Raw genomic sequence first — 72089 nt, forward strand, 5'->3', positions numbered from 1 at the left:
TTGGATCTCCTTGAAGTCCAAGGGACTCTCAAGAGTCTTCTCCAGCACCACAGTTCAAAAGCATCAATTCTTTGGCACTCAGCCTTCTTCACAGTCCAACTCTCACATCCATACATGACTACTGGAAAAACCATAGCCTTGATGAGATGGACCTTTGTTGGCAAAGCAATGTCTCTGCTTTTAAATATGCTATCCAGGTTGGTCATAACTTTCCTTCCAAGGAGTAAGCATCTTTTGGTTTCATGGCTGCAATCACCATCTGCAGTGATTTCGGAGCCCCCAAAAATAAAGTCTGACACTGCTTCCACTGTTTCCCCATCTGTTTCCCATGAAGTGGTGGGACCAGATGCCATGATCTTAGTTTTCTGAATGTTAAGCTTTAAGCCAACTTTTTCACTCTCCTCCTTCACTTTCATCAAGAGGCTTTTTAGTTCCTCTTCACTTTCTGCCATAAGGGTGGTGTCATCTACATATCTGAGGTTATTGATATTTCTCCCGGCAATCTTGATTCCAGCTTGCGCTTCTTCCAGCCCAGCATTTCTCATAATGTACTCTGCATAGAAGTTAAATAAGCAGGGTGACAATATACAGCCTTGACATACTCCTTTTCCTATTTGGAACTAGTCTGTTGTTCCATGTCCAGTTCTAACTGTTCCTTCCTGACCTGCATACAGGTTTCTCAAGAGACAGGTCAGATGGTCTGGTATTCCCATCTCTTTCAGAATTTTCCACTGTTTATTGTGATCCACACAGTCAAAGGCTTTGGCATACTCAATAAAGCAGAAATACCCCCCAAAAAAGGCAAGTTCCAGATTGGTTTACCTTCCCTTTGTAGATTTGAGCTTTTGATGTACTCCAGATCAGACCCATGGGCTTGTCCTTTTCTTACTGTCCTTTGTACCTTTCCTCCATCCATTATGAAAGAAAGCACAATAAGGATCATATATCCCTTACAGCCACATCCTGTACTAGGGACCCCATCTGAGCAACTTTTGGGTTCTGATATTCAAATGACACTGCCATAGTTGCTGCCTCTGAATCACCGCACGATTCCTCATCCTTACAGGGACAGCCCAAATATTGGCAGAAGAAATCAGAATTAATATTACTAGGGCAAACAAGAAGGAGGAGGCTTGAAATCACTTAAGCGTAAAGTCAGCCTGCAGTAAACAAGCCTAGTTACTTGTCCAGAAAGAGAAGCTTCCATCTCCATGCCTACTTCTCCCACCTCTTTTGAAACCTGTTACAGAAAGACAAAGGCAAAAATATAGATTTGAACTCAAATTAAGTGACAAGTGAGTCAAAGTATTGAAGGGGAAGGAATCTCTGATTCATGTGCCTCTGATTGCAGTTTGTAATTTCTGCTTTCATGTTTAATGGGCTTTCCCGGGCAAGGCTGGGAAGCCATGCAGCAGCCATGTTCTAGGTTCCAAGTCTCCTCACTCATGTCATGTGCCTGGGCTGTACCAGGGTCCAACATCATCGATGGGGCATCAGAGGCAGACTAAGAAGTGTGAGCGTGTTGGCAGGAATGTATGGAGTGTTGAAATATTAAAGCCTGGGAATAGGGAAGTTCAGAACCCAAACGGTAAGGGAGGACAGACCTGGTGTCAGCTTAGACGAGTGGTTGACCTCTCGGAGTACAAGGCTCCCAACCTACGAAATCTCATAGGGCTACTGATAGCATTAGATGAGAGCATGGATATAAACCATCTAGCACAGGGGCTGTAAGTGCTTTGTGACTTACTCATTCATTGTGTGTTCAGTCAACAACTAGTGCCTGATAATTTGAATAGAAATCTCAGGCCCAGAAGAGCCAGGCACCTGCCTGAGGTTACTCACACAGTCATTAGAATTCTGGGGTCCAGCTCTCAGGCCAGTGCTGTTTCCCTGACCTGGGAAGTAGTATCCTAATCATTCCTCCACTCCTGGCTACTCCCAGGGAATCAAGGCCTGCCCTGTTTTGGAGGCATTCACCAACAGAGCATGATTTGGGGATACTTTGAAACTCCCAAATGCCCCAGGAGGCATCCTCATGGATTTTCCTCCCTCCTAATCAGAAGTTCCCAATGCTATCTGGATTAGGCAACAGAGCAGAAAGGGACTAACAATTCCTCAGTTCCATTATGTGTCAAATACTATTCCTGGCAGGTTAAATATATCTTCTTGTTTATTCCTCATAAGACCTCTTTGAGGTAAATATTTTTGTCCCCAGTCTGCAGGTGAAAAAACTGAGGCACAGAGATGTTAAGTGACTACTTGGGTTAAATGGCATCTTCCCCCAAACACACACATTGAAGTCCTAACTTCCAGTACCCTAGAATGTGACCTTATTTGGAAAGCGTCATTGGGAATGTAATTAGGTAAGTAAGATGAGGTCATTGGAGTGGGCCCTAATCCAATATGACTGGTATCCTTATAAAAAGGGGAAGTTTGGACATAGAGTCATGCCCAGAGGGAAAACACCACATAAAGATGAAGGCAGAGAGTGGGGTAAAAGCATCTAGAAGCCAAGGAATGCCAAAGATTGCCAGAAAACCACCAGAAGCCGGGGGAGAGGCAGGGAACGGATTCTCACAGCCCTCAGAAGGAGCCAACCAAGTCAACACCTTGATCTTAGACTTCTAGCCTGTAGAGCTGTGACGTAATAGAGTTCTGCTGTTTAAGCCCCCTGGTTTGCGATGCATTGTTACAGTAGCTGTGGCAAATTAATATAGTGACTACAGATCCACAAATGACCAATTTGTTTGTCATGTCAGAAACCTGGGAGTCATTATTGATTCCTCATTCTCCTCTACCCTCCAGTCTGATCCATGGCCAAATCCTACTGACATTTTCCTTCTTAATATTTCTAATTCATCACCTCTTTTCATCTCTATTGACATCACTGTCATCCAGGCCACTGTCATCTCTCAGCTGCATCACCACAATCACTTTGCATCAGGTTTTCCTAACTCTTGCCCTACCCCAACACAAATCCATTTTCCTCAGAGTAGCCAGGATAATCTTCATTAAATAAATCATACCACATCACTCCCCTGCTTAAAATATTACAGTGGCTCCCCAGTCCTCCTGAGGTGCAACCTGAACTTTTTCCTAGGCCAGCAGTTCTAGTCCCTATTCCAGTTTTACCTCATCTCATCCTTGATCTCTGTGTTTCATCCAGGTTCACTTACTTTTAGTTATTCTTGTTCATCAGATTTCACCATTTCACTGTCTTTGCATATGCCGGTCCTTATGTTTGCAATGCTCCCACCCACTCAACATCTGCATTTTCGATCCTGCTAACTGCACTGTAGCCTTCAGCTCTCATCCTGTATTACTCCTCAGAGAGACTTTCCCTGACTACTAGCTCCCTCTAAATTATTTCTACCTTGTTATTTTCTGACTAGTCATCTTGTTCTTTTTCTTCTAAGATCTTACTATAATCTGTATCTATGTATTATTTAATGTCTATACTTCCCAAGGAGGCTTTATAAGAATAGAAATCTTGTGTTTTGTACACCACTGTCTCTCTAGTTCCTAGTATGCAGTACCTGGAATATTGTTGGCACTTGATAAATATTTCTTGAATGAATGAATGAAAGTCAGCATTAGCATTTAAACTGGGTTTGATATGACTCAGAGGTTCTTCCACCAGAGCATGCGGGCAATTGCCTCTTGAAGGTTATAGTTAAAATTAACTCATTATATAATTTCTGCTTCCTGTTATGATAGAGCACCTTGATTTTGACCAACCATCCCATCACTTTTAATTAAAAATAACTATGAAAGCTAGATTAAACTCAAAGACAGAAATAACAAAAGAGAGTCTGTTTGATGGCATCAGAGAACAACCATGGCAGCCAGGACTTGAGGGCATGAGATTCCAGGGAATAAAGACTCCAAGAGAAGTGAGCCTGACATTTTGCTCTGCTTTTTACCTTAAGGAATTTGCTGCATCCTAAACTGGGTGGGAGTGAAAGGTCAGGAAACCAAGCAGAAGGCAGCCGGTCAGAAGCTAAAAACTAACTCTCACAGAGCTGGAGAGACAAAGGTGAAGTTCATAGACGTTAGAATGAGGAGTCCTCCTAAGCACTCTGGACTTCCAGTTAAGACCAGGAGTAAAGACAAACTGACAAACTAGAAGGAGACTAACCCCTGCTAACTCTCAGTTGAGACTCATCTCCATCCCTGGTTGGGTAGGCAGGATCCATTCTTCCTGTAACTGCTGACCAGAAGAAAATAAAGTTTTCCCTGGAGAGAGATGACATCATCTAAAAGCACCACAATTTCTCACACACCAAGTTCCACGTTTTCGTCATTGCAGCCCTAAGAAGTCTGTGGCCTTCGAAGGAGACATGAATTCCACATAAGTCTGAATCCCCTTGGACAGGCCCAGACATATGCCATGGGCAGAGCCCAGGGTGACAAGAAGGATCTTGGTTGGCAGACAAGGCTGACAATTGGAAATTAACTGAGAGTTCAGCAGCATGGAATTTCACTTTGAAAACAGAAATTTTTTTTCTGTCTACTGTGCAGCTAGAACATGGACATATGGAAACCCAACACAAATAGCACACAAAGCAAATGTCAGCAAAGGAATGACTTCCCTTTCAATTAGCGACAAAAATGGCTTCAATTATTAGAATAATGTGATATTACAGATGGAAGGGCTCTTAAAATATGTCTAAGCGAAACCTTTTAACTGTTTGCTTGCATTGACTGAGACCCTGAGATGGGCAATGATCTTCCTCTGTCCACACAAAAAAATTGAGTTGGTTCTTGAATATAGGCTGCTGGACTCCACATCCAACCGGACTCCCTCCTTCATTCGCTGCCTCAGTGAAGCTCCAAGCTCAGATGATTCCAGCCAGTGGCCCATCAGCACTTCTAACAACTTCAAAAAGACTCTAAATGTCATGTTAGACGTCAGATGATTAATGTGACTTCTCCCCAGCAAAGAGCCCTAATAGGAGAAGACAATGGGATTCCCATGGAATTCTTCCTCTCCCCAAGGATACCACAACAATTTCCCATTTATAATGTTGTCCTAATAAATACACAGGAAGTCATAATTCACTGCTATTATTTAAAGTAGTCGTGTTGTTCTCTCTTTCATAAAGTCACATTGAGCAGGATGTTTTCTATCAAGTAAGCAGTTGGGCCTTTAAAAAACACAGAGCTGGCACTTCCATCTGTGCTGTTACCTTGAAAATATGGATGGAGCCTCAGAGTTTAGGAAAAGGGCAGCCAATGAGGTGGCAGGAGGGCCAGGTTCTTATCCTTGTTTTCGTTTCTGGTCTGGATGCTTTGGGCAAATATCTTAAACTCAAAATAATATGAACTCCTATTGAGCTCTGTGCTAACAGCTGGTAAGCTTCATCTCCTGTCACCTTCATGACAAGCTCCTAAGGTAGCATTCAAGGAAATGGAGGCTCAAAGGGCTTATGACTTGAGTAGGGCCCATTGGAGCTGCTATGACAATTGGGATTCTAACTCAAATACAGGCTATTTGGCTCTAGAACCAGAATCTTCTTTGTTGTCTTGTATGTGTTTGTTTTTACCAATGGCTTGTTGCCTTAGCTTCCTCAGTTGCATGCAGCCCCAGTGGCACTGAAGCCAGCCATCTCTCAGACATCTAAATAACCTCAACTCAAACATCTCCCCATCCACTGTCTGTGGCAGATTGTAATTTCTCCAGATCCTCAAGGGTATCTCTTTTCATGGGCGTTTTTGACTTTGGTTCTGCAAGTCCTGTCTCTGTCCATCCCACACCAACATTCCCAGATGAGAAATTCAGGTCTTATGCATCCATAAAACAATAAAAGGAAATTGCACCTAGGAGTCCACAGGTTTAGTGAGTTGAAAAACAATCCTGAGGGGTCACGAGAGGAGTCACAGCTCACATTTCACCCTCTCCCTCATCCCACTCTATCTGGCTTACTGTCTCTCTCCTTCCCCCAGGGCCCCAAAATGCAGCTCAGGTGTAGCTTGGGTGCAGTTTTTGGCCCTTTATCAAAAGCCTTGAGGTTGGCCAACATTTGTGGCCTGCAGGAACTCCCTGGCCAAGTAGGTGTAGCCAACCAAGCATTGTGTCAATAATGCCAGAGTTTTCTCTAGATGGGAGTCTCGAGCATCTAAGAAAAGAAGTCTTTTGCTATAGATTATATGCAAAATCAAGGAGCTAAGAGAGATCAAAGATGGGTTCTCTGAACACCAATACCAGGAACTCTTCAAAATCCAGATTAATACAATGCATTTATCTACAGTGAAGGTATATATAATGTTAGGTGTCTTTGCTTTAAGCTTGAATTATGTCAGCTCTTTGTGGTATCTATGGTTTTCTCACCAAATTCTGATAACAACTATTTATAATTCTGGTTAATTAAAGAGCTCACATAAATCCTTTACTACTTAAAATTTGATCATTCAATAAACATTTATTGATCAATTAGTCTGTGCTAGGCTCAGGTATTCAGTGGTAAAGAAGATGAAGTTGCTGCCTTCAAGGTGGTGGCAGACAGTAAATAAATAAATGTATCTATTCACAATAAATAAATAAATTTGTATAACAGTGTTAGATAATGAGTTGGGGATTTAGAATTCAAAGATCCATACCTGTATAAGTCTCCCTTTTAAATCCAGCCTGAAGAGTTCTGATTATTTTTACACATCTTCCTGCAATGGTTTTAAGCTGGAACACACTCCAACCAAGAAAGCAATCCCTGATGAGAATTGGTGTCAGTCTTCATTGGATTACGAACATGAAAATGTTTCTTTGGGGGATACAGGATGCTATTTTAGTAGATGCTATAGTCTTCACAGTTATAAGCTAGTTTAGTATCCATTTTGCATATAATACAGCTTGGATCTTAATTTAGACCTTGATGCCAAAGCTTTTCTCCACAGAAAGGGAAGAGGGCAGAGGAAGAATGCTCAGAAAGAGCAAAGTTCCTCCAAATCCCTCACTTGTGCTTTAATATCCACAGAGGTGCAATTAACCAGGCGGCCCCTTCCCACCACTTTCATCACCCTCACTCAGAGAGAAGCTTTCTCTGGGCACAATCAAGTGCTTTCAAAGCTTGAAAGTCATGGCTTTTCAGCGAATGTAGCTTGTCCATTTCCATTTCATTCAGAACATGAAGGAAAGAGATTGCTCTTTGTCAAGTGGATAAGACACAGCAGGTAAAGAGGAAGACAAAAGACCAAGAAGAATCTATATTCTGAGAGCATATAAGTAACTCTGTGGAGATGTTTAAATATACAGGACTATGAACAGCCTTTTAAGAGTTCATAGACCTACAGAATGCAGAGTTGGAGAAAATCTTAGAGATCTATGAGTCCAAATCTGTGCTTGACATAAGGGGAAACTGAGTCCTGAAAAAGAAAAGCAGTCTTTCTAAGGCTATAAGGCTAGCTGGTAGCCGAGTGAGGACTAGAACACTGAACCTCTGGTGCCCTTTCTGTCACTGGACTATTTCCACATTCCCTTTTTTGCTTATCCTCTTTTATGTTGTTTTTATGAAATTTGTTCCAGCACATAGAAATCCTCCCTTTTGTACTAACCCAAATACTCTCCAGTTTGCAAAGGGGCAGTCTATATTCCACATGCTTCAACAAGTTAACCTAGTTATTCTAGGAATAATTTCTGCTCCATTCTCTGAAATCACCCCATTTATAATCTGAGTCACGCATTTGTTTGTGTTGTAGCTTGAAAATGATGGTTTACAATTTAAACTGTCTTAAGTGAAAACAAAAAAGGAAAACTTGTTAGCTGCAAAACTGAAAAGTCCAGGGGTAAATTTACTTCAGCCATGACTGGATCTTGAGGCTCAGATGACAGGATCAGGACTCAGCAAGGTTTTCTCCATCTCCCTCTTCCTCTGGGTGAGCTCCCTTCTCAAATGCTTCACTTCACAATACAAAATGCTTCACTTCACTTCACATTGAATCTTGTCCTCTTAACAGTGCCAGTAGGAAGCAGATTTCCTCCTTCCCAGCAGTTCCACAGAATTCCCATGTAGGAGTTTCATCAGGTCTGATTGGGTATGCTTGCTGTTGGACTGCTGTTGTCACCTCCTCATAGACCCAGGAGATGACTGTCATCATTAGATAATTGTCATGCCAACATAGGGACACTTGATTATTATTATATGACTTGTGCACAGTGCAGCATGCTGGTGTTAATGTCGAACTAAGAAATTGACAAGACTTGCTAAGGTCAGTTTTTGCAACCACGATGCTCTGGTTTTACAGTCTGATGCCTCACTGGGAACTTCATGAGACTATAAGGACCTTGTGCCTGTTGGGCCAGTTTCATCACCACCAACCCAAGAGCATTGCCCATAGGAAACTAGGGCATCTCAAGAAGTTTAAGTCTCTGAACATCCTACAGCCTGTTGTGTTTTGGTATATTCTGCTGATAATATACCCCTTGAGCTTATCAGAATAGCCTGTAACTTCTGTAAGAGTCAGTTCAGAGGGTACATTTTTTAAAGCTTCAGATAACCTTCTGCCCACGTCTGAATCAATTGATGTAGCCACAAGAATATGATGCTCCAGTTAATCTGGCCTGAGTCATACAATGACCTGAGTAGCTCCACATGGTAGAAATGACTATAGTTTGGGATTCTTTAATAGTGTATATTTTCTGGAGAATGCTGTACGGTTCCTAATAGCATGGAGTATAGAGTGTCATTTCCAGCAAGGAAAATCAAGAGGTGTTACCAGAAAAAGAGGAAATGGATGTTGGACAGAGTAGAGAAATGAAGATCTATCACAGGCTGTGTTCTCCCATTGTTTCATATGTTAATTTTAAGCTCCTTGAGGGTAAAAACAGAACTCAATATTTAATCAATAATCCTTACATTGGTATTGAGTAGTCAAAAGCAAACATGGGGGGGATACCCACAGAGAACAAGATGCTATGATGTTCAGCAGGACCTTAAAGATCAGACATTGCTTCAAATTTGGGACTCCGATTTAGTGTGACAAACATATCCTAAATATCTACCACATGCCAAGCATGGTGCCAGTGCTGCGGATACGAAGTTGGACAAAATATAATCCCCACCCATAAAAGACCTCATCTATTTGGAATAAGAACAGTAATACCACCACTTACTCAGTGTCTACGATATGCCTATATTCCACATTTTGTTGTTCAGTCACCCAGTCATGTCCAACTCTGCGGCTCCATGGACTGATGAAGCACACCAGGCCTCCCTGTCCCTTACCATTTCCCAAAGTTTGCCCAAGTTCATATTCATTGAATTGGTGATGCCATCCAACCATCTCATTCTCTGGCGCCCTCTTCTCCATCTGCACTCAATGTTTTCCAGCATCAGGGACTATACATTAATCTTAAGTCTTAGTACAACCCCTGAAAAATATGACATATTATTTCAATGTGATTTTACTGAGAACCAGAGAATGATGCCTAAAATCTGATGGTGATTTGGAGGCCAAATAAAGTGTTAAGAATGCCCAAAATCACACTGTTCTTATGTAGTAAAGTGGAGAATCCTGGTTGCAAGGTGGATCATAGTCATTTCTGATAACTTAGATATGTAGATATTAAGAGAGTGGGGGAAAAACAGGAAAAGGAAAACCCATTTCAAAAGCACTTTTAGCAAACCCTCTTTTCTAAAGAGTTCTGAAAAGCTCTTAAATCTTATTTAATTTTAATTTTTAATTAATTGTCTTTAATTTTACTTTTGAACACATTACATCTTCAACCCTTTTCTGTGTGGATTACAAAGCCATTCAACCATTAGAGGAGCTGAGTGCCAGATAAATATAATGTATTATGGTTACCATTTTGGTCATAATTCTTTTTTTCTTTAATGGAGCATCTCTTTGTGGCCACTGAACACTACTTCTGGTTGATTAGGCTCTTAGTATTTAGTAAGTTTCAATAGGAAGTGAGCAGAATTAGTACAGTGTCTTGAATAATGAGCTATTAATGTATTTTTAATGACCAAGATGTTCTGACAAGAAACTTGTTGATTTTTGTCACTATAACATTATTGCAAAAAATGATCTGCATGTAGGCTTCATGGTTCTTTATTACGTGAAGTAAGATGATGTTTTAGTACATTCAAAGCAGTACTCTTAGAAGCCAACGCAATTTAGGGAAGTTCTCGCAAAAAGAAAGAGCTTAGAGGTCTAAATTGAACTGTACCATTTTTATAGTATTCTAACCATAAAAAGATATATTTCCTGTGGTGAATTTCACTTTGTCTCCTTTTCCTTACTTGATTGTGGGTGTTAACCCATTTTACAGATGGGTAAAATGGAAAAGCTTGTTCTTTTTTCCCCCTAAACTAGAAAGATCATTTCTGTCTGACTTTGAACCTAATCATAAAGCCACCTCACTGGTTTGTTCTGTTTTGTTTTCTCTTAGTAGATGAGATTATGTAACCTCTCTAGGTCTTGGTTTCTTCATCTGTTAACTGGGGATAATGAAGCACTTGTGTTCATAGGATATTTAAAAAGTTAAATCAGATAGTTCATCTAAACCACCAGTAGGTCTTCCTCTTATTATTTCCCTAGGTCAAGTGAATTAATCTCCTCTGCTGGAATGGGTGAATTTAACTCAGATGACCATTATATCTACTACTCTGGGCAAGTATCCCAAGGCATAGTCAACCAAAGTGTCTGAAATGCAATGCTTGGATGCAATCTCAAAAACAACAGAATGATCTCTGTTCATTTCCAAGGCAAACCATTCAATATCACAGTAATCCAAGTCTATGCCCTGACCAGTAATGCTGAAGAAGCTGACATTGAACGGTTCTATGAAGACCTACAAGACCTTCTAGAACTAACACCCAAAAAAGACGTCCTTTTCATAAAAGGGACTGGAATGCAAAAGTAGGAAGTCAAGTAACACCTGGAATAACAGGCAAATTTGGCCTTGGAGTACAGAATGAAGCAGGGCAAAGGCTAATGAAGTTTTCCCAAGAGAACGCACTGCTCATAGCAAACACCCTCTTCCAACAACACAAGAGAAGACTCTACACATGGACATCACGAGATGGTCAATACCAAAATCAGACTGATTGTATTCTTTGCAGCCAAAGATGGAGAAGCTCTATACAGTCAGCAAAAACAAGACTGGGAGCTGACTGTGGCTCAGATCATGAACTCCTTATCCCCAAATTCAGATTAAATTGATGAAAGTAAGGAAAACCAATAGACAATTCAGGTATGACCCAAATCAAATCCCTTATGACTGCACAGTGGAAGTGAGAAATAGATTTAAAGGACTAGGTTTGACAGATAGAGTGCCTGAAGAACTATGGATGTAGGTCCATGACATTGTGCAGGAGACAGGAATCAAGATCATCCCCAAGAAAAAGAAATGAAAAAAAGCAAAATGGCTGTCTGAGAAAGCCTTACAAATAGCTGTGAAAAGAAGAGAAGTGAAAGGCAAAGGAGAAAAGGAAAGATATTCCCATTTGAATGCAGAGTTCCAAAGAATAGCAAGGAGAGATAAGAAAGCTTTCCTCAGTGATCAGTGCAAAGAAATAGAGGAAAGCAATAGAATGGAAAAGACTAGAGATCTGTTCAAGAAAATTAGAGGTACCAAGGGAACGTTTCATGCAAAGATGGGCTCAATAAAGGACAGAAATGGTAGGGACCTAACAGAAGCAGAAGGTATTAAGAAGAGGTGGCAAGAATACACAGAAGAACTGTACAAAAAAGATCCCCATGACCCAGATAATCACAAATTATGTGGTCACTCACCTAGAGCCAAACATCCTGGAATGTGAAGTCAAGTGGGCCTTAGGAAGCATCACTACGAACAAAGCTAGTGGAGGTGATGAAATTCCAGTTGAGTGATATCAAATCCTGGAAGATGATGCTGTGAAAGTGCTGCACTCAATATGCCAGCAAATTTGGAAAACTCAGCAGTGGCCACAGGACTGGAAAAGGTCAGTTTTCTTTCCAATCCCAAAGAAAGGTAATGCCAAAGAATGCTCAAACTACCGCACAATTGCACCCATCTCACATGCTAGTAAAGTGATGCTTAAAATTCTCCAAGCCAGGCTTCAGCAAAATATGAACCATGAACTTCCAGATGTTCAAGCTTGTTTTAGAAAAGGCAGAGGAACAAGAGATCAAATTGCCAACATCTGCTGGATCATTGAAGAAGCAAGAGAATTCCCAAAAAAACGTCTATTTCTGCTTTATTGACTATGCCAAAGCCTTTGACTGTGTGGATCACAATAAACTGTGAAAATTCTTCAAGAGATGGGAATACCAGACCACCTGACCTGCCTCTTGAGAAACCTGTATGCAGGTCAGGAAGCAACAGTGAGAACTGGACATGGAATGACAGACTGGTTCCAAATACAAAAACGAGTACATCAAGGCTATATATTGTCACCCTGCTTATTTGATTTATATGCAGAGTACATCATGAGAAACGCTGGGCTGGAAGAAGCACAAGCTGGAATCTGGAATCAAGATTGCAGGGAGAAATATCCATAACCTCAGATATGCAGATGACACCACCCTTATGGCAGAAAGTGAAGAAGAACTAAAAAGCCTCTTGATGAAAGTGAAAGAGGAGAGTGAAAAAGTTGGCTTAAAGCTCAACATTCAGAAAACTAAGAACATGGCATCTGGTCCCATCACTTCATGGGAAATAGATGGGGAAACAGTATAAACAGTGACAGAGTTTATTTTGGGGGGCTCTAAAATCACTGCAGATGGTGATTGCAGCCATGAAATTAAAAGACGCTTACTCCTTGGAAGGAAAGTTATGACCAACCTAGACAGCATATTAAAAAACAGAGACATTACTTTGTCAACAAAGGTCCGTCTAGGTTTTGGTTTTTCCAGTGGTCATGTATGGATGTGAGAGTTGGACTGTGAAGAAAGCTGAGCACTGAAGAATTGATGCTTTTGAACTGTGGTGTTGGAGAAGACTCTTGAGAGTCCTTTGGACTGCAAGGAGATCCAACCAGTCTATCCTAAAGGAAATCAGTCCTGGACGTTCATTGGTAGGACTGAATTTGAAGTGAAACTCCAGTACTTTGGCCACCTCATTCGAAGAGCTGACTCATTTGAAAAGACCCTGATGCTGGGAAAGATTGAGGGCAGAAGGAGAAAGGGACGACAGAGAATGAGATGGCTGGATGGCATCACTGACTCAATGGACATGGGTTTGGGTGGACTCCGGGAGTTGGTGATAGGCAGGGGGCCTGGTGTGCTGCGGTTCATGGGGTTGCAAAGAGTTGGACAGACTGAGTGACTGAATTGAACTGAATACTATTATTCATAATTGGAAGCACTTGCAGCTAAATTTAGTGGGAAATATGGTGTCTAACTACATATTCATTACAACTAAATTCATTATTACAGTGGGATTAAAAGTTTTGATGATATAGTGAAGGATCATTGAATGAGTCAGTTTCATATTTCTTAACATGAACCTTGAGATTCTCAGGCCCTCATTCTACAAAAAGAGTAGGTAATTCCAGGCATAAACTTGCCATCTGTATCTACTTGAGCGGTCTGTTGGAAGTAGTTACAGCATGCAAATGACAAACGGCACTTTGGAGGCAATCTCTTGATGGATATTTATTGATCACCTGCTCTGTGTGCAATACTATGCTAAATGCAAAACACAAAAAGGAAAACCTGTAGGTACATTCCCTAACCTCAGGAAGCTCACAACCCAGGTAAGATATTAAAAGGTACTAAAATGCAAAATTTCCCCAAGGAGTAATATCTTCACTTCACTTCAGTCACTCAGTTGTGTCTGACTTTTTGCAATCCCGTGGACTGCAGCATGCCAGGCCTCCCTGTCCATCACCAACTCTCAGAGTTTACTTAAACTCATGTCCATTGAGTCATTGATGCCATCCAACCATCTCATCCTCTGTCGTCCCTTTCTCCTCCCACCTTCAATATTTCCCCAGCATCAGGGTCTTTTCAAATGAGTCAGTTCTTTGCATCAAGTGGCCAAAGTATTGGAGTTTCAGCTTCAACATCTGTCCTTCCAATGAATGTTCAGGACTGATTTCCTTTAGGATTCACTGATGGGATCTCCCTGCAGTCCAAGGGACTCTCAAGAGTCTTCTCCAACACCACAGTTTAAAAGCATCAATTCTTCAGTGCTCTGCTTTCTTTATAGTACAACTCTCACATCCATACATGACCACTGGAAAAACCATAGCCTTGATTAGATGGATCTTTGTTGACACAGTAACGTCTCTGCTTTTAATAAGCTGTCATAACTTTCCTTCCAAGGAGCAAGCATCTTTTAATTTCATGGCTGCAATCACCATCTGCAGTGATTTTAGAGCCCCCCAAAATAAACTCTGTCACTGTTTATACTGTTTCCCCATCTGTTTCCCATGAAGTGATGGGACCAGATGCCATGTTCTTAGTTTTCTGAATGTTGAGCTTTAAGCCAACTTTTTCACTCTCCTCTTTCACTTTCATCAAGAGGCTTTTTAGTTCTTCTTCACTTTCTGCCATAAGGGTGGTGTCATCTGCATATCTGAGGTTATGGATATTTCTCCCTGCAATCTTGATTCCAGATTCCAGCTTGTGCTTCTTCCAGCCCAGCGTTTCTCATGATGTACTCTGCATATAAATCAAATAAGCAGGGTGACAATATATAGCCTTGATGTACTCGTTTTTGTATTTGGAACCAGTCTGTCATTCCATGTCCAGTTCTCACTGTTGCTTCCTGACCTGCATACAGGTTTCTCAAGAGGCAGGTCAGGTGGTCTGGTATTCCCATCTCTTGAAGAATTTTCACAGTTTATTGTGATCCACACAGTCAAAGGCTTTGGCATAGTCAATAAAGCAGAAATAGACGTTTTTTTGGGAATTCTCTTGCTTCTTCAATGATCCAGCAGATGTTGGCAATTTGATCTCTTGTTCCTCTGCCTTTGCTAAAACAACCTTGAACATCTGAAAGTTCATGGTTCATATTTTGCTGAAGCCTGGCTTGGAGAATTTTAAGCATCACTTTACTAGCATGTGAGATGGGTGCAATTGTGCGGTAGTTTGAGCATTCTTTGGCATTACCTTTCTTTGGGATTGGAAAGAAAACTGACCTTTTCCAGTCCTGTGGCCACTGCTGAGTTTTCCAAATTTGCTGGCATATTGAGTGCAGCACTTTCACAGCATCATCTTCCAGGATTTGATATCACTCAACTGGAATTTCATCACCTCCACTAGCTTTGTTCGTAGTGATGCTTCCTAAGGCCCACTTGACTTCACATTCCAGGATGTTTGGCTCTAGGTGAGTGACCACATAATTTGTGATTATCTGGGTCATGGGGATCTTTTTTGTACAGTTCTTCTGTGTATTCTTGCCACCTCTTCTTAATACCTTCTGCTTCTGTTAGGTCCCTACCATTTCTGTCCTTTATTGAGCCCATCTTTGCATGAAACGTTCCCTTGGTACCTCTAATTTTCTTGAACAGATCTCTAGTCTTTTCCATTCTATTGCTTTCCTCTATTTCTTTGCACTGATCACTGAGGAAAGCTTTCTTATCTCTCCTTGCTATTCTTTGGAACTCTGCATTCAAATGGGAATATCTTTCCTTTTCTCCTTTGCCTTTCACTTCTCTTCTTTTCACAGCTATTTGTAAGGCTTTCTCAGACAGCCATTTTGCTTTTTTTCATTTCTTTTTCTTGGGGATGATCTTGATTCCTGTCTCCTGCACAATGTCATGGACCTACATCCATAGTTCTTCAGGCACTCTATCTGTCAAACCTAGTCCTTTAAATCTATTTCTCACTTCCACTGTGCAGTCATAAGGGATTTGATTTGGGTCATACCTGAATTGTCTATTGGTTTTCCTTACTTTCATCAATTTAATCTGAATTTGGGGATAAGGAGTTCATGATCTGAGCCACAGTCAGCTCCCAGTCTTGTTTTTGCTGACTGTATAGAGCTTCTCCATCTTTGGCTGCAAAGAATACAATCAGTCTGATTTTGGTATTGACCATCTCGTGATGTCCATGTGTAGAGTCTTCTCTTGTGTTGTTGGAAGAGGGTGTTTGCTATGAGCAGTGCGTTCTCTTGGGAAAACTTCATTAGCCTTTGCCCTGCTTCATTCTGTACTCCAAGGCCAAATTTGCCTGTTATTCCAGGTGTTACTTGACTTCCTACTTTTGCATTCCAGTCCCCTATAATGAAATGGACATCTTTCTTGGGTGTTAGTTCTAGAAGGTCTTGTAGGTCTTCATAGAACTGTTCAACTTCAATCTCTTAAGGATTACTGGTCAGGGCATAGACTTGGATTACTGTGATATTGAATGGTTTCCCTTGAAAATGAACAGAGACCATTCTGTTGTTTTTGAGATTGCATCCAAGTACTGCAGTTTGGACTCTTTTGTTGACTATGATGTCTACTCCATTTCTTCTAAGGGATTCCTGTCCACAGTAGTAGATATAATGGTCATCTGAGTTAAATTCACCCCTTCCAGTCCATCTTAGTTTGCTGATTCCTAGAATGTCGATGTTCACTCTTGCCATCTCCTGTTTGACCACTTCCAATTTTCCTTGATTCATGGACCTAATATTCCAGGTTCCTATGCAATATTGCTTTTTACAGCATCAAACCTTGCTTCTATCATCAGTCCCATCCACAACTGGGTGTTATTTTTGCTTCGGCTGCATCCCTTCATTCTTTTGGAGTTTTTTCTCCACTGATCACCGGTAGCATATTGGGCACCTACCGACCTGGGGAATTCATCTTTCAGTGTCCTATCTTTTTGCCTTTTCATACGTTCATGAGGTTCTCAAGGCAAGAATACTGAAGTGGTTTGCCATTCCTTTCTCCAGGGGACCACATTCTGTCAGACCTCTCCACCATGACCCATCTGTCTTGGGTGGCCCCACACAGCATGGCTTAGTTTCACTGAGTTAAACAAGGCTGTGGTCCATGTGATCAGATTGGCTAGTAGTCTGTGATTGTGATAATAATCACAGTATTATATTGTAATATAATACAATATTATATGGTAATAATAACATTAAGTTGACCCAAAAAGAAAAGGATGAAAGAACCCAAAAATGTAGTATATTTATGCATTTTATGTGTAGTATAGATGGTGATTTGATATAGAACTAGATGGGATATTTAAGATGGAGAGGAGAAAGGAGAGAAAAGAATATTTGCCATCTAATGGAACATTGATGATGATGATAATAATAACACTTACTGTTTTACTAGCAATTGCTACATCCAGGTACTCTGCCAGTTTACACAATTGTGATTTTTTTTAAAATTTTTTTTATATGGTGTATAGTTGATTAACAAGATTCAGGTGTACAGCAAAGTGATTCAGTTATATATATACATGTATCTTTTTTTAAAGGCTTCCCAGTTGCCCCAATTCTTTCCCCATTTAGGTTATTACAGAATATTGAGCAGAGTTCCCTGTGCTATACAATAGGTGCTTGTTGGTTATCAATTTTAAATATAGCAGTGTATATGTATACAAATCCTAAACTACCAATCTGTCCCTCCTTCCCATCTTCCCCCCAGTTACCATAAGTTCATCCTTTCCTAAGTCTTGGGTCTGTTTCTGTTTAGTAAATAAGTTCATTTGTACCTTTTTTTTTTTTTAGATTCCACATATCTAAAAATATCCACAAATATCATATGATATTTGTCTTTCTCTGACTGACTTCATTTAGTGTGATAATCTCCAGGTCCATTCACGTTGCTATGAATGGCATTACTTCATTCTTTTTAATGGCTGAGTAATATTCCATAGTATGTATGTGTGTGTATATGCATACCACATCTTCTTTATCCATTCATTAGTAAATGGATATGTAGGTTGGTTACATGTCTTGGCTATTGTGAATAGTGCTGCAATGAACATTGGGATGGATGTATCCTTTTGAACCATGTTTTTCTCCAGATACATGCCCAGGAGTGGAATTACTGGATCACATGGGAGCTCTGTTTTTGTTTTTTAAGGGAACTTCCATACTGTTTTCCATAGTGGCTACACAAATTTACATTCCGACCAAGACTGTGGGAGAGTTCCCTTTTCTTCATACCCTCTCCAGCCTTTATTGTTTGTAGACTTTTTGATGATGGCCATTCTGACTGGTGCAGGCTAATGTCTCTTGGTGGTTTTGATTTGCATTTCTCTAATAATTAGCTATGTTGAGCATATTTTCATGTGCCTCTTGGCCTTCTGTATGTCTTTGAAGAAATGTCTATTTAGATCTTCCACTCATTTTTTGATTGGATCGTTTGTTTCTTTGTTTCTTTATATTGAGCCACCTGAGCTATTTGTAAATTCTGGAGGTTAACGCCTTGTCTTATTTTATCTTCACAACACTAAGAGGTAAGTACTATTGTTTTCATTTTATAGATAAAAGAAGTTAAATCCCTTAACTTAGTCATGGAGCCCATATCTAGTAGAGGCAAATTTTTAACCCAGTTCTAATGACTTAAAAATTGCATATTTAATCAATTTCCTAGCTCAGACTCTATCTTCTCCCTTCTATTAATGCAAACAATAAATAGTAATTTAACTAGAAAAAATTACTACTGTATGTTTAGAGAATAACTAAAACCCTATGTTGAATGGACAGATTTATTTAGCAATGTAATAACAATTGCCAGGCACTTATTAAGAGTTAACTATGGATCAGACATTTTATACAGAGACATTGCATATTATCTCTCATTCACAGTTCTGCATAGATGATATAATACCCTGTTTTATAGATGGGGAAGCTAAAGCCCATACCACTAAAATAAACTACTCTAGTTACCAAAGGTGGTAAATGGCAGGGCACAGATCTTTTTCCTTTTACCTCTCTGAAGCAGTATTATACCATGAAAATCCTTTGATATATAGAATGAGTGGCTGGAGACAAGCTATAGAATAGACATAATACTTCAGTTTTTCAAGTTCTAAGACTCAGAAGGGCTTGGGGGAGGGGGATTGGTTTTGTTTTTTAAAAAAATTATTCAAAAGCATCTAACAAATGTTTGGGATTTAGGTAAGGAATACTAAAATATGCTTGTTCCCTTGGGAATGTTTTCCTCTGTGTATTCAAGTCTTTGTGTAGTTTCAGGCAAAATTTATCCATATGTTTCTGATTCAGTGCCCTAAACTTATCACTGTGCTTTGCAAGGCCCATTTAAAGTCTGTGACTTTTGAAGTTGCTCTGAGCTACTTGTTTTTAAAGCAGGAAGTTACATTTCCCATGAGGGCACTGGACTTGAGTTTCAGAAGGAAGAGTGTGCATTCCAAGCTCCAAGGTGCACATGGCTTCCGGCATGTGGCTGGGGTCTGCTTCTCTACCCTTCTCTTGGATGCCTTAGTACAGCCCAGAATCAGAATCTGTTTCATCTTCCTTTTCCTCCAATACTCAGTTCAAAATTCAGTATACGGTTGGAACCTAGTATTTCTCTCTCTGACTTATTTTTAACTGCATTGAAATTTATTTCAAGGACAACAGAGATAACAAAAAAAAAAATAAAGAAAACATTAAAAATAAAACATTTTCTTTTATTTCCTACCATTTCTTTTTTTACACATATTCACAAATTCTTACAAAGCTGTAGTCAAAGCAGAGATCTGATTTTACATAATGAAAAGTTCACTTAATCATAAATATGTTTCTTAGTTGTTAACTAATCTTAAGTCATTTTTATGTCTGCATAATATGCTGTTAGGTTGATATTCAATAATATAAGTTCAGAATTTTAGATTCTTTCATGTAGTTTTAAACATATGCATAAAAAGTTAATACTCTGGAAAAAGTTCTAGTGTTCCATTTCAATGTGGCAAATTAAACTCCTAACAGACTGACCATGCTTCAAACAACTATAAACTTTGGAGAACATATTTAAAAACTACTATCAGAAGGCTCCAGGGAATTAACAAAAGGAGGCCTGTTTGGAGGAAAATCAAAACTTGGAAAAGAGGGGCTAGTACAGAGTTTCCAGTTTTTATAGCTTTAGCCTCAGATGAGACCTAAGTAGCAGTACAACATGAAGCAGCTAAAATCCCCAAAGAAACCCACCATCTTTCTAACCTGAAGAACTAGAGGACAGAGACTAGGTAAACACAGCTGCTAGACAGAGAGATGAACTCAGAAAAGAGAGGAACAGAAAGGGGGTGCCCCAAATTATATGTAAAAACTCTTCCCTAGTGTCTGGCTAACTCATACACCATGCATAAGTAAAGCAGACACATAGAATCTTGCAGCCAGACCTGAACCAAGATCTGAGTTTTCACTCATCACAGGCAAGAATTTGCCTAGTTTTAGTCTAACCAAGTTAATTTTCAGTGAAACAAAAGCATCTACACTCTTTCAGGGAATATAAGAGAAGCCAGAATCATCAGCATATGTAGCATTTGTATATCTAGGATTTAATTAAAAATTCCTCAGCAAATGAAGAAACAAGAAAATGTGTATCATTCTCTAAACATGATTAAACTGCAAGATAACCTAGATGTTGGAATTATACATGGACTATAAAGCAGCTAATATAACCACTTAAATGAGAAAAAAATATATCAATACTTATAATGAATTTTAAAAACAAGAAATGTAAGCTGCTGCTGCTGCTGCTGCTAAGTCGCTTCAGTCGTGTCCGACTCTCTGTAACCCCATAGACGGCAGCCCACCAGGTTTTCCTGTCCCTGGGATTCTCCAGGCAAGAACACTGGAGTGGGTTGCCATTTCCTTCTCCAATGCGTGAAAGTGAAGTCGCTCAGTCATGTCCAACTCTTAGCAACCCCATGGACTGCAGCCCACCAGGCTCCTCCATTCATGGGATTTTCAAGGCAAGAGTACTGGAGTGGGGTGCCATTGCCTTCTCCAAGGAAATGTAAGCAGGTAAATGGAAAATATTTTTAAACCCAATAAAAACTCTAGAACTGAAAAATGTAATATTTGAATTTTTTAAAGCCATTGGATGAATTTAATAGCAGGATGAACTTGACAGAAAAGCATTTAGTAAACTTGAAAACAGAGGAATAAAAATGATGCATCTAAAGAAAAGATAAAAAAACTGACCATGGCCTCAGGAAACTATGGATTAGACCAAAAGAGCTAGTGTATGTGTAACTAGATTCTCAGAAGGAAAAGGTGGGAAAATATGGAATAAAAAATTGAAGAAGTAATGACTAAAAGCTTTCTAAATTTTGTTGAAAGACATAAATTTATAGATTCAAAATACTCAACAACATCCAAGCAGAAGAGGGGGAAAATGCCTAACAGATTATAGTGAAGTTGCTAGAAAACAAATATAAAATCTTTAAGGAGGCTGGAAAAAAAAAAAAACACATTATATATACACACATACATACAAGGGACCGATGACTCAAATGACCATAAACTTCTTATCAGAAATCACGATGGTTAGAAAACAGGGAAACAGATGCTTTAAAACACTGCAAGCAATAAGCAATCAATTTATATTGTTATATCCATAGACAAAATTCTATACCTAACCTCTTAAAAAAGGAGATGAAAATGAAATTTTCAAGTTAAAGAAAATTAGGACAGTTTTTTGCCAGAGCACTGTATTACATGAAATGATAAAATTCATTAAGCTTAATGCAAATGATACCAGAGGAAAATTCAAATTCAGGAAGGAATTAAGAGCTCGAGAAATGGTAAATCTCTGAATAAATATTAACGCTATTTTCTACTCTTAATTCCTTTAAATTGCATGTGACAGTTTAAGGAAAAACTATGATATTGTCTTGCTGGGTTTATAACATAAGTAGATAGACTACACATGACAACTATAGCAGAAAAGATGACAGATTACAGGGAGGTAAATAAAACTATCATTGCAAGTATTCTGCAATTTATATGCCATGGCACAGTATTAACTCTAATTACACTTTGAAAAGTGAGAGTTTTATATTGTAGTTCTTTAGAGTAGCCACTATGTAGTACAAACACATATAGCTAAAAATCCAATAGAGAAATGGAGAATTTTAAATTTAAAATAATTCAAAAGGAAACAAGAATAGAAAACAGAGGGGAAAGCAGAAATTAAATATTGAAATGGTAGATCGAAATCTAGCCAACTCAATAATTATATTAAAGGTAGTGAGCTACTGATGTAGGATGTTACTAATGGAGAAACTACATATGTAGTTTATGGAAACTCTCTGAATTGTATTTGCAATTCTTCTGTAATTCTTAAACTGTTTTAAAATATAAACTTTATTTTTAAAACTATGATGGACTAAATACTCCAACTAAATTATCAGAATGGATGTAAAATCAAAACTAGACTATATACTGCCTGCAACTCACACTTTAAACATAAAGACATGTATAGATTGAAAGTAGATGGATGTCCTATGCACATCCATGAGGTAAATCACTATACCAAGCACATAGTAAGCATAAAAAGGCTGGAGTGGTTATGTTAAATGAAAATTGAATATATTGTGAGACAAAAAAGTGATACCAGAGATAAATAGGGGCCTTTCAAAATAACAGAGTGTCAATTCATCAAAAATACACGTACTCATAAATAGTTCAGTCTTTCAGTTGTATCTGACTGTTTGTGACCCCATAGACTGCAGCACACCAGGCTTTCCTGTCCATCACCAACTCCTGGAGCTTGCTCACACTAATGTCCATCAAATCAGTGACGCCATCCAACCATCCCATCCTCTGTCATCCCCTTCTCCTCCTGCCCTCAATCTTTCCCAGGATCAGGGTCTTTTCCACTGAGTCAGTTCTTCACATCAGGTGGCCAAATATTGGAGCTTCAGCTTCGGCATCAATCTTTCCAATGAATATTCAGGACTGATTTCCTTTAGGATTGACTGGTTGGATCTCCTTGCAGTCCAAGGGACTCTCAAGAGTCTTCTGTAACACCACAGTTCAAAAGCGTCATAAATAGGTAAATGCCTAATAAAAAACTTCAAAAGACATAAATATGAACAGAGTCAAAGAAATATATAAGCAAATCAATAATCATAATGGAAAAATTTAACTCCACTCTTTCATTAGTTGACAGAGCTACTTGGATGTTACGATAGAGACTCCCAAATATTAGTTGCTTAAACAACAAAGAAAGCTATTTACATCTCTTCTTCCATCTTGTTGCTCCACTATCCCCATGGCCTATGATGGCTCATCACCAGATCCTCAGCCTCAGAGTCAGAAGAGGAAATGGGAGGGAGCATATCCCTTCACTTTAAGAGCACGGCCAGAAGAAATTGCGTGGGTGTTTCTGCTCACATCTCATTGGTCAGAACTTAGTCACATGGCCACCTTCTGCTGCAAAAGAAGATGGACAGTACAGTCTTTCTCCCCTATAGCCAAACTCCCAGCTATAAATCAGAAGTTCTATTACTAAAGGTGAATAAAGATGAGATACAGAATATGACCAGGAGTCTCAGACACACCCCATTTTCATGATGTTTTCACTTGTAGAAGGAAGGAGTTCTTTGAACTAGCAAAACCATAGGTTGTTGTGTCATGTGATCATAGGTCTCAAAGCTCAGGATACTTTAGGAGATCACCTAGTTTAAAAGGCAGAACCATGTTTTACAGGCCATCTCAAAGCTCTTGTGAGCCATGACTTACTTGCTTGTTCCCACTTCCTTGGCACCTAAAACATTACCTGACATATGATAAAAACTAAATAAACTTGTTGACTAAGTGTACACATGTTTCTCAATTCTATTTCCTCATTGTTTAGGAATTTCTGGTTCTGTTCCATTAAAAACATGAGTTAGAAATCATTTGGGGCTCCATTTGACAAGGAATGTTAGGAATCTTCTGAAGCCGCTTAAGGAAGAACTTTTATGAAAGAGGGCAGAGTGAAAGAGAAGCTGCATCAATCTTCCAGTCAGAATGGACTTCATGTGAAACCCTGAGCAGAGCTGGCCCTCTGGCTTCAACAAGTTTCTTATGCTGTGACTTCAGGCCCTCTCATTAAAAAATGTCTCCCCCTTGGCCTATGCAGAGGCCTGAAATACCACTACTAATCATTCCTTCGGGTTAACTGAAGCCCCCTATAAAAAAGTTATGTGAGAGGGCCCTGTGACCCATGAGGATCGCAGTGTTAGTTAACAACCCCTTCTAGAAGACCATTCTGTTGGACTGTAGCAAGCAGAGTCCTGAAAAACAGGAACAATGAGAATCCAGATTTTTTTTTTTTAATTGTAGGGAGGAGCCCAGATCATAGGGAGCTTCCAGGAAGAGCAAGCCAGAGCAAGGGGAGAAGGTGAACAGAAATAGATTAGCCCAGCCAAGAAGCAGCCGAAGAGCACTGGATACAAGGTGGGTGGGGTGGGGTAGGAGATAGGGACAAGAGACCCAGGCTCACAGTTACAAGCCCCTCACTTTCCAGATGGTAGCAGGTACTAAAGAAATATTTGTTGAGGAGATCAGTGGTGTTTGATATTTATTTAACTAATTCGTTTAGCCAGTGTTTATATCATGCTTACTAAGTGCTAGGCACCATTCTATGTACTTAAAAAATATTAACTTGAATTTAACCAAGGCAATGGCTTTGTTAAAAATCAGAGTTTGAGAGCCACCACCACCAGATTCTAGTTGTGTGACATCGGGCCAGTGACTCATGACTTCTGAGGCTCATTTCTATCACCTATAAAAGGACTAACATAGTGATTATACCTCAGAATCATTGTGAAGAGCTATCTAGCTAAGAGCCATAAAGGCACTTTATAGACTGTGAAATGTTTTACAAATCCTGACTTATAAGTAAGCCTAGGACTGGCTCCAGAGTGAATAATAACAACAAAAAGCCATCCTCCTGGTAATCATGATTGCTGTCGACTTCTACATACCTTGTAGACTCTGGAATTGGATGACTTCATTCAAGTCCATATTCCCAGTCTATTAGCTGCATGACTTAAGGCAAACTGCTTTATTTCTCAATGATTCTGTGTTGTCCTCTAAAAAAACTGGGACTAACGGTAGTCTGTATGTCATAGAATTGCTGTGAGAACTTTAAAAAGATGATAAAAGTAAAACACCTGGGGCAACAATCTGGAGTGAATGCACCATGAATCGTATATACCTCTGTTCTTTTAAAACTCCCAGTCTTACAAAATAGGTGTTATTATTTTTAATGTCCTTATTTTCCAGAGGAGAAAGTGGAGGGACAGAGAATTTGAATCACTTGTCCATTGCCACATACCTCAGTTCAGTTGCTCAGTCGTGTCCAACTCTTTGCGACCCCATGAATTGCAGCACACCAGGCCTCCCTGTCCATCACCAACTCCCGGAGTTTACTCAAACTCATGTTCATCGAGTCAGTGATGCCATCCAGCCATCTCATCCTCTGTTGTCCCCTTCTCCTCCTGCCCCCAATCCCTCCCAGCATCAGGGTCTTTTCCAATGAGTCAACTCATCGCATGAGGTGGCCAAAGTATTGGAGTTTCAGCTTCAGCATCAGTCCTTCCAATGAACACCCAGGACTGATCTCCTTTAAGATGGACTGGTTGGATCTCCTTGCAGTCCAAGGGACTCTCAAGAGTCTTCTCCAACACCGCAGTTCAAAAGCATCAATTTTTCGGCGCTCAGCTTTCTTCACAGTCCAATTCTCACATCCTTACATGACCACTTGACTAGATGGACCTTTGTTGGCAAAGTAATGTCTCTGCTTTTTAATATGCTGTCTAGGTTGGTCATAACTTTCCTTCCAAGGGGTAAGCATCTTTTAATTTCATGGCTGCAATCACCATCTGCAGTGATTTTGGAGCCCCCAAAAACAAAGTCTGACACTGTTTCCAGTTTCTCCCCATCTATTTCCCCATCCCCATGAAGTGATGGGACCAGATACCATGATCTTAGTTTTCTGAATGTTGAGCTTTAAGCCAACTTTTTCACTCTCCTCTTTCACTTTCATCAAGAGGCTTTTTAGTTCTACTTCACTTTTTACCATAAGGCTGGTGTTATCTGCATATCTGAGTTTACTGATATTTCTCCCAGCAATCTTGATTCCAGCTTGTGCTTCTTCCAGCCCAGCGTTTCTCATGATGTACTCTGCGTATAAGTTAAATAAGCAGGGTGACAATATACAGCCTTGACGTACTCCTTTTCCTATTTGGAACCAGTCTGTTGTTCCATGTCCAGTTCTAACTGTTGCTTCCTGACCTGCATATAGGTTTCTCAAGAGGCAGGTCAGGTGGTCTGGTATACCCATCTCTTTCAGAATTTTCCACAGTTTATTGTGATCCACACAGTCAAAGGCTTTGGCATAGTAAATAAAGCAGAAGTAGATGTTTTTCTGGAATTCTCTTGCTTTTTTGATGATCCAGCGGATGTTAGCAATTTGATCTCTGGTTCCTCTGCCTTTTCTAAAGCCAGCTTAAACATCTGGAAGTTCACGGTTCACATATTGTTGAAGCCTGGCTTGGAAAATTTTGAGCATTACTTTACTAAAGTATGAGATGAGTGTAATTGTGCGGTAGTTTGAGCATTCTTTGGGATTGCCTTTCTTTGGGATTGGAATGAAAACTGAACTTTTCCAGTCCTGTGGCCACTGCTGAGTTTTCCAAATTTGCTGGCATATTGAGTGAAGCACCTTCACAGCATTGTCTTTCAGTATTTGAAATAGCTCAACTGGAATTCCATCACCTCCACTAGCTTTGTTTGTAGTGATGCTTTCTAAGGCCCACTTGACTGACTAGATGTCTGACTCTAGGTGAGTGCTCACACCATCATGATTATCTGGGTCGTGAAGATCTTTTTTCTACAGTTCTTCTGTGTATTCTTGCCACCTCTTCTTAATACCTTCTACTTCTGTTTGGTCCATACCATTTCTGTCCTTTATCGAACCCATCTTTGTATGGAATGTTCTCTTGGCATCTCTAATTTTCTTGAAGAGATCTCTAGTCTTTCCCATTCTATTGTTTTCCTCTATTTCTTTGCATTGATCACTGAGGAAGGCTTTCTTATCTCTCCTTGCTATTCTTTGGAACTAAGTCTATGCCCCAACCAGTAAAGCTGAAGAAGCTGAACGGTTCTATGAAGATCTACAAGACCTTTTAGAGCTAACACCCAATAAAGATGTCCTTTTCATTATAGGGGACTGGAATGCAAATGTAGGAAGTCAAGAAACATCTGGAGTAACAGGCAAATTTGGCTTTGGAGTACGGAATGAAGCAGGGCAAAGGCTAATAGAGTTTTGCCAAGAGAATGTACTCTTCATAGCAAACACCCTCTTCCAACAACACAAGAGAAGACTCTACACATGGACATCACCAGATGGTCAACACCCAAATCAGATTGATTATATTCTTTGCAGCCAAAGATGGAGAAGCTCTATACAGTCAACAAAAACAAAATCGGGAGCTGACTGTGGCTCAGATCATGAAATCCTTATTGCCAAATTCAGACTTAAATTGAAGAAAGTAGGGAAAACCACTAGACCATTCAGGTATGACCTAAATCAAATCCCTTATGACTACACAGTGGAAGTGAGAAATAGATTTAAGGGACTAGATCTGATAGACAGAGTGCCTGATGAACTATGGATGGAGGTTCATGACATTGTACAGGAGACAGGGATCAAGACCATCCCCATGGAAAAGAAATGCAAAAAGGCAAAATGGTTGTCTGAGAAGGCCTTACAAATAGCTGTAAAAAGAAAAGAAGTGAAAAGCAAAGGAGAAAAGGAAAGATATTCCCATTTGAATGCAGAGTTCCAAGAATAGCAAGGAGAGCTAAGAAAGCCTTCCACAGCGATCAATGCCACATACCTAGGGAGTGATAAAGCTGGGATTCCTAGACAGGCTTGTTGGAACTGGGCATTTTTATGGTTGCCTAAACAAATGTCCTCACTGTCCCTGATGACACACCAGAAATGCTTAGGGGAACTCTGGAGCAAAAGGAAGAGGATTTTAAAATTTAAAGAAAGAGAGGTGACAAGTGCCTGATTTTTCCTTACATGCTAAGCTGTCACGAAAAGGAAACCCAAACTTTTCAATAGAAATGCTGGGACTGTAGAGGCCCTGAGAAAAGATCTGTGCCCACCTTCTGCCCAGGTAGGCACAGCGCAGCCTGATGGTTTATGAACCAAATTCATCACCTCTCTCTTCTCGGCCATGACCCAAACCTTGCTCTTATCATATAAATTTAATGCATTTTTCATCTTAACTAAGCACTTATCACACACCATGGCCATAACTTTTGCAGTTTGAGATGTGACAGCAAAACTAGCATGAATTTCTTTTCCTTTCTTCACATTTTCACGGATAGAAGATTCATTTTTAGCATAAACCACAGCAACCTCAGCTTGTGATTTTTTTTCTTTCCTTTTTAAGTAGAGAACTTTCACCTTTCCACTTAAAGGAAGTATTACGGCTTCACTTTGCCATGTCCAAATTGCCAGCCTTACTGCTCTTGCACTTTGGGACCATTAGTAAGTAAAATAAGAGTGACATGTACACAAGCACTGCAATACTATGATAGTCAATCTTAGAGCCAAGATGGCTACTAAGTGACTAATAGGCAGGACACACTGGACAGAGGGAGGATGCACATCCCAGGCGGCACAGAGCCAGGCAGCATATTTCATCACACTACTCAGAATGGCATGCAATTTAAAACTTACAAAATGTTTATTTCTGGCATTTTCCATGTAGTTTGGGGCCATAGTTGCCAATAGAAATCTGAAACTGCAGAAAGTGAAACTGCAGATATGGTGAGAACTACTGTATTGAAGATGACGGATCCACAAGATGGAACAGCCCTGAGTCCCTGAACCAACCCCGAAAGAGGTTATGCCTACCCATCAAAAATTGTGTCCAACTGAAACTTGACATAAAGTAAAAAGAACTCACTTAGGTGGTTGAACCATTATATGGTTTGGGCCCGTTTGTCTCAGCAGCTAGTCTGACTAACCAGTAAAGGAAGGAGGACTTTCTAGCATCCTTGGCTATTGACCACCCAACCTCTGCCTAAATCTTACCAGCGGTGGGGAATTCATTTCTTCCTGAAGTGTTTGTTCACCCTTCATTCAGTCAATCAACTAATGGGTTTTGGTCTGGTTTTTATTGAGGCATGTAGTACAAAATATATGTATGTAAATTTCAAGTATACAACAGTGATTTCACAATTTTTAAAAATTATACTCCATTTATAGCTATTGTAAATGTGTTGTACAATATATCCTTGCACCTTATTTATTTTATGCATAAGAGTTTGTACCTCTTAATCCCTTAACCTTATCATGCCCCTCCCACCTTCCACCTCCCTACTAGTAACCACTCCTTTGGTCTCTGTATCTGTGAGTATTTTTGTTATATTCACTAGTTTTTAGGTTCCACTTTCAAGTGATATCTGACTTATTTCACTTAGTGTAATTATCTTCTAGGACCATTCATGTTGTTGCAAATGGCAAAATTTCATTCTTTGTATGGCTGAGTAGTATTCCACTTTATATATATATGTATACACACACACGCACACACACACACATACATACATATACCACATCTTCTCTATTCATTCATTTGTTGGTAGATCCTTAAGTTGCTTCCATTGGCAATTGTAAATAATGCTATATGCATTATCATATGTATACATATGAGTGTATGTATCTTTTCAAATTAGTGGGTTTGTTTTTTTTTCCAGATATGTACCCAGAAGTGGAATTGCTGGGTCATGTGATAATTCTATTTTCAGTTCTCTGAGGAACATCCATCCATAATCTTTTCCACAGAGGTGGCACCAATTTACATTCCCACCAACAGTCCCTTTTCTCCACAGCCTTTCTAACATTTATTCTTTGTGTTCTTTTTGCTAATAGTCATTTTGACAAGTGTGAGGTGATATTTTGTATGGCTTTAATTTGCATTTCTCTGATGATTTACAATGTTGAGCATTTTTTTCATATACCTATTGGCCATCTATATTTCTTGTTGATAAAATGGCTATTCAATTCTTTTGCTCATTTTTTAATTGTGTTGATTTTTTTAAATGTTGAGTTGGATGAGTTGCTTGCATATTTTGAATATTAACCCCTTATTGGTCATATCATTTGGAAATATTTCCTCCCATTCAATAGATTTTTTCTTGTTATGTCCTTGGTTCCCTTTGCTGTGAAAAGCTTTTAATTTTAATTAGTTCCTATTTGTTTATTTTTGCATTTATTTCCTTTGCTTTAGGAGGCAAACCCCCCCAAAAATTATTATGATTTATGTCAAATAGTGTTCTGCCTATGTTTTCTTCTAGGAGTTTTATGGTTTCAGGTCTTACATTTAGGTTTTTAATCCATTTTGAGTTTATTTTAATGTATTTTTCATGATGTTAGGCTATTTTAATTCCATTCTTTTACGTGTAGCTGCCCAATTTTCCCAGCATCACATATTGAAGATGCCACTTTGTCTCCATTGTGTATTCTTGCCTCCTTTATCATGAATTAATTGACCATATGTGCGTGGGTTTATTTATGGGCTCTCTATCTTGTTTCATTGATCTATATTTCTGTTTTTGTGCCTGTACCATACTGTTTTGATTACTGTAGTTTTTTAGTGTAGTCTAGAGTCAGGCCGCATGATTCCTCCAGCTGTGTTCTTTCTTTCTCAAGGTTGTTTTGGCTATTCAGAGTCTTTAATGTTTCCATATAAATTTTAAAATGATTTTTCCCGTTTTTTTGTAGAATGCCATTGGTAATTTTGATAGGGATTGCATTGAGTCTGTAGATTGCCTTGGATAAAACTAATGTTTATTGAGTTCCTACTATGCACCAGGCCCCATGCTAGGCACTAGGGAAGCAAGGATGAATGAGGCACAAGATTTCTGCTCTCATGAAGCTTTTTGCCCAGACAGGTAGACAGAAATCAAACAAGTGAATAGGCAGTAGGTACAAGGTTTATTAACTCTGATAAGTTACTTGAGGGAAATAGGCAGATTGATGGCACAGAATTACTGAGGGAGGGTCGAATGTAGTGGAGGAAGAGAGGGGGAGGAGTTCATGGAAATCTTCTCTGAGGAGGTGACAGACCAGACACAACAATTGGCAGACATCCCTGATTCATTAAAAAAAAAATCACGATGTTTTTGTTGTTGTTGTTTTGCTTATATTAACAGAAAGATAAGTCTGCTTTATCCCCCATCGGGTCCTAATTATATAGTCTGGGGCCCCAGAGAAATCTATTTTTTGCTGTTTCCTATTGACAGCTTCTCCAGCATCCAGCATTTGCAGCAGCTGTCACATCTCTCCTATCCCCACAAGGCCCTCCTCACCCTGAACCCCTTCAAGCAGCCTCCAGAGGCTTAGGTGACCCAGACACGTCCTGTAGTTACTAAGAACAGACAGTTCCTAATAATAGTTCTTAGCAGAAAAGATCCAGGTAAACAAGGGGGTCCCAGAGACTCCCACTGTAAAGGCTACGTGGACTCTCCCAACATCTTGGGAATAATTGGTCCAACTCCTATGACATTGCTTATTCATTTCTCTAGGGCTGTTGCTAACTGCTGGCTCTCATCAGGCGTTAATTCTCTGACATTGGTAGGGAGCAGGCGAGGTTAGAAACCTTCAAGTGCTCCCGCTGGAAGCCCTCTCTCTCTCTCCAAAACAATTTATTTTTTTTAATGTTAAAATCATGTCCCTCCCCCCTGGTTTGAACACCAAAACAAATCCAGCTGTCCTCAATGCTGGGTCCAAACCACAGGCGTGTGGCTGGAAAGCCAAAGAGGCAGCAGGAGGAGCTGCTCAGAGTCTGGCTCCTCCAGATTCCTGCTGGTCACTACTCAGGAGGCAGGGAGTCTGTGTTCTGCAAAGGTCCAGCCTCCCCTTCTTCAAAATTAAGCAGGAAGACACCTCAAGGGCAACAACTCTGCCCTGCCTCCAGGGACCTCCTAGGAGGCAAAGGCCTATGCAAACTCCTGGGGCCTCTGGGTTAGCTGATACGCCCCTTCCCTACATGCCAGGAATGGTCCCCAGCAGCTCCAGGGGCTCCCAGGGAGTTAGAAGGCTGAGGCCTGAGACCCCGGCAATGTGCACAACTGTTTTCTTTGCTTGATTTGGAGATAAAAACCACTGCTGCTTCTTGCTTTCTCACACTTTCCACTGAGGTCACTTGGGGCAAGACTGAGTCAAGGCTTCCAGAAGGTCTGGCAATAGCGTGGAAGCAAACAGTGGTGATGTTAGCATAAGACGCACTCTACCCAGCCCCCTCCACAGCAGAGGAATCAGAGCTGCATCACACAGCTTGCAAAACTGGCCTTGAGTGGCCTTCTTGTCACTTTTTTCACTTCCTGGGGTCTTCATTCAGCCTCACCTATAGATATGATTTCCCCTGACTCACATCCCCTCTCTCCCCTACACTCCACCCCTGTCATGCTCAGGGCTAGAGGTAGGGTGAGGTAAGTGTGGCACACAGGGTACAAAATTAAAGGTGACAGTCATTCTTCAGGTCATGCAATTTCAGTGTTTTTTGTACCTTGGGTGCCTCATTCTCCCCATCCTACTACAGGTCCTGCACATGCCACCTAAACCTGCTCCCTGAGGATATATTTCATTTCTCTGACCTCTCCCAAACTCCATTCATTAGAAAGAATCTATGTATGGCTTCTCTGTAAAAGATCAAGACTAGCTTGGAGAGGTCTTTTTGTTTGTTTGTTTTTTGGCCAGGTAGTACTTGGATTTTTTTCTGTTGTTGCCATTATTTAAAATTCAGAAGAGTTCCAATGGGAAGAAATATCCTCGTTTCTAGCTTCTTTTGGCAACACAGAAGATATAGCCTTTCTGTCTGGAGAGGAGCCACAGTTGCCTCTCTGTCCCACCTGTGCCAACTCACCATTCATATTACCTTCTTAGCCCCCATAGGCATTTGAGGTAGAACCTTCGACCTAAAGGCAGATTATGTCCAGACATGAAGTAATAGAATTGTCTCTTATGGCACAATTCTGGCAGCAGTGACTAGCCAGGGTGGAAGACTGGGGCAGAAAGAAAACAAGCAAGATTTCCTGATGTCCTTGAACTCAGATCATGGAGGCAAGTCCCCATTTCATCTGCCAGGTTGCAAAAAAGACTAAAACCTGCAATGTGGAGGAAGAAATATGTTATGTGACAGTATCAAAAGTGCTGTGGAGAAAAAGGGACTAAACTTGAGTTGAAAACTGCCCAGGAGGCCTGTCTGTGTATCACACATTTACCCCTGACTTCTGTGTGGTGTTGGATACAACCCCTCCGGAAGCCTCAGATTCCTCATCTCTTAATAAGGAGAGTCAGGCTGTATTATTTCTGAGATCCCTTCTGGCTCTAACTCTCTTGAATGTAATACTTACTATTCTTTAGTGGAATTATTCTAGTAAAAAGAGAATCTCAGAACATTTGTTCAAGCCAGCTTAAAGGAGCAACTGAGCAGGGACCAGAAACCACATTTCATTGACAGCATGGAATTTTGCAAGTTTCTCAGTGCTCTACTTATCTTTTCATAAGTTCTCTGATTCTGCTGAGAATATACACTTAGAGGAGCTCAAACAATAGCTTGACTCAACAATCTCTTGCCTTAACAACCTCCTGTCTGCTTGAAAATTCACTGGATGTGAAATCTAGTCTGCTAAAGGCAGTGTCTCTACCTTGAAGATACTGGAGGAGAAGAAAACTCCCTGTCCATACTGTGGGAGGCAGTCAAAGTGGAATTCAAGGTAACAGGCATTAACAAAGATCTAAGCAACACTCTATGCAATGTGGACTGTGGGAGGAAGCCAGAAACTACCTCCAGAAGTAAAGCCCAGTCCTTGTCCTCGAAGAGATTACAGTGGTCAATACAATACCTGCAGAACCCAAATGCACAACAGAGTAGAAAAGTCAATCAGATTATATCAAGTGCTAGGAGGAATCAAAAAAGGAACAAGTTACATAGGCCTCAGAGGTAAAATTTAGACTAGTAGTGAAGGATGAATAGATGAGGATGGGAAGGAAAGAACAGAAGCTTCAATCACTGATCTACCAAGGCTGAAAGCTTCCTACTGCCTGCCATGACCCTAAGCACTAGGATGTAAGGGTTAACAAGACAGGAGGAGTCCTGCTTTCATGGCACTAACTTTCTAGTGGGGGACTTAGGTTGTGGTTTAGTTACTAAGTCATGTGCAACTCTTTGCGACCCCATGGACTGAGTCCACCGGGCTCCTCTGTCCATGGGACTTCCGGGGTAAGAATACTGGAAAGCATTGTCATTTCCTTCTCCAAGGGATCTTCCACACCCAGGGATCGAACCTTGGTTTTCTGTGCTACAGGCAGTCTCCTGCGCTGCAGGAGGATTCTTTACCAACTGAGCCCCCAGGGATATGCTTAGACAAGTACACAAATACATAGGATAACTTCAGATATTGTTGAGTGCCATGTAGAATGTGAAATGAAGTGGTTATCACAGAAAGTATCACCGTGAGACCTATGCTGGGGAATAGGCAAGGAGTGAGGACTCACCTTCCTATTCAATACCCAAGGGGCTAATACTCACCTTTATCAGAGTTGATCTTCTGGATCTTATCCCAACCCAATGTCTCCACCTTTTGGCATGGCTCAGCATTGGGGGATGCAGGGGCCAGAGCCAGAAGCCCCTCTGGAAGCACAAGCTCTGTCCAGCAGTCACTCAGGATGGGTTCAGCTCCAACTGTCAAGAGGCTTTGCCTCTGGAAGGACTGGGAGATGAAACTGCCTTCGTGTGGCTCAGAAAACAGATCCAGGCTTGGCCGCACTTGAGAGCAGTTTGGAAACTTCATACCAGGTTTTGCTTTCTTTTGTTCATAGGCCCTCAAAGTAAACCACAGGAATAGACTTCTGCGGGCTTGGATACCCTGGCTCCCCAGCTCCCATGAGCGGCCGAGGGCCTTTCTTGGCTTGGAGACACACCCACCTCCTCATCAGTATGATCATCTTCTTTCCAAAACTGAACCTACCTTCCACAAAGGGGCCAGCACTCCCCAGGCTGGCTCCAGGCAGAGGTGCAGGATGACTAGAGCTGTGAATGACCACCACCACTGAAACACCCCTGATCTAATGACTCCCACACAGTGGACACCAAGTTAAATACATGTATCCTGACATCTGACGGCCAGAACAGCTTAATGAAGTAGGTACAACAATTTTCTTTATTTATCAGATAAACTGAGGCACAGAGAGCAACTTGCAACTAGTACTTGGCAGAACCTAGGTTCAAAGCTGGTTCTGACTCCAAAGCTGGGGCTCTGAGGCCCGCCCCCCCCAGTCTCCTATTTCTCAGCGTGTTGCCCCTTCCTCTACCCGCCAAGTACCCGTTGCCTTGCAGCTGCAGTTTCTCAGGTAAACATCGTTCCTCCCACATGCAGCTCTTTTTTCAGGAGAGTCTCAACTCTGCCATGAATTAGTTCTTTGACCCTGAAAAAAGTCCTTTTCATCATTTGTGCCTTGGTTTGCTCATCAATAAAATGGATGTGCCCTGCCATTTATATAGTTGATGTAGGGAATTAATCCTCTGCTCCTAAAACTTCAGAAACTTGTTTTGAGTACATAACCAAAAGGTCTTATCATATTTATGCAGAAGTGACTCACATAGTCAGAGGTTCAAGTCCTGCCTGGGGCAGTGAGTATCCAGGAGGTCTCCACAAATAGACTGGAGTCACAGGTGTCTGCACCAGGGGCAGCTCTGTCCCTGCCAGCTGTCCTGGCAAAACTCACTCTTGGCTTCTTCCACAGAGACAAGTCACATTCCACAGCCTGGCAGCCCGGCCCCGGGAAACAGCCCTGCCCAGACACAAGAAAAGTGAACATTGAAGGAGCTCTGTTTGTTTATAAAAGCTTTATGAGCCTCCGAGCTCTCATTTGGTGCCAAGGTGAGAAGACAGGGAAGGAGAGACACTGGGTCCAAGGAAAACATGGAGGATCTCCTTGTTCTTAGCCATTAAACAGAAGCACTGTCTCCCCCAGGTTGAGGTCAATAGCTTTCCCTACAGGCTGGCTAAGCACTACTGTGTTCCACCCTCAGACCTGGGTCTGATGAACAATAGCCTGAAAGCATCATTCTAGAGCTCGTATCCCATCTGCTGTATTCATTTCCTGGAGAAGTTGTAACAGGTACCCACAGACTAGGTAGCTTGGAGAAATAGAAGTGTATTACTTAACAGTTCTGGAGGCTAGAAAAGGGGGTGGCAGTGCCATACTCCCTCTGAAATGTATAAGAGAAAGATCCTTCTGGCCTCTTTGAGCTTCTGATAGTGTTACTGACTCTGGTCCTTGGACTCTTTAATCAATAGAAATTGATAAGAGGCCAGATGAGGAATTTAGGCACGGTTTTACTGGGAACTGTGCTACATGATGAGAGAGCAAAAACAAGTAGCAGTTTCCTTTATTCACTCCCTGAAGAGAGGTGAGCTGGTTCCTTAAGTGGAAGGAAGGTAGGGGCAGATGGTGGGTTGGGCCACAGGGGTGGCTTAGGTGGTCTACCCATCCCTTTAGTGGGGCTATGTGCAGATACCATGCATGATACCCTGCTTTTGCTCCCAGCACCTCAGAAGTGAAGGTTGGGTTTTTGTATCTTATTGTAGCCTTTTTGTATCTTATTGTTCATAATCACTCCAGTTGTGCATGCATGCAGTTGTTTTAGTCCCTTTCTTTATACTGTGCTGCTCCAAGGAGATGTTGTCCAGGTGCAAGCACTGTAGAAAAGGGTCCCAGGTCCCAGCCTGTCTCAGCAGCCCCAGGATTCCTTGGCTTGTGGTATCATAGATCCAGTCTCTGCCTCCTCCATGGCATTCTCCCTGTATCTTCACACCATCTTCTATCTATGAGACCTGTGTCCAAATTTCCTTTTCTTATAAGGACATGGGTCATTTAGATTAGAGCTCACTCTAATGACCTCCTTTTTACTTGGTTGCCTCTATAAAAGCTCTTTTTCAAAGTTAGGTCACATTCTGAGGTATGGAGGTTAAACTTTGACATATCTTTTGGGGAACACAAGCCAACCCATAATATCTGCCGTTCTCACATAGTAGGAAAAAAGTTGGCTTAAAAGATCTGAATCTGAGTCTGGCTATACCCCTGACTGGGGCTTCCCTGGTGGCTCAATGGTAAAGAATCTGCCTGCAGCGCAGGAGACGTGGGAGACACAGATTGGATCTGTGTCAAATAAGATTTGATCTGGGTCAGGAAGATCCCCTAGAGATGGAAACAGCAGCTCTCTCCAGTAGCTGTGCCAGGAAAATCCCTTGGACAGAGGAGCCTGGTGGGCTACAGTCCATGGAGTTGCAAAGAGTTGGACACAACTGAGCAACTGAGCACACATGCACATACCCCTAATTGGCTTCTTAGTTTTGAGAAGTGATTTTCAAAATGGTTCCCCATCTTGCTGACTTGGGAGAAAGATGAAATGAGATCATAGACATCACTAACTTTATAGCTTGAAGTGACCCCTGAGATCATGCAACATTTCTCAAAGTATAATATTCATGAGAGTGTTAATCCCACAAAGTTCTCTTGGGATAACAATGGGGACTGGTGCTATAAGTCCCTCTCAGAGATTCTCAGTGTACATTAGCAGCTCAAACACCCTAAGAAGTCCTGCAGTAAAAATACCTTTTTGCCCCAGCAACTCCACACTCATTTCAGCATGGAACCCTATTATTTAGATAGTCTCTGGTAACACTCAACATTCTCATCTAGATTAATACCACCTCTAGTCCATTAGAAAACCAGGACTTTGATCACCTCCTACATAGTGAAGTGAAGTCGCTCAGTCGTGTCCGATTCTTTGCGACCCCATGGACTGTAGCCTACCAAGCTCCTCCGTCCATGGGATTCTCCAGGCAAGAATACTGGAGTCGGTTGCCATTTCCTTCTCCAGTGGACCTTCCTGACCCAGGGATTAAACCTGGGTTTCCCGCATTGGAGGCAGGCGCTTTAACCTCTGAGCCATCAGGGAAGCCCATAAACTACCCCCAAATCCCAAATCCTCATTTCAGGCTCAACTTTGAGGGGAACCTAAACTGAGACAGATCTTTGTTTCCCAGAGTAAAAAAATGGCTTTATAGCTATTTTTAAATTTTTAAAAATTATTTTAATACTATTATATACTATAATACATATGTATACTATAATATAAACTCATTAGTTCATTTTCAAAAACTTCAGAAAAGAATAAGGAAGATAAGTAAAGCTCACCTTAAAGATTCCAACCCAAAAATAACTGACTAATATGAGATGTTTATTACTTCTGCCACATTTTGATTGCAGAAAGAGGTGATGGGGCTTAGAAACTGGGATGGTAGCTGGACCCAGAATCACTGATCTCAGAAACACATCCTGATGTTAGTTCTTGCTCAAATTTCGTACAAGTGCCTTGGTCTCCTTATGCCCCAGCTTCCCCTTACCACTTTGGGGGGAAATGTGTCTGCCTAGTGCAGATTCTGAAGATTGGTAATATTAATGGCTATAATTTCTGGGTACCTAATGGGTACACACAATATTATACTATGTGTCATTTTATCCAGGAAATTAACTTAATCTTCATATCTACCCAAGGATACAGGTGAGATTATTGAGGCTTTGAAAATTTAAGTGACTTTCTTAAGATCCTATAGCTGGTAGCAGCAATTTGATCCAGAATTTGAACCCAGATCTGCCTAACCCTGGAACATTCCATGTAACCACAACTCTATGACATCTTACAACATGGGTTGCAAGCATCAGTTGTGTTTTCTGACTTCTTAGCTCTTCTTAAATGTTTTTGTTATGTTTGGGATCATTTCTTCCCTGTGCATCCTACTCTTCCAAAGCAGAACTTAGAAATCTCAAATCAAATTCCAGCCTTTCTTGCAACTTGAATAAAGACATGTCTCAGGTTCTGCCAATCAGACACACTCCTTTAAACTTTGATTCCAAAGAGAGGAACTTAAGGAAAGAGATTTCCAGGAGATCCATTTTGCTGGCAGAATGGTGGCAAGAAGCCTGACTTTTGGGATGACAATGTTTACAAGGTTGGCATTCTGGCACAGGGTCAGTGTGGTTTCCTTGAGGTCTTGGTGGTACGTCCACCACAACAGGGACAGTGGTCCCTCTCAGTCCAGTTCTATGAAGTGATGTTTTCATTGCTCCTGGAAGCTTAGCTTCAAGCCTGGCTCTCCCTTTCTCCTAACAAACCTGACAGCTCCCAAGACCCTTTCAATAAACAGCTTCTCTGGCAGAGTCACCTTCTGCTACTTGCCACCAGAGTGACACCTATCACTACACAGATTCCCCAGTTGGTTTATGTATCTAATAGTAATGAAGAGAGCCAGTCAATTTCTAATTAATTTGGTCAAAGTAGGCAACAAATTCATTCTGATCCCAAAAAGAACTTTTGGCCAAAGTTGTATAAATTGGTTTAAACCATGCTGATCATACAACCCATCAATGGCTAAATCTCCAGGTTCGTATTGAACTTTATTTCTGGAGTCTAGGTGTCAGAAGTCAAAAAGAAACTAGGCTTGTCCGAATGAATTTTCTGAAAGAAGTTTAATTGAAAATTGCAGGTATCCTTTTACCCAACAGTTCTCAAACATTATATCCTCAAAATGATTTTACACTCTTAAAAATACTGAGGACATAAACAATGTTTGTCTGTGTAGGTTATATCTAGCCACACCTACTGTATTCAAAGTTAAAACTGAAAAAAAATGTATTAATTTATTTTCAAGAATATTAAAAATACTATGTGTTCACATAAACATAAAATATTTTTTAAAAAATAACTATTTTCCAAACAACAACAAAAATAATTTGTAAGAAGAGTGGCATTGTTTGACATTTCTGCAAAGTTCTTTCCTGTCTAGCTTAATAGACGATAGATTCTCATATTTCCTTCTGCATTCTTTTTGTTGAGTGTCACATGTCATGTAGCCTCCGGAAAATTCTACTGTGTACTTATGAGAGAATAAGAATAGAAGAGGAGCAAATATCATTTTAACATTATTGTGAAAATAGTTTTGACACAAACCTCTTGAAAAGATCTGAGGAACTCTCCGGGGTCCCCAGGCCAGTTTGAGAACTATTACTCTAATCTCCAAATCTTTTTGTGCCTTACATCCTCGGTTTCAAATTCAAAGTACAGCTGATTGATATGACTGATCACTTTTACATCCTACCTGTCAACCTAATAATGCGGCCCCATCCTTCAGAATTATTCTATTCCCTGGTCCATAATCCCTCTGCCTTGAAATGTTATTGTATTAAAAGCTCTGTTCAGGAAGTCAGAAGCCCTGGTTCTGCTGCTAACTAGCTGTGTCATCTTAAATAGCTCAGCTGTTCACTCTAGGCCTTGGTTATCCGCTTGACAAATAGATACTTGTTTACTTCGTAAGATGGCTTAAAGATTAAATTGAATAGTAGGCCTAACAATGCTTTTAACACATGTATGTAATCAGATATTATACCATTATGTAAAATGCTTGTATTATTTAGGATGCTTTGGATTGCCAGTAATAGATAGTATGACTCAGACAAGCTTAAATTTATTGACTCGATTTACTGAAAAGTATAAAGGTGGCATGAGCCTTAGGCATGGTTTGATCCAGGGGATCCCATGGGCATCCAGGCTCTGGTTCATGTTTTCTGCTTTTTCCATTCCACTCTCTATAGCTTCAGTCTCAGCTAGTTCACCCTCCTGTTAGTAACAACAACCACTGGACTCCTAATCCTACCTTCTTATGCCATTCCACCTGAGGTAAGAGATAGAACCAATTCCAGAAGTTTTCATGAAAGAGAGAGACACTTTCTAACCTAGAAATCCTTAGCAGATGTTTCTTCTTAGACCTAAACTGGGTCAGGTGCCCACCCTTGAACCAGTCACCAAGGTCTGGATAATAAGATAAGCTGACTGGCTGATCTGATCAAAGTTTACCCTGAAACTGGGGGTAGAATGACTTCTCCAAACCACATGGCTTAGAAACTCTGCATTCTGTTAAGAAATGAGAAGATAGCAGTAGTTGTTTGGAAGGTACTTAGTGAATGTCCAATAAACATCACAGATCTGATTTACTGACCAAGGAAAATGACCGCAACATACTTACAGTAAAAATTAGATATCTTACAAAATATGTTTATGTGTGTGTATAAAATTCACTCAGTTGAAATAACCGAGGGATAGCATTCCAGGTAACTATGCAGGCTTATTTGTTTAGTAGTTTGTTTTGGCTCATTATAGAATATAAAGTATTGTACTTTATGTCATTTTCAGTACAGGAACAAGTCTGTTATAAAAATATGAAGCAGGTCACTGAATACCCCATTTACTAGTCCTATCTTAGTCTTGGGTTCTAGCACCCAGTAGCTTTCCATCCTAGGACCTAAGGCTGACTTCGACTGCCATCCCTCATGCCACCTGATGGAACCCTCGGCAAAGGGCTGAGCTAGCCTCAGTAAACGTCTCCATCCGTGTGCATTTTTCTTCAACACCCCTAAGGAATTAGTAAGTCAGTGTTTCTTGCTCAGAATAGAAAGTAGTCTATTTTCATTCATATGCAATTCTAATTTTCACTGGTTCTCTTCCCCTTTCCTCCCCCTCTCCCCAAGCCCTCTATCAGCTCCCATGACCTCATCATGATATTTAGAATAATAGTCTTTTCCCACAGGTCATCAGCTTCTAAAATAAATATATTTCCATCAACGGAAGCTGCAGAGTCACCAAAATTATTATACTTTCGTTCAGAGTCACAAGCTCATTAAAGACTGATTATTGTGCTTTTCCGAAAAGAATGGCAGCGGAAGAAGCAGGATGATTCTTTATTATTTAACTAGGGAAAGAGATGCATAGGCAGATTAAAAGGCAGTCTTTGGAGGTGGTAGCTGAGAGAGCTAGCAGGTGAGAAAATGAGGGAACAACAATCAAAAAAAATCACTAAGTTCTTAATAAGTATTTCATTAGACTCTGAATTTTTCTGGTAGACACCAACAACATTGAGGCAGCTTGGGCAGAAGGAAGACTCTGAAGCCAGGAATTCTGGATCCCATACTGCACCTTGCTCCGCACTCAAACCTTGTGCACCTTTCTGAACTCTTGAAGTTGGGTAAAACCCAAGATGGCAAATGACTGACATCCCTCCACCATCCCCTCTTTCCTCTTCCTGGCAGCCATCACCAGTCCATTCCAGAATCCTTTCCCAGTGAGGCCCAGATGTGGCCTGAGAATCAGCATTGTGCGCCAAGCAGCCACTCTCTACCTCCACTTATCAGTGAACCCGTGAGGCTGTCTATTATCCCTGGGCTAACAATTTCTAAAATGCTTATAAACTGTGACACTTCCATTTCCCTTTGCTGACCCAGCCTTATTCATTTGTTAAATGCTCATATCTGGCATTTAACAATCAGTCATAACATTATTAGCATCATTCATAAAAACAGCTGATAGTTACTGAATGCTTACTTTTGAGAGGAGGTTGAAACAATGGCGACACGTCTGACTTTGAATGTCAGAGGAAATTTCATGTGCAAGAGACAATAAAATCTGTGCAGCCCCAAGAGAGAAAACTGGGGCCACTGAGTGTGAATTACAGGAAGACAAATGGTGGTGTCCACAAGGCAATGGGCTGACCTATACGAGAACATTTCTCTGTTTCTGAAGCTATTTCAGACAAAGTGGGCTCAACCACTGCCCAGGGAGGCTGTAGAACATGACTCACAATGTTAAGCACCTACAGGGACCAGGCAGATAATGTAATTATGTGAGACAGACCCAGTGTAAGCAATGCAGGGCATGGTAAGGCCAATGATGACCAGAGAGCACATGTCTGGTCTAAAGGGAACAGTCACCAAGGCGCTCCAAACAGATAGAGCCCTCCTTTTATCTTCTCCATGGCTCCCAGCCCTCTGACTTACTCTACGTCCTTCCAAACAAGCCTCCCTCTCGTTTATCCACTAGGCAGCTAGCAGTGTCTGCCATAGGTGCATGTGTTTAAAACGAGAAGGTGGTATCAGTGGCGTAAGCGAGGTGTCGTGGGAACACAGAGTGCAGGGAGGTGGATATTGTATGATGAAGTTGATAGAGACCTCCTGGCAACGGCTCCGGACTCTGAAGTGGAATGGAGTCCAAAACGCAAGGTGAAAAGGAAAGGCCTTCCAGACAGAAAAGTAGCAGAAGAAAAGCCACTGGGGGGAATAAAACGTTGGAGCAGAGGGAATATAAAGAATGAAGAGGTAAAGCTGGAAATGTAGGTCCCATTAAGGTCACAAAGCTGCTCAGATGCTTTATCAAGGAACTTGGGCCTTATAATGTAGCTTTGTTATTGTTGTTATTTAGTTGCTTCATCGTGTCCTATTCTTTGCAACCCCATGGACTGTACACCTCCAGGCTCCTTTGTCCATGCAATTTCCCAGGCAAGAATACTGGAGTGGATTGCCATTTCCTTCTCCAGGGCATCTTCCCGACCCAGGGATCAAACCCCATGTCTCTTGCATTGGTAGGCGAATTCTTTACTGCTGAGCCACCAGGGCAGCCCATAATATACGTTAGAGTTTTATATCGTTCCTTACTCCTCAACTTTCCCTGAGCAACCTTCCTGGCCTCTTGACCCCACTCCTTACTGAGGAGGATGGGAAATAGGCACAAATCATCAGATCCGTGAGTTGGCTTTGTGAGGAAGAAATGAGTGTGGGTAGCTTAGACCCCATGGACCTGCCAGCCCACAGAGCACCTGTGTTCTGGTGTGTTCTCTTCCGTGGCATCAGAGGCCAAGATCTCTGCCCAGGAGGCACATGGCAGTCCTTCTCTGCCTACAGGCAGAGATAAGTCTGTCTTATCCAGGAATGGAAGTGCTAGAAAGCCTATTGGTCAATACAACTAAAAGCAGCATTCTCCATCAGCCTCATAAAGAAGAAAGGCAAATTTCTGTTCCTGTCTTGTCTGATTCTTGTGTTTCCTCAGATGGTTCAGAACTCAGGCTCGCAATGGGGTTGGGGAAAGATATGATTGATCCCCTGAAGCCCAAACAACAAACTGCTCCCCAGACCTGCTAAATCTCAGAGGTTGAAGCCCAAGCATATGTCCTTTGGAAAAGGTTCCAAAGTGTTTCTGATGCACAACCCTAGTTAAAAACTCTTAACTTCAGTTTTAGGGAGGCATAGAAGGTTTCTGGGCAAGAAACTATGGCAGAGACCAAGATTTGCCTACCGAAATATCTACATTCGTCATTATCCTTACTAAGAAAACCTCCAAATTTTTTTAGAGCAAAAATGTGTCCTTAAAACAGTCTACATTTTCCAGGCTCCTTTGCAGATAGATATAGCCATGTGAGTAAGTGCTGATCAGTGAAATGGAAGCAGAAATGTGTGGTGGCAGCTTCTGGGGAACTTTCTTAAAAGACAAGTGGCATGGACTCTCTTTTTCTATCATATGTTTCACCTCTTCCTATAAACTTCTCCCTGGAATATGGATGTGATGGCTGGAGCTCTAGCTGTCATCTTGACCTTGAGTACAATGGCCATACCCATAGCCTAACAGCTGAAAACTGAAAAGAATCTGAGCTCCTGATTGCTTAGGAACCACCATACCAGAGAAAGAAATAAGGTCCTATATTGTTTAAGCCTCTGTTATTTTTAGATTTCTGTCACCTTCCACTGAACCTAATCCTAACTGGAGCAGAAGGGATAGGAACCAAAATGTATTTTAATCACACCACTCCCTGTGTTGGGGTTACTCAAATTAGTCAACCAGCAAGCTGAGAACCCATAATGTGCCAGTCACTGGGGAAAAAATGAGGGAAAAGCACTTACTCACATGGCTAAGTGCCTCCCTCTTATTGCTTATAGTCTATTAGGGGATGTGACAAATGATCAAGTAAATAAATAATAACTACAGAATGTAACAAGAACAATAGATGAAACAAATATGGTGCCAAGAAAAGGAATGAGGGAGGTAGCAGTGGTCAGAAGCCCTGCAGTAGACATGGTAATCAGGGAAGCTTCTTGGGGAGCAGAGTTTAAATAGAGGGCGGAAGAATGACAAAGAACCAACCCTGAGAAATGGGAGTGGAGGGAGGAGATTTGCATATGTGGTGACATATGCGAAGTCCCTGTGACAGAAAAGAGCCTTGTCTGAAAAAGAAACTTGAAACTTAAAGCATATCAGGGTAGCTGGGCCATTAGTAGAACAAAGACAATGATTCTCATAGCAACTGGCGTTGACCCACTGACAAGGGGAACAAATCTATTTGCTCATGTATCCTGCTACTTTCTGAATATAATGGATATCTCTGTGAAGCCAAATGCCTTGTGTTCATGGCCAAAAGGAAGGGGTAAACACTCTTTCATATATTTTGGAGCTGAGGGTGGTGGTGGAAAAACAGATGATTTTCCTGTTGGAAAATAAACTTTCAAGGAGAGTAGAATATATCCTTTGAGTTTATTCATGAGTCCACAAGCTTGGCTTTCTTAGCCAAACACGGCACACGCCAGGGACCTCCAGATACCAAATATTAGCATCTTTCAGGAATTTCCACTGACGGGGCAGTGGTCAGTGATAGCTTTTCAGGAGGGAAGGAAAATCAAAATTAAAGAAAAAAAAAAAGGTGGGCGGTGTGGGGCAGGGGTTTGTTTTTCACTGCTGATTAGAAGGAAGAATCAAAATTTCCTGGCAGTTTCTTCAAACCAAGCAGCTACTTTGACCTAGAGCACAAAATTAAGTGGAGGTTCCTCTTAGAAGCAAGTTGCTACTCCAGAGGCATCAGTTCTCAACCCCAGTGAGACTGGGAGCACTGGGGCCCTTGCTTCATAGACAGATACTAGGCCCATCTCCAAAGATTTAGATTCAGTAAGTTGGCAACACATGGCCCACAGATCCCAAAAGAAAGTCAGAGGTACAGAGACTCCTCAGGAAGTTCACACAGCTGTGTTCATATTGTGCTGGGATAACACTTGGCTCAAAGCCTGCAGCTCCTTACCTCCCTCCTTCCCCTCCTTGTGATCTGTGTTGTCACCCCTGCACACACCCTCAGCTCCTCACCACACTCCCACTCTGTCCTAACCTCCTGGCAGAACCCCAGCCCTGAATAAATCCAGTTTCCTTCCACCCTAAGCAGCACACTGTGGCCAGAAAAGAAGGCTTAACAGAGCTGTCAGTTCTTACTTTAACTTCTGGGCTGCAGATCTCAGATCCCACTGATCATCCTACTAAGGCCAACACCTCCATCTGTGCATTTCTTCTCTCCTCCTCAAGGGCTTTGCTGACATCTTTCTCCCCATGTACTCCTTTGTGAACAAGCTTTCCTTCTTTACTGGCTGATTCCCTAAGCCTATGGGCTGGCTGTAATATCTCCCCATCACCTTGGCATCCACATCTGCCTCCAGTGGCCACCCTCTTTCCTCTGACTTCCCAGAGCAAACCTCCTTTAAAAACTCTCTCTACTTACCACCTTCAATCCCCACCCATGCATTGTCTTTGTCATCCTCTTCAGCCAGGCTTCTAAACCTTTGCTGTACAGAAACATTCCCCACTAAGGTCACTGCTGCTGCTGCTAAGTCGCTTCAGTCATGTCTGACTCTGTGCGACCCCATAGACAGCAGCCCACCAGGCTCCCCTGTCCCTGGGATTCTCCAGGCAAGAACACTGGAGTGGGTTGCCATGTCCTCCGATGCATGAAAGTGAAAAGTGAAAATGAAGTTGCCCAGTTGTGTCCAACTCTCAGCGACCCCATGGACTGCAGCCTTCCAGGCTCCTCCGTCCACTAGCCACCTCCATAATGCCAACCCAATGGGTTGCTGATCCTTAGCCCCTGCTAGCAATTCTTATTTAAACCACCAGGAGCATTTGACATAGTCAATCACCCCTCCTTTTTCTCCATAGATATCTGGGACCCCATCCTCTCCCAGCTTTTCTACCAACTCTCTGGACCGCCTTCTCTTTTACTGCCACATACTCTTGACCTCTCAATGTTGGAGGAGTCCTGAGGCTCTGCCCTGGGTCCTCTTATCTCCAGCTTTTATCTTTACCCTCATGATGATCTCAGCCAGTCCTGCCTATGACTTTGAATACTACCCATATGTGCTCAGTTGCTCAGTCGTGTCTGACTCTTTGTGACCCCAAGGACTGTAGCCCACCAGGCTTCTCTGTCCATGGGGATTCTCCAGGTAAGAATACTGGAGTGGGTTGCCACACCCTCCTCCAGGGGATCTTCCCAACTCAGGGACTGAACTCAGGTCTCCCACACTGCAGGTGGATTCTTTACTAACTGAGCCACCAGGGAAGCCCAAGAATACTGGAGTGGGGAGCCTATCCCTTCTTCATGGAAACGTCCTGACCCAGGAATCGGGAAGATCCTCTGGAAAAGGAAATGGCAACCCACTCCAGTACTCTTGCATGGAAAATCCCAAAGAACGAGGAGCCTGGTAGGCTACAGTATATGGGGTCGCAAAGAGTTGGACACGACTGAGCGACTTCACTTCACTTCACTTCAGGAATTGAACTGGGGTCTCCTGCCTTGCAGGAGGTTTCTTTACCAGCGGATCTAACTATCCATATGCTAACTCCCAAACATGCATCTTCTGCTCAGCATTTCCTCTGAACTCCATACTCAGATTTTCTAACTTCTAACTCTTAATGTCTTTTAGGCATTTCACACTTAATATGTCCAAAGCAGAATTCTTGATTTCCCTCCCTGAATTCCACTTTAAAAAATTCTTTTCTTCCCCCAGTGCTTTATAGCTTAAATGGCACCCCAGTCACTTGGGTTCTCAGGCTAAAAATGTGTCATCCTTGGCACATCTTTTCCCCTCACACTCTACATTCAATATATTAATGTTAGCAAGTCCTGTCAGTTCTCACATTAAAAAAGAAAAGAAGAAAGATAGCGCTAACTTGTGTCTGACTCTTGCCATCCCACGAACTGTAGCCCACCAGGTTCCTCTGTCCATGGGATTCTCCAGGCAAGAATACTGGAGTGGGTTGCTATTTCCTTCTCCAGAGGATCTTCCCAACCCAGGAATTGAACCCAGTTCTCCTGCATTGCAGGCAGATGCTTTACCGACTGAGCTAAACAGGAAGCCCTCTCACATTAAAGTATATCCCTAATCTGACCACTTTTCACCACCTCACCCAACACCAGAGCCCACACCCTAATTCCTCTCCAGGACAACTACAGAAGCCTCTCTGCTAAGCTCTCTGCTTTCATCCCTCCCCTGGCCCCCATGATCCACTCACACAACAGCCAGAGGGGTCTTTGCCATCATTAAATCAGACCTCATCATTTTCTTTGCCAAAACTTTTCAACTCTTTCTTTATCACATTTGAAATATAATCTAAACTCTTAGCAGGAACAATGAAGCTCCACACAAGACCCAGCCTGTCTTGTCAACCTCAACTGGAGAAGATGTATCCAGAAATATTTGAGGAATTGGCTCTAGCTCTGTGCCCAGGAGTGCTCCGCTGCTTGCATTGTATTTCTTGCTTATGAGTCTTATGATGGCGTTTATCTCCTGCACTGATACATCTGAGAGATGGATGGGTGAATAACATTGTAATTCACCTCGTGAAGAATCTTAGGCAATAACCTCATGGGATATACTATAACGATCAAGGACTCTTGTTTGTGAGTTATAGAAAACCCTACTCAGACTGTCTTCCTACAAAACAGGATATGTTGGCTCATGTAACTGATAGATCCTGAAGGACTGCTACTAAATTCATGGTTTGACGGTCATTAGGACCTGGTCTTTCTCCACCTCTTGGTGACTCTGCTCCCATTCATGATTTTTCCGTTCTCAAGCTTCCTGTGGTGTCAAGTGGGCTATCTTCTCCTGACTTTATACTTTCTGCTTCAAACCCAATTAGATGGATATGCTTCATGCTCACCAATTCTCTTTGGCCAGAGGCATGTCACATGCCCATCCCTAACCATTCACTCCGGCCAGAGGATGAGTTGCCAGACCTGAATCTACAGGCTCATTCCTGATGCCAAGTTCTGAAGTTACTTCACTCAAAACATATTAGGAGTTTCTAGAGGAAAATCAGCTATGATAACCAAAAGAAGGGGAGATGGATGCTTGCTGGCTAACAAAATCCTCCTGTGAATGAACATCTCAGAGACATGGTCCTTCATCTCCTTCTAGGTTTGCTTAGGGGACAGGAAGCTTACTACCTTGTGAAAGTTATCTACTTCTCTTTTTGTGCTAAATTGTTATCAGAATTGTCAGGTACTGAATTGATAGCAGAATACACTGGGTCATGTATAACTCCCAAAAACTGTCTCTGACTGTGGTCCCACAGCAATACAGAAGGAGCAAATTCAGGCACATTACAGCCCTTCAGATAATCAAAGATAGTTTTCATAATCCTCTCCAGCTTCCATTCTGCAGGCAAAACATCCCAGTTCCTTCAACGGTTCCTTCAAAGGTTAAAATGCTGTTTTACTTTTCCCCTTGTGAACCATGACCTGTCAGTGTTCCTCACAAACTAGAGCAGAACCATCACACCCATCCATCCTGCCCCATGTGAGTCATAGCTTACATGCAAAGTGGGCTCTAAAATCAGCACATGAGGCAAAAACTGAGTGCTTCCTAAATTACCCTTGAAAACAGAGGCCATGTTGAACCACAGCATTGTCACCACTCAAGAAATCTAACACCTTCAGTTTTCCACCAATGTTAGAACAAATCATTGCTCTTTGTTTGATCACACGTTCATTTGTTCCATTCAGGGACCACTTGCATTTTAACACATGGTATTGTAATATGTACCTATAGGGAGTATAATCAGACTCAACATAAGGAAGTACTCATGCTTAGAGATACACAAAGGAAATGAAACTAGCATATCTCAGCTCTTATTCTGAAGCATACTCACTCACTGAGTGGCGAGGTTAGCAAAGCCCCTGCACTATTTTAGTCTCTCTGTCTCTGTCTCTCTCTCTCATTCTCTAATCCTGCTGCCCCATGCAGGTCCACAGACTTGAAACCATACTTAACTATACTTCTATTAATGAAATCTATAACTAGCCTCATCATATTTCTAGCAGTCATTTTATATTAGTTCATATTAAACTCATTCTCAACCAAACTTCCAGGGTTTATAATCTTTCCACAGAAGAACAATTATCAAGTTGCATCTCCCTGATATTCTTTCTATGTATTTGATTATTGGAATCTAAATACTGTACTTTCCTATTTACTTCTGTTCAACTTAATTCTGTTGATTTTACCCATGATTCTTACTTATGATGATTTGCTTAGAGTTCCCAATTCCATGATACTGTGCATTCATTACCCTTCCCAGGCTGGTATCAGGGATAGATGTGATGAACCATGGTTCAACCGAAATGCTGCTGTAAGTATGGACCCAGTGGGGGGAGCCTGAGTGTAGAGCCCTGAGGCAAACCTCACCCTTCTCATTCTTACTTGCCAGATACAGTTACTCCCTCAGCAAAAACTAAATAAATAAACCATTCTAGTCACACTCCTCATCTCATCCAAAAGAGATGCTACCAAAGTTCTGCTGAAACCTGACCAGGTCTACATTCCCCAGAGCCACTAGTCTCACAATTCTCTAAAACCAGATAAGATATATGTGGTATGAGTTTTAGAAGACCAGGCTGAAGAACAACAACCACTCCTTAATCAAATTGCTCATCACTCTCTGCGGAAAAAACATTTTGCTGCCAACTGCCAACAAGTTGAGGCTTATTGTCTCTTTTTCATTAAGTTCCATTAGAAACCAGTTTTTCAGAGTTTTCTGTTCTAGGGAAAAAAATAGGGATACTAATGCTTGGATTTATTCTAGGAGGCTTGGAATACTAAAGCTAGAACTGAAGAAGCTTGAATATCATTTTGTCTGTGGCAGGCTATATAAAGGTTTCCAATGATCCCCGGTAAAACGAATAGGCAGTTTCACTATTGTCCTATAACCTTTTAAAACTGAAGTGTAGTTGCTTGACAATTTTGTGTTAGTTTTAGGTATGCAGCATAGTGACCCAGTATTTTCTGCAGATTATATTCCTTTATAGGCTATTATAAGATAATCGGTTTAATTCCCTGCTAATATATGCAAAGTGCTTTTTTTAAAGGAGATTGTTGTTGTTTAGTTACTCAGTCATATCCAACTCTTTGTGACGCTATAGACTGTAGCCCATCAGGGTCCTCTGTACATGGGATTTCCCGGGCAAAGATATTGGAATGCATTGCCGTTTCCTTCTCCGGGAGATCTTCCTGACCCAGGGATCGAACCCACATCCTCTACATTGGCAGGCAGATTCTTTACCAAAGGTTGATGATACATGGTGTATTATTTTGCTCCTCCTCAAGCATGCATGATGAAGTCATCTTGACAAGCTCTAAGTCCTATGGTAGAAAAACTTGCCCAACCTTATTTAAGCCAGTGAGTCCCCAACTTATTTGACCACGGAATCCCCATTTTGAATAACACCTCTTTGCATCCTGCAAACTTGTGTTCCAAGGTATAGCCTTATGAAAACAATGCTCCCACCCTGTTCCAATGCTGCTCACACCCTCACCCCATTCTTGGGGGACGGGGGTTTCTCCCAAGATTCCACTTTTCAAGGCTGGCTAGGCCTTCAGTCCTCCCTTCCCCTCATCATCCCCTTCTTTCATTTCTGCCAGTATAATTACTTCATCTGGACTCATGCGATCCTAGAGGGGAATAACTTAATGTAGATCTAGCACAGTCCTTGGGTATTGAATTTCATGTTCACCAGGAATGAGCTTTCTGGAGCGGGCCAGGAGGTAGGGGCTATTTTGGTCCTGAAGTGATGTTGCTCAGTCGTGTCCGACTCTTTGCTACCCCATGGAGTGTAGCCCACCAGGCTCCTCTGTCCATGGGATTTTCCAGGCAAGAATACTGGAGTGGGTTGCCATTTCCTTCTCCAGGGGATCTTCCCAACCCAGGGATTGAACTCAGGTCTCCCGCATTGCGGGCAGATGCTTTAACCTCTGAGTCACCATCCTAGCAGGCAGTAAACCTCAGCTCCAAGGCAGCTGCCCACCCCTCACGCTGTCAGGCTGCCCTGCGAGATGTTCTGGCTCTCCGCAGTCCTGCTGTTGCTCTTCTAGAATGTCATTCTGGCTCTGTGCTGCTGAAACAGAGCTGGGGTGAGCGAGCTGCCTGCGTAATGTGGGCTGCTTCCCCTCGTTCTTTCCACCTGGAGTTAACAAGAATCCAGTAGCAGAAGGAATTCATGTCTAGAGCTTATCTGGCCTAACAGCCTCATTTTACAGATGAGAACACTGAGGTACAGAGAAGCTAAATGACATGACTAAAGCTAGGAATTAGGAGGAGTAGTTGAAGCTGGTGGATGCCAAGTCCAGAGTGTTTTCCAGTCAACAATGAAGTGTTAGTAATAGAGAAGGCCTGAAAACAAGTTTGGCCAGCACAAACATCTATGCTGTGAATATATGCACATATATGTGCAGAATATATATGTACAAAGATATGTGTATTTTTTAAAAATACAAATAGAATCATATGTATGTTTCTGCAGCTTGCTTTCATTTTATTTTTCATTTACTAATGTTTTGACCATCTTCCCCATGATTAAAGCTAAATCTACCTCCTTATAAAATCCTGCTCTCTTTGCTTTGGCTCTTACCTTCTCATCATCCTTGCTGAATACAACAGTCAGAATAATCTTTTTAAATTGTAAATCAGGTCTTATTACCTCCAAGCTTAAAAACCTTCGGTGACCTCCCATTACTCTTAAGACAAAGGCCAAACTGCCCAATCTGATCTCTTAAGGCCTTAGGTAACCTTGCTCCTCACTTCCTCCCTGGACTCACCTCTGGCAGCCACATCAGCTGCTCTCATTCCTTAAAGGCACCAGGCTCCTTCCTGTACCTTAGAGCCTTCCAAAGTGCTCTGCCCTCTCATTGAGATGCCCCCCATACATGCACACACATCTACACACATATAGCACACATATGCACACATTCTTAGTTATACATGTATTCATGCACATACATTGCACTAGTCTTAAAAGTTCAGCTCAAACATCACAACATGTTTCTCCTACCCCGCCCCCCACCACAACCTCCAACACCACTCCAGACTATAACAAATTTATTGCTTGCTAGGTTGTTAGTCACTCAGTCATGTTCAATTCTTTGCAACACCATGGACTCTAGCCTGCCAGGCTCCTCTGTCCTTGGGAAATTCTCCAGGCAAGAATATTGGAATGGGTTGCCCCGCCCTCCTCCAGGGGATCTTACCAACCAGGGATCAAATGCAGGTCTCCTTCATTTTAGGTGGATTCTTTACTATCTGAGCCACCAGGGAAGCCAAAATCTATTGCTACTCACCCTTATAGCAGCATCTATTTATCTTTATGTCTTTATTCAAGTGAATATATATATGTACATATATATATTTGTAGAAGTATTTGATGAATAAATGTCTCTCCCGTAAAACTTGTAAGATCCAGGGCAACAGAGGGGTAGTGGGACAGGAGCAAGTTTTGTGTATCATTATAACCCTCTGCATTTAACCCAGTACTTAACAAATAGTAGACTCTCAATTAAATTTATGGAATGAATGAATAAATGGAAATGCCAAAAGAATAGAGGGTATGTGCAAGTTGTGATGGAAATCATGTCAAAGGAAAAAGATCCTCTTTCTTTGGATGAGTCTATACCGTCAAATCCAAGTTTGAAAGGAATATTGCTGTCTTTATTTTTTAAAATGTGTTTATTTCCTATTCTGAACCCAACAATCTGCCATACTAAAGATTGAGGGGTAGTCTTTTTTTTTTAATTTCATTAAAGTATAGTTGATTTACAATATTGTGTAAATTTCTGCCATACAGCAAAGTGATTCAGTTATATATACATATATATATATATATTCTTTTTCATATTCTTTTCCATTGTGGTTTACCACAGGATGTTGAATATAGTTCCCTGTGTTATATAATAGGACCTTATTGTTTACCCATCCTATATATAATAGTCTGTATCTGCTAGTCCCAAACTCCCAATCCTTCCCTCCTCCACCCCCTTCCTTGGCAACCACTAGTTTATTCTTTATATCTGTGAGTCTGTTTCTATTTTATAGATATGTTCACTTATGTCATATTCCACACATAAGTGATAGCATATGGTATTTGTCTTTGTCTTTCTGACTTACTATGCTTAGTATGTTCTAGGTCCATCCATGTTGCTGCAAATGGCATTATTTCAGTCTTTTTATGACTGAGTAATATTCCATTGTATATGTGTATATACATATATATATATATATATATATATATACACATGCACCACTTCTCCTTTATTAATTCATCTATTGTTGCACATTTAGGTTTCCATGTCTTGGCTGTTGTAAATAGTGCTGCTATGAACATAGGAATATCTGTATCTTTTTGAATCATAGTTTTGTCTGGATATATGCACAGAAGTGGGATTACTGGATCACATGGCAACTCTGAGGAGCCTCCATACTGTTTTCCATCGTGGCTGCACCAATTTCTATTCCTCCCAACAGTGTGCAAGTGTTCTCTTTTCTCCACAACTTGGAGAAGTAAAGTCTTTTTTGGAGCACCCTATCCCCTCCCAGCATAAGAAAACAGCATAATCAGTATAATCATGTGATGCTCTGAAAACAGAAAAATGGTCTGCATTCTCCAGCCTATCATGGAAATCACAGGAAGTGTCAAGGTCCACCTCCTACAGTGATCCTAAAAGCCCAGCAGACCTACTCCCTCCCCCGTGCTCTGCTGTGACCCAGGTCTCACGTTCCAGGGTCCTATCTTCCTGGGGCTCCAAGCTGCCATCCCCACAAAGTCTCCTTATGCCCTTAGGGAGTTGCCACAGAAAGTGCCCCAGTCCACATGACCTGAAGGACCTCCACACCCAGCAGAAAGCACCACTCTTTTGGTGTTTATATTTTAGTAATTTTATTATTATTATTATTTGCTCAGCAGCATGTCCTTAAGCTTAATCCATGCAGTAATTAGTTTTCGCTGTGTAGACCATGTGACAATTTATTTATTCATATGAATGAGTGGTCGTTTGGGTTGTGTTCAGTGTTTTACTATTTCAGACAGTGTCACAGTGTATTCTTGTTCATGGCCCTTGGAGTTCACGTGCAAAAGTTTCTCTCGGGTACGAACCCAGGAGCAGAATTGCTGCAGCGCAGTGTATTTGCATCCTTCTTGCTTCATCATCTAGGTAGTACCTAGTTAGTAGCTAAGGTGTTACTTAACAACTGATATTTTAAACAGCAGCATATAAATGTTTCCTTGCTCCCAACTGCTTGTGAACCCTTGATTTATCAGTTTTCTCTATCTGATGAATATGAATTGTCATCGATAGTGATATTGTTTTTCCACAATTGTACAATATGAAAGCTTTAAGAAATATATTTACTGACCAATTTGTTTCCTTTTCTGTAATAATATTTGTTTTTAATATTTTGCTCAAATTTTTAATCTGTTTGTTTAAGGAATCCTTTATATGTTAGGAACACTAATCTTTTGTTGTGTGTTAGTCACTCAGTCATGTCTGACTCTTTGTGACCCCAAGGACTGCAGCCTACCAGGCTCCTCTGTCCATGGAATTCTCCAGGCAAGAATACTAGAGTGGGTTGCCATTCCCTTCTCCAGAGAATCTTCCTGATCCAGGGATCGAACCCAGATCTTCTACATTGCAGGCAGATTCTTTACTGCCACCAGGGAAGCCCTGATCTTTAGTTAGTTGTATATGTTGGAAATCTCTTCTTCCATTTATAATTTGTTGGCTTTTTTTTCCCTTTAACTTTTAAAATGATGTCTTTTGGAGAACAGATGTTTTTGATTTAAAATATTCAAGCCTATCAATTTTTCCTTTATAGTTTACCTTGTAATATTTGTTTGTAACCCTCTTTCTAACACTAGTCTGAAAAATATTCTCTGTATTTTGTTCTAAAAGTGTAGCCATCTTGCCTTTTGTATTTAAGTCTGTTTGGTGTTGATTTTTGAGTACAGGCTGAGATACAATTTTTTTTTTCATATGGGTGTCTAATTGTCTTCATGACTCTGAAAAGGTCATTTACCTCCCTGCTAATCTACATTTCTCTCTGCCAAAAATCAAGTAAGCCAATATGTGTGGGTCTGTCAGAAAGCACCACTCTTGAAGAATGTGCTGGATGCATCACCTGTTTCCTACCCCAGCCTGCCTGCCCCAGACGTCTCTTCCCTTTCCTTAATACCAGGACCAACTTGCTCACTGCCTCCTCTTTCTGCACCTCCCCTGCAAGGACACCCAGTAATATTTCTTCACAAGTTGCAGAGGGACTGTAGGCTGCTTCTGCTGACAGGAATCCCTGAGCAAGAAGCCCTAAAGGGCCACGCTACCTGCTTAAAAGGAGAAGGAAGAAGAGAATTGAGGAAGTTCAAAAACAAATTACTATTCCAATAAATCATCTTACCTCACAAGTCACTCTGATACCTCACATGCCCCTGCTTCCTACCTGCGCCTGAGCCTGAGCCAACTGTCATTTGCAAGAAGGTTCTTTTAACTTTTGCTCAGCCCCATGGGAGAGGTTGAGGCTCAGAGAAAAGAGAGGGACTTGAAGAGGGACTGGGGGCTACTAAAAAGACTGAGAGTCAGGAGGTGGGGCATCTGTAGCACATTGCCCAAGGGCCTACCTAGAAGACTCTCCCTCACCCCTCACCCCTCCCCACTTACGACCCCTTCTTCCCTGTACTGCAATAAGGCACACTTCTGAGACCTGCGTAGGGATTCAGCTGCGTTTAGTCCAGAAAGACAAGAATGGCAGGACTCAAGAACAGGACTCTCCAGAGTGATGGGTAGTGGGTGGTGGGTAGAATAAGCCCACCCAGTATTGACTGCTGGACAGAATGGATCACAGGCCAGCTCCTTCACAATGAATCAGCCAGAAGGGTCTTCTCACCCCATGGCCCCTACCCCTCCTTTGAGGGCTTTCTTTTGAGGAAGCTGTGGTTTCTCGGCAGTTAGAAGACAACCAAGAGATGGACTGTGAGACTGTGCTCTGAAGATAGAAGAGTTAGTCACATACCCTTGAGTCTGGATGCCCCCACCCAGAAATCCTTCATCTGAGCTCTGCTGTTATCTCTAGCAGCTCTTAGCCCTCCAAGGAAGATGTGCCCAGCTTCCACTCTGGCACCAACTCTTGGGTGAACCACAAGTGGCTGAAATAACTTATTCTGTTAGCTAATCTGTAGCAGCCAGTCAGTTGGCTTATGACTCAAAGGCATAAATTCCTCCTGTAGTTCATCAACACTGGTTTCTGCCAAGAAGCTGGCTAGGGCACAGGATATGACCCCCTGTGGGCCCCTGCTGGTACACAGGCCCAGATTCAGGCTGTGGCCAATGGAGCCACTGGACCTCAAGCTGTGTCCAAGATGTCATCTGAGGTAGAGTGTCTTCTTACCTTGGCCAGAAATCTCCAACAGGATCCTGGTGGTGATAAACACAGTGATTACAAAGGCCTCACCCTGCCTTCTGCTAGCCATCGATGAGAACCCCAAAGAACTAAATACCAATGCCTGTCTCGGCCATCAGTGAATGCTTGTGAGTGAAGGAATAACTGAGAGGAACATATGACTCCATGTCAATAAATATTAATGATCCACATGGTTCTAGAGCTATTTTACGTACTGTCGGGGATACAGATGTAGTTTCGGATTCTCTCCATATATGATTCTTCTAGGTGAAGAAACCAAACTCATGCAGTGAGCTGTGTTCACTTATTAAACAGGTACTGAGCACCTACTCTGTGCTGGTCACCGTGTTGTAACAACAGCTGCCTGCATAGAGCTCAGACTCTCATGAGAATGACAAGAAATTAAATGAATAATTTATAATAAACTGTGATGGAAGTTTCTAAGGGTTGTAAAACGCAAAAAGAAGGAAGCTTCACTGGAATAGGCTATTCAAGAGAAGTCTTGCTGGAAGGGCAAAAGGAAGAGGCGGGAAGACAGGAACCTGTGCTACTAAGACTTGAAGAGCAGACGATGAGGGGACATACCAGCTCAAAAGCTAGTTCAGAAACTGAGGCCTGAACAGCTTCTCACATTCAAATCCCACCTATCAAACAAGCAGTTGTTTGATCATGAACAACTTCCTCACTTGGAGCCTCAGTTTCATCATCTGTGGTTTGATGGTGATAATATTATCATCTCATAGGGTGGCTGGGAGAGTTAGACAAGTTAATTAATACAAGGAAAGATCTGAGCAGAATGTCTCAATATGCGATAACTAATATTACTATCATTGCAAGAGCTTAGCTGAGGCTAGAGCCAGGGAACTCACAATGATAGGCTGAATCCAAGTCATCCTGGTGGAACAAAGTCATAGCACTTGGTGACAGGCTGTGTAGGTAACTGAGATGGAGGAAGAATCAGCAATGATTCACTCACTGTTGATGAGCAGTGTGAAACAGCAATGAGCCCTAAATTAGGACATCAGAAGACTTGGGCTTACTCCTGACTCTGACATTTGGTAGCAGGGAAATTCTGAAAAATCACTTAGGGCTCTCAGCCTCAGTTTTCACATCTGTAAAGTGGAAATCGACTGCTCTGTGTACCAAACTGGTTGGTACTGCAAAGCAAGCAATACTGGGTGGGCTTGTTCCACCTACCACCCACTATCCACCACCCATCCTCTGCAAGATTCCTGTTCTTGAGTCCTGACATTCTTTAGTCAAATTGGAAAGGACTACCAATATGTGAAGTATTATTATCCTAAAGGTTCTAGCTTAGAAAACCAAAAGTACATGCTTTGGACAGAATCTCCAACAGAGAGAAGAGTTGAGATTTTTATCTTCTTTTATTTGTTTTTAAAATTTCTAAAGCTTTGCTTCTCATACTTGACTGTGTCTACAAATCACATGGGGGTCTCACTAAGTGCTGAGTATGATTCAGTAGGTCTAGGGTAGGACCTACATTTCAAACAACTCATGGGTGATCCTGCTGTTGCTGGTCCACGGAGCACACTTTGAGTAGCGAGATTCTCTAGAGGACCATGTAGGCAAAGTGGTTACATTCCTTGGGGTGAGCTGACAGCAAAGTCTAAGGGAAAATGTAGGAAACTGTGAGAGTATTCAAGATCCACAGCTTTTAGGGTCCTACCAGCCACTCTTCCTTTTTAAAAAATATATATATTTATTTATTTGACTGTGCTAAGTGTTAGTGAAGCAACAGTTAGAACCAGACATGGAACAATGGACTGGTTCCAAATTGGGAAAGGAGTACACCAAGGCTGTATATTGTCACCCTGCTTATTTAACTTATATGCTGCTGCTAAGTCACTTCAGTCGTGTCCGACTCTGTGCAACCCCATAGACGGCAGCCCCCCAGGCTCCGCCGCCCCTGGGATTCTCCAGGCAAGAACACTGGGGTGGGTTGCCATTTCCTTCTCCAATGCATGAAAGTGAAAAGTGAAAGTGAAGTCGCTCAGTCGTGTCCGACTCTCAACGACCCCATGGACTGCAGCCTACCAGGCTCCTCCGTCCATGGGATTTTCCAGGCAAGAGTACTGAAGTGGGTTGCCATTGCCTTCTCCATAACTTATATGCAGAGTACATCACGTGAAATGCCAGGCTGGATGAAGCACAAACTGGAATCAAGATTGTCAGGAGAAATATCAATAACCTCAGATACACAGGTGACACCACCCATATAGCAGAAAGCAAAGAAGAACTAAAGAGCCTCTTAATGAAAGTGAAAGAGGAGAGGGAAAAGATTGGCTTAAAACTCAGCATTCAAAAAACTAAGATCATGGCATCCGGTCCCATCACTTCATGGCAAATAGATGGGGAAACAATGGAAACAGTGAGAGACTTTATTTTTGGAGGCTCCCAAATCACTACATATGTTGACTGTAGTCATTATGGCTGATTCATGTCAATGTATGACAAAACCCACTGAAATGTTGTGAAGTAATTAGCCTCCAACTAATTAAAAAAAAAAAAAGACGCTTGCTCCTTGGAAGAAGAGCTATGACCCACCTGGACAGCATTTTAAAAAGCAGAGATGTTACTTTGCCAACAAAGGTCCATCTAGTCAAAGCTATGGTTTTTCCAGTAGTTATGTGTGGATGTGAGAGTTGGACTATAAAGAAAGCTGAGTGCCAAAGAATTGATGCTTTTGAACTGTGGTGTTGGACAAGACTCTTGAGAGTTCCTTAGAGTGCAAGGAGATCCAACCAGTCAATCCTAAAGGAAATTAGTCCTGAATATTCTTTGGAAGGACTGATGCTGAAGCTGCAACTCCAATACTTTGGCCACCTGATTCGAAAAACTGACTCATTGGCTTTCCTGATGCTGGGAAAGATTGAAGGCAGGAGAAGGGAACGACAGAGGATGAAATAGTTGGATGGCATCACCAACTCGATGGACGTGAGTTTGAGCAAGCTCCAGGAGTTGGTGATGGACAGGGAAGCCTGGCGTGCTGCAGTCCATGTGGTTGCAGAGAGTCGGATAGGACTGAACTGACTGAAGTGTTAGTTGTGGCACTAAGGATATTCGATCTTCATTGCAGCATGCAAGATCCTTATTTGCTGCATGCAGAGTCCTAATTGCAGTATGTGGGAGCCAGTTCCCCGACCAGGGATCGAACCTGGACCCACTGCATTGGGAGCTCAGAATCTTAGCTACTGGACCACCAAGGAAGTCCCCACTCTTCCTTTATTGACAGTTAATCTTGCTGAGTGCCAAGCACTATCTAAGCACCTGGCAAATATTTACCCATTTCATCCCCCAAATATCCCTGTGTGATTGGTACTATTTTTGCCCCTGTTTTACAGATACAAAAACTAAGGCCCAGAGAGGTTAAACTGTCTGTCCAAGGTCACACAGCAGATAGTCCCCATACCTCCAATTCCAGAGCTTATCCCAGAGCAGAGATTAATAAAAATACAACACATTCTGTGATCAGCTGCCCCTCCAAACTACAGAGCAGAAAAATAACTGCTGATACATCATCCAATGCTAAAGGCTGGCTAGATCTGAGTCACTCAATGGCAGTGACCTAATCAAACATTTTCAGATACATCTGTGAGAACATCTCCTTCCATCCTGTGAGTCCCCTAGGAGCTGCCCAATAATGTATATCACAGCTTAAAAAGGCTTTGGCTCTGGGACTTCCCAGGCTTCCCTGGTGGCTTAGAAGGTAAAGAATCTGCCTGCAGTGCAGGAGACCTGAGTTCGATCCCTGGGTTGGGAAGATCCCCTGGAGAAAGGAATGGCTACCCACTCCAGTATTCTTGCCTGGAGAATTCCATGGACAGAGGAGTCTGGCAGGCTACAGTCCATGGGGTCACAAAGAGTAGGACACAACTGAACAATTAACATACTGGGACTTCCCTTCCTTGGTGGTCCAGTGTTAAGACTGTGCTTCCAATGCTGAGGTGCATGGGTTCAATTCCTGGCTGCGGAACTAAGATCCCACATGCTGAACAGTACAACCAAAAAAAAAAAAAAAAATAGCTCTGTCTCTGAAGCCATGCTACCTGGCTTCAAACCTTGGTTTCACCACTTGGTAGTTACTTCACTGACCTCCAGAGCTCAGGTTTCTCATTGGTAGCATAGGAATAATAGAACTACCCCACAGAGTTGTTGTGAGATCTGAATGTGGTAATGCATGCTGAGCACTTAGCCCAATATTGATACACAGCATGGGCTCCATAACTGTTTTTGGTATGGTCATTAAGGTACAAGTAAGAACAGGCCTGCAGCCCCTGTGCTATGAAGTCACTCTGCCACACTCCAGCCACTGGACCCCCTCCTCAGATGCTAGGAGGAAGACCAGAGTGTGCGGGCTTAGACAGCATCAGTGAGTTGTACTTCTGGCAGAAATTTCCAGGTCACTGCACCTGCCAGCAGTGCCTGACACTGCTTCTTTTAGAAAATGGGGAACGTGTCACGTTTATGGGGGCCCTTTATCGCACATCAGAGAGCATTTGCACAAATGTTTGGATCAACGTCTCATGACTCTGGCCCCAGGCCTGCTATGAGTCAGTCATTCAGTCCCAACTCAGCTCCACACTCCTCCAGAGATGGTCCTGCCCCATGGTCCCTCCACCCCTACCTTCGGTTGCCAGCCACCACCCTGAATCCCCCAGGAATCTGGGATGGAAAAGAGAGATGTTGAGTGATGTGAATGACAATTGCCAAAGAGCCACACTGGCCCTCCAGGATTTGTTAACTGCTATTAAAAGATATTCCAAGTCATTATTGCAATTATTATGGGGATTAGCTGATTGCAGCTAATCTCAGACTCCCTTTGTGTTCCTAATGGAGGGGAGCGGCCTTGTGTGAAAAATCCCATTTTGTGCCTTTCTTCTAAAATTTCGTTTAAGAAAAACAACTAGGGGCCAAATGTGATATTCAGCCATTGAAAATGAGTAAGATAAGGGTTTAGGTACAGAGCAAGTGAATCACAGAAGAGTCAGGTAGACAGTAGGGATGGCAGACACACAGGATGAGTTAAGGAGCAGAGGATATTGAATCACTTGGTGAGCAAATTGTCCTCCTTCAATTCTCTTTAACGCCTTCCAATTGCATCACTGAGAAACTCTCCTTTAGATGTGTCTTTAACATTCTGCAACACTAGCTGATGTCCTTTTTTAACAGAAACATCTGGCCCACACTGACAGGCAACACAGGACAGCTTCTTGGATTAAAATCCCAGCTAAGACACACACTGACCTTGACACTTGAGTGAGTTAATCAACCTCCCTGTGGCTCAATTTATTCATCTGTAGAATGGGGTAATAGTCCCTCTTTCACAGAGTTACTGTGAGGATCAAATGAGCAATTTCATGAGAAGCTGACTTGGCTCAGGGCACTCAGCAATGGGAACTACTATTATTTGGCAGCCAACAGTATCTGACTAGAAAATAATAGCTTTGTTCTCACTGTGCTTATTTTTAAGGTTCTCTTCTACTTGGGGGACATGATACGGTTTTCCATTTTTAGTAGCAATATGAAATGAGTTATAAAAGAGATATACTTAAATGTCAGTCAAAAATAGTATACTAACAATAAAACGGGTAATACTGAGCTGTGACAAAAATCACTGAAATTGGGTCTTGAACAACTGAATTTTGGGAAGGCTGATTGAGTCCAGCCCATTCATTCTACAAGTGAAGACCTACAGCCCAGAGACGGAAAATGACCTTTCTGAGATCACACAGCAAGTTTCAGGCAGCACTCGTCTAAAACCCAGAACCCTAACTCTCAGCCAAGTATTTTGCCCAGCACACTGTATTCAAGTCACTAAGTTGATAGTGTCTTAAGGAAGGACAAATTAAAAGGCACCTTTGAAGTGAGTAGCCACTCCCTTTGAAGCCCTAGAATTGGCGCTGTTATAATGGAAAGCCTCAGCTACAATGAGACACACTTTGCACACACACACAAAAATGGAAATAATATCGTTTTTGAAGTTTTGAGAGAATTCAAGCAGGGCACAAACACAGCTCAGAACCCAGGATGTTGTTTTCTTTGGAGCATGTGCAAGATATGTCTTTAGGTTCCTTTTTTTTTTTTTTTTCATAAAAGCATATTCAGACTAAAGTAGAAAGTACTGTAATGATTGTTTTTATAAAAGCAAAAAAGCAGGCAAGAGGGTGTTTGTCTCATTGGAGAACAAGGATGAACTTACATGGTCCAGTGTAACCACAGCATAACAAGATTACATTGCAGGGGGAAAGTCAGTCCAGTGGCAGGTGGAGAGCAAAAAACAAATTGGTATCTAGCCATGGTCTGAGTGCTTACTGGCTCTGAAACTGAACACTGAACTCCCAACCCTCTTTATCTTTTCTCTTTACTTGGTAGGACCTGGTGGGGTTGGGGGAGTCTTTTAATTTCCACTATTCTTGGCATTGATTATTGATGAATGCTCTGGAGGCCAGGGAATGAGCTTCATTCTATTAGTAGGAAAAACCACCTCCACCCATACCCACTGCAATAAACAGCATACTGAACTTCACCTCTGAAGAGGTCCTTCCTTCCCTTTAGGAAGCTTGAACTCATGTCTTGTGAATAGAACCTAGAGCAAAGAGAAAGAGCTTGAGGTGAAAGCAGAAAAAAGAGAACAACCTAGGAGTACATTATCCGAGGAGCATGAATATTCCCCAGCTGTACGTCCCACCCATTGCTCTATGAGGATCACAAACTCAAAAGTCTTCAGGGTAGTGGCTAGTAATGGAAATGAGAAGGCCAGGCCCTCTGGGGACAGTGGGGACCTAGAAAACATGGAACCCTCTAAAGGGGCCACAGCACCCCAGCTCCACCCACCCGTTGCCTTGTGATGTGGACCCAGTATTGCCACACCTTGCCCAGATGGCTCAGCAGTAAAGTATCTACCTGCAATGCAGGAGGCACAAGAGATTCAAGTTTGATCCCTGGGTCAGGAAGATCCCCTGAAGAAGGGAAGAGCAGCCCACTCCAGCACTCTTGCCCGGAGAATTCCATAGATAGAGGTGCCTGGTAGGCTACAGTCCATGGGGTCACAGTCAGACACCCCCTGAGCACAGCTAACACACTCCTTCCATCATTAAAGAGAAGCCAGAAACCTAGATTTTTATGTACCTTTTTTTTTTTTTTTTTTTTTAATAATGGCTTCCCTGGTGGCTCAGCTAGTAAAGAATCCACCTGCAATACGGGAGACCTATGTTTGCTCCCTGAGTTGGGAAGATCCCCTGTAGAAGGGAATGTCTACCCACTCCAGTATTCTGGCCTGGAGAATTCCATGGACTGTATAGTCCATGGGGTTGCAAAGAGTTGGACACGACTGAGCGACTTTCACAGTCACAGAGCACAGCACCCACTGCTTCCATCATTAAAGAGAAGCCAGAAACCTAGATTTTTATGTACTTTTTTATTTTTAAATGTCAGTGACTAATTCAATTTTTTCTAAAACTTAATGTAGGCCTCACACAAGCATCTGAGCCCCAGATCCAGCCTGCAGGTACCTCTGCTCTGTAGCCTCTCCCTAAGCAGTCTCATTCCTTTCAGAGCTTAGAGCACAAAGTATGAGCAGTGACCTGCCACCCACCCCCCACCCCCAGGCTATACTTCAGCTTCACCCTCAGCAGTACTCTAAAGATCTGCATTTCTCAGCTCAGGCTCTCCTCCTGTGCTTTGCTGTTTATTTTGGACCAACATTAAAGGCATGGATGAAGGAGAAGGAAGCATCGAAGGAAAGAGAAGAACCTAATCCATGGCATCCAGCATGGTGGAGCTCAGAATGGCCTCTTGTTCTTCCTGGTAACCCCAACCCTGAACCCAGTGCCTGGTGCACAGTAGATATATAGTAAATGTTTGCAAATTTATGAGAAAATGATGACTTCCCTGGTAGCTCAGATGGTAAAGCATCTTCCTGCAATGCGGGAGACCTGGGTTTGATCCCTGGGTTGGGAAGATCCCCTGGAGAAGGAAATGGCAACCCACTCCAGTACTCTTGCCTGGAAAATTCCGTGGATGGAGGAGCCTGATAAAATGAAGGAGCAAACTGAAAAACAAATGGAGTCACTATGTTGTCCATAAGGAATAATAACCAGGATCCAAAGTTATCAGCCACTGTAATGGGATCATGAATGGAGAGACTGACGCTTATAAAGTCAGAGGTCAAACTAGGGAAGAAAAAAAAAAGAGAGACTTTTAAATTCCATAGACTACATCACAGTTAGGACATATCATTTGGAGACCAAAAGCCTGGATTTGAGTCATTGTTCTGCAAATTATTAGCCACATGATTTGGGTCGATTCATGGAACCCCACTGGATCTTGATTTCTTCGTCTGGAAACTGGGGCCAGAATTATCTAGCTCCTAGCGGTGACTTGGGAATCAAATGAGATAATGGAATTTACAATGCTTTGAAAACTGAAAAACACCCCAGAAGTGGGTGAGGGAAACAGGAGAGTCAAGTCACACAGAGGATGATGAGTCAGAAGGACAGTGCAGAGCCAACACGTTTCTTGGGCTGTCTGCATCATTTAATGTGTCAAGATGGCTGTTGGCTTAGCTCTTGGCTTAAGTCATCCTGATTAACAGGTGCCTGGCCAGCCAGGAGCTGGACTCCAAGCTGATTGGATAACTAAATGAGGAGTTCCTGAACTTGGACAGTGAAAGAAGACAGCTAAGGCAGCAGCCAAGAGAGAAAGCAGCCTTTCCTATCCAGTTCAAGGACAACTGGGTTGTCTATGAAACATCCTACAGTCTGTCTGCAAGAGTACACAGATCACTTTTCTTCTGGAGGTCTCACTGTTGATGAAGAGGGTGTGCCAATGAACAAGCTCATTCAAGGTGTGAATTATTTATGTTCATAACATGCAAGTTTACACAGATCCATTAACAAAAATTGTATCTGGCAACTACTTCTAAGCAATTACAATTACTGGTTTTAAGCAGTGAGCAAGATAATAAAATAGAGCAGCCATCCTCAAGCCTCTAGCGTATCCTCTTGACCTCAGCAGCTAGAAGCTGGATAAATGGCTAAGAACATGGGCTCTGGAGACAGACAGACCAGTTCAAATCCTAACTCTGTAACCTGAGGCCACTTAGTCAACCTCTCTAAGTTTCAGTTTCCTCAAATGTAAAGTGGGAATAATAATAGTAGCTACTTTTACACCTTATCTTTGACAAAGGAGGCAAGGATATACAATGGAAAAAATACAACCTCTTTAACAAGTGGTGCTGGGAAAACTGGTCAACCACTTGTAAAAGAATGAAACTAGAACACTTTCTAACACCATACACAAAAATAAACTCAAAATGGATTAAAGATCTAAATGTAAGACCAGAAACTATAAAACTCCTAGAGGAGAACATAGGCAAAACACTCTCCGACATAAATCACAGCAAGATCCTCTATGACCCACCTCCCAGAATATTGGAAATAAAAGCAAAACTAAACAAATGGGACCTAATGAAACTTAAAAGCTTTTGCACTACAAAGGAAACTATAAGCAAGGTGAAAAGACAGCCCTCAGATTGGGAGAAAATAATAGCAAATGAAGCAACAGACAAAGGATTAATCTCAAAAATATACAAGCAACTCCTGCAGCTCAATTCCAGAAAAATAAATGACCCAATCAAAAAATGGGCCAAAGAACTAAACAGACATTTCTCCAAAGAAGACATACAGATGGCTAACAAACACATGAAAAGATGCTCAACATCACTCATTATTAGAGAAATGCAAATCAAAACCACAATGAGGTACCATTACACGCCAGTCAGGATGGCTGCTATCCAAAAGTCTACAAGCAATAAATGCTGGAGAGGGTGTGGAGAAAAGGGAACCCTCTTACACTGTTGGTGGGAATGCAAACTAGTACAGCCGCTATGGAAAACAGTGTGGAGATTTCTTAAAAAACTGGAAATAGAACTGCCATATGACCCAGCAATACCACTTCTGGGCATACACACTGAGGAAACCAGATCTGAAAGAGACACGTGCACCCCAATGTTCATCGCAGCACTGTTTATAATAGCCAGGACATGGAAGCAACCTAGATGCCCATCAGCAGATGAATGGATAAGGAAGCTGTGGTACATATACACCATGGAATATTATTCAGCCATTAAAAAGAATTCATTTGAACCAGTCCTAATGAGATGGATGAAGCTGGAGCCCATTATACAGAGTGAAGTAAGCCAGAAAGATAAAGAACATTACAGCATACTAACACATATATATGGAATTTAGAAAGGTGATAACGATAACCCTATATGCAAAACAGAAAAAGAGACACAGAAATACAGAACAGACTTTTGAACTTTGTGGGAGAATGTGAGGGTGGGATGTTTCAAAAGAACAGCATGTATACTATCTATGGTGAAACAGATCACCAGCCCAGGTGGGATGCATGAGACAAGTGCTCCGGCCTGGTGCACTGGGAAGACCCAGAGGAATCGGGTGGAGAGGGAGGTGGGAGGGGGGATCGGGATTGGGAATACATGTAAATCCATGGCTGATTCATATCAATGTATGACAAAACCCACTGGAAAAAAAAAAATAAATAAATAAAATAAATAAATAATAGTAGCTACTTTTGAGTGAGATTGTTAGGATTAAATGAGCTGGCCTTTGCAAGACACTAAGCTTGGTGTTTCCTTCAGAGAAAGCAGTCCAAAAATGATATATAGGATGTTTTCTTCAACAGCCCCTTTGAAATTCTATCTTTGATCTGCTCCCTTTCTCACTGGGATCCGGAAGATTTCTAAACTGTTAAGGGCAGATGTATCATTTAATTAAGACTAGCGAGGTCTTCCCTGGTGGCTCAGATAGTAAAGAATCTGCAATTCTTCTTCTGCAATGCAGAAGACCTGGATTTGACCCCTGAGTCAGGAATATCCCCTGGAGAAGGGCATGGCAACCCTTCTCCTGTATTCTTGCCTGGAGAATCCCAGGGACAGAGGAGTCTGGCGAGCTACAGTCTGTGGATTCACAGAGTGGGACATGACTAAAGTGACTAACACTTTCACTCATTGAGGACAAAGGGCTTTTTTCCTTGGTGCCAGAGAGTATCTTAAAAGTCCATAAGAAGTTTTTTAGGGAGACAAAGAGGACCCCAAGTTAGAAAAACTCTAGACAAGACATGGGCTCTTCACCCAGAAGGGCTCCACTTCAACCTGTTTTTTTTTTTTTTTTATTGGAGTTCAGTGTAGGACTTTTGCTTGATGAAAATTGTTCAGTAGTAAAAGATTCAACCTCTTTGTTGTACAAAAAGAACATCTGAGAGCCAGGGTGAAGAGACTTGTCCAAGGATACCTTGTGAATATAAAACAGACATAGGACTGGCCTTTATGTCTCCAAACCTCCAAACTTTTGTTAAATATAAATAACCATTAGTCTAAATGATTAGTTATTGGATAATTACTATCCCCAGTGCAACTATTCTGTCTTTAATCAGATCAAAGTTATATCAGTTCAATATGCTCCTTCTACTTTGAGACATGGACTAAGAAAATATTATCTCTCATCCAGGGATATAGGGAATCTCACTTAAATATTAATATGTATTATGTACCTTATGCCTGGTATCTGCACCTTATATTCCTGTATTTTGGCTTCTATTTTCAAAATAATGGAAAATCAAGCCAAGTCAAATTAAAGGAGATAGGGAGGAAGTGAGGAGGAAGAAGAAAAAGAAGGCATGAAATCCCAAATTAGAAGTATTCTGGGCGTGTACAGTGTCTAACCCCCTGAAGCACCATTAAAGTATCACTAATTTGTCATCATGTGCATCCTCAGACCTGCAGTTATTGAGTGTTTTGGGGGTTTTTTGTTTGTTTGTTTTTGAGCCAGCCATGTTCTAAGCACTCTATACATGTTTTCTCATTTGAATCTCTCAAGGACCCTATAAGGTAAGTATTTATTATTCCCATTTTACATATGAGGAAAGAAGTAGAGAGAGAATTAAGTACACAGCACAAGATGACAAGACAGAGGTATAGACTGGATTCACTCTACTCCCACATGAAAATTACACAAGTTCAGCTAATGTTCAAACACTCAAACAAATAGATAATACAATAGTATAGGTGGTCCCACCTGTCCTTCCCACTATGGACCCCAGGGAGAGCATCAAATAGACTATGTTGTTGTAGCCACATGCCCTTCGTAACATCATTACTATAGCATGTAGAGAATAATTATAGACATGATTTTTCATTTAACCTGACTGTAAGCCAGCAATATCATTTGAGAAGCAGCAGCAGTCAAGTCCAATATTGGGAGAAAAATGACTGTGTTTTGACTTCATCATTCTCCAACCAAGGCAAGTCCTTCAAAGAGATGGTCAAGAAAAATTTTGACCACAAACAATTTTTCTCGTTCCTTGCTCACTTTATACCCTAGTTTCCTTAGACGTTATGCCTCCTTATCTGGACCAGCTGAGAGCCTGATGGGAAGGCAGGAGAGCCAGCTTTTGGTCCTGACCAAGCCACCAGTCTGGAGAGCCAGTGCCTCCTCACTGTCTGCCAAATGAGGGATTGGACTAAGCTGGTCACTGAGGAGCCAAATGATGAAGAAGCATGGACCTGGTATTTGGGCCTAGTCTCTGAAGGCTGAGGGAACTAGGTTAAGCCAAGTTGAGCTCTACAAGGGGTTTGTCCAGACCCTCAGGAGATTTTGGGCCTCACACAGCAGGCACCTACCAGCACCCCGCCCCCTCGCTGGGAGCTCTGAATTGTTTAGCAACTGGGCCAGCCTCTTCCTGGATATGCTGGGAAATAAAAGGAACAGCTTCCTGGCCTGGAGGCACAGCCGCAGCTGGGCTGGGACTTGGACTTTGAGCTGAGGAAACAGGCTTCGGCTTCGAAGCCTCTCTCCATCCAAACCAGCCCCGCCTCTTCTGCCCCAGCCACCAGCCACATGATAATTCATAATCTCGATGACAGGAGAGAGGTGGGGGAGCCAAGAAAAGAAAAAGAGATCCTTCCCAGCCAACGGGATCTGAGCTGTTGAATCCAGAAGTTTGTTTTATTCAAAATAAAAAGGGGAAAAAAATTGACCAAGTGTGATTATAGAGTGTCTGAGATTGCACGTGGCTGGGCCGCCTGTGAAGGATGAGGACTTCTCCGTCAGCCAGTGGTTTTGTCTACATCATGCCACACAACCTGCCACATTCTTTGTTTTCTTTAAATGAATTGACCCATTTTATTTGCGCCAACAAACAGACCAATTGTTTGAGTGCCAGGCAACAAAACCTTCATGCTCTCCTGCAGCTTAGCAAAGTTTCTCACAAAACAGCTTGCCTGCCTTTCTGAGCTGATGAAACATACAACTTGATCACCTAAGGCCATGGGCCAAGGTGACTGCAGAGAATACAGTCAAATACAGCAGCCTGTGTGTAGTGAAGGTCCAAGGCTCTTTGGAACTCAGTGGAAAACAATGCTCTTTGGCGCCTCACCCTATTAAGTCAATAGGTCTTCTCCCAGTGAAATTTAACTTGTAAATACTGAAAGAACCAAGAGGCAAACAGTTCTAGACTACTGAACCATTCTGCTGCTAACACTGAACTTTGTAAAGCAATACCCCCTGACTTCTAGGTCTGCCCTTTAGAGAGGCTCGCTCTGCCCCTAATCAGATGTGCTCTGCAGACCAGCCTGCTTAAGGAACCAAGCCTCTCTCTGTCTCCAAAGTCTAAGACAGGTACTCATTTGCTACCGGTGCACTTATTCCCCAGTTTTAGGAGGTAGTGTGTTTGTATATACACATATGTGCTTGTAATTAATATTGATTAATATTTTATATCTTTCTTGTACCTGTGAACTGTAATACAACCCAAAAAACTTTATCTCTTGTTGCCACTCTTTTCTTCTCGAACTTGGCCTTGAGTAAGTCTTTCCTTTTCTTACCAGACTATGAATATCTCTCATTTTTCTAAATCAAGAGAATTACAGTGGATGTTAAAGGCGCATTTCCACATCCAGCGCTTGGCTCCCTGTCTCCCCGTCCCAGAGCCCAGTGCAAGACCATCTTATACTTGACGCTCAGTCAATAGTTAGCAATTCAATCAGAAGTGAAAGTATTAGTCACTCAGTCGTGTTCGATTTTCCGCAACCACAGGGACTGTAGCCCACCAGACTCCTCTGTCCATGGGATTCTCCAGCAAGAATACTGAAGTGGATAGCCATTCCCTTCTCCAGGGAATCTTCCTTACCCAGGTATTGAACTCAGTTCTCCTGCATTGCAGACAGACTCTTTTACCATCTGAGCCTCCAGGGAAGCCCACAATCAGAAGGTTGGTTAAAAGACTGACTGGGGCTTACCCCAATCAAAGGCAGCTTCAGGTCTTGGCTCTGCATCCTTGACTAGACTCGAACTACTGGGTCCTCTGCCACCATCTAATAAACATGATGTACACACACAATTGTAAGCTTCACAAGGACAGGTTGGGATCCCCTTTTCCCAGGGCAGCTGCTGGGTCAAGGACGCAAGGGCAAGTGCTTCATTTGGGAGGTGATTTGAAGCAGCACCCATAGGGTGCTTACTTCCCTGATCAGGTAAGCAAGATGGAAAGGAAGGCAGCCAAGGCGAGGTGTGTAAGTAAGCAACTGAGTCATATTCCCCATGGAGACCTCTGGGAGAACATGGAAAGCATGCCTCAGTTTGCCCCCATGTCGGGGGGGGGGGGGGGGGCAGCAGGTATTGGTAGAAGGGTAGAAGGGTATCTTCTACCAATTCCCATCTGTGAATTAAAGGCTAGTCCTG

This window comes from Cervus elaphus, chromosome 9 (genome assembly GCF_910594005.1).
Source record: "Cervus elaphus chromosome 9, mCerEla1.1, whole genome shotgun sequence".
Classification (NCBI taxonomy): Eukaryota; Metazoa; Chordata; class Mammalia; order Artiodactyla; family Cervidae; genus Cervus; species Cervus elaphus.